This window comes from Gymnogyps californianus, chromosome 2 (genome assembly GCF_018139145.2).
Source record: "Gymnogyps californianus isolate 813 chromosome 2, ASM1813914v2, whole genome shotgun sequence".
Classification (NCBI taxonomy): Eukaryota; Metazoa; Chordata; class Aves; order Accipitriformes; family Cathartidae; genus Gymnogyps; species Gymnogyps californianus.
This window is the reverse complement of record NC_059472.1, coordinates 6683973-6756061: the sequence shown is the minus strand read 5'-3', so window position 1 is coordinate 6756061 and position 72089 is coordinate 6683973.

Genomic DNA, 72089 nt, shown 5'->3' with positions numbered 1-72089 from the left:
TTTCCAGAGTAACTCAGCCAACAGTAAAGAATAGAGAAATATTGGGTATGATCTTACCAGATACAAATACAGAGGATAGAACAATGCTTTACTTAAGTGGAAGATTTGGGGTCAAATGTGTTTGGAAGGAAAACAGCCCATCTCCAATTTATTTTCAGAATGACATTCCCAATCCCTTGAAGAAATACGATAATAACGTTTGTCTTTTTATAAATTTTCTATATGCAGTGGAGATCAAAGTGACATCATCATAGGGAGGAAAATTCCTGTCCTGTACTTAAAATTTTCTCTCATGTTACACATAAAAAAAAGACATGTTATCATGAGGTCAATCTTCCTCCACAATCCATTACTGTAAGAAAAGGCATCCCAGAAGTGTCATGAAGAATGGAAAAATATCATGCCTTTGGCTTGAGATCTCTGAGGTATTTGGTTAGAATTGAAATGCAAATACCTCCACAATGAACAAATTGAAAATAACATTAAAATGACAGCTCTTCTGAGGTCTATCTTGCTTTCAAAATTTCTGAATAATATGGCTAAAAAATTCAAATTGTAAAAAAAGAAAATCCAAAAGTCTATTTGCAAAACCAAACACCTAAAAAATGAGTACTTCAAGCACATTTTCATTTCAAAGGAGAACTCTAAATATATAAATATATACATATGTACACATTTTTTAACTGTTAAAAGTATGACTCTAAAAATAAAAATGTTACTTAAAGCTTACTTCTCAACTTTTAATTTACTGCAATCTGATTTTGAGACACTAAACATCAATTGTAATACTAGTAATTGCACTTTATAGTCACAAAGTGTTTTCCTTTAACAGGAAGACCACCATATTAACAATTTATTTAACAGTTAAATGATATCTTATTTAACATAGAATTCTATTTCCTAAGGAAATGTGTTAATTTTCAGTTAGTACACTTTCTTTTACTATCTTATATAGTAGACTTAGCTACACTTTTTGCCTTTTTTTTAACTTATGAAGAAGAAAAGCACCGTCAGTAAGAAATTCTCTTATATAACATATAGTCCCAACAGTTTAGATGATACCCACACAATGGCTCTGAAAAATGATGTGATAAAATGATCTGTTAAATACATAAAATGGAAGCAAAAAAAACCCCAGGGCTTCTATGTCAAGTTCTGCTGTTATAAACTTATATTTTGTTGGATTCATAGACCATGGAAAGCAGATGTAAAAGTCCTGATTTAGAGGTGACTAAAAATTCAAGAATCTTCTGTATCATGAACGGTGTTTCTAAGGTTAGTTTGGCAGATGCTCTTATCTTCAATCTCCAAGGCTCACCTTGTATACAGTTATCATACCCTTGGGTTACTTTTCCCAGAAGACTGTTAGTCAAATTCTGCTACCAAAAGTAAAGTTTTTCTTTCAGAGCATATGATGGTGTCCCATGAGTGCAATGATAACAGTCCCAGCTGAGATCTCGGGGACCGCTACAGAAATAGTTATCCTTTGTAACACAGGAGAAAAAAGGTCTTGATATCTGGATGGCAGCTCTTTGCGTTTCCTTTGCACAATTATCAATAATCCAGTAACATACAAAGCAATAGGCAACCAGACTTGATATTTGATGCATTCCTTTAAACCGTATTTTCTAAATATAGACTGAACTTTTCACAGAACTGATATTTCAATACTGAAATACAATTTGTGTGGAATACTTATTATCAGCACATCAGCCATCTATCTGAAAATAGTGTCATTAAAGCAAAGACTGTAGGTGATATTAGGAAAAGCAAATGTTATCAAAGACACGATTAAATTATACTTTTTGTTTGTTTGTTCTGTAAAGAGCACTGTCAACTGTTGAAATAACCAGGGGCAAGGAGAAGTTGTTTGACAACTTGCATACTGATCAAGAACTCAAACGCTGAACACTATTTAATATAGAAACTGATATCCACAACACATCTAACAACACATATTCTTTTATTTTGCTTTCTCTTTGTTCTTGCAAATTTGTGTGCAGAACCTCACTTTCTACATGATATTTATTGTTCAATGTTCTTAAACATCACACTAAGTGTCTTTAAATCTAAGGGAACACAAGCAACTTGCTTCTTCCTTTGTTGGTACTCTGGAGGTAAAAGGTTTGAGGGGGTGGTTTTTGCTGCCACCCTATTATATCATTTGAAACTGTTCAGGGGTTTCTCTTCTTCTTTACATTGCTTAGTGGGTGGTTCTTTAGCACAGTGAATTTGGGATGTTTCATCCTTCTTTGGGTAGTACCACAAAAGCTTTCAGAAGCTTTTCATCATTTGAAAATGGCTTAGGTGCCTTTATATTGAATACTTGAATGGATCAATGCTAATTTATACGAGCTAAAAATCTGCTTCATTTTTGGTCTATATTATATGCATTGCCTGAGCACATTATTACCACATATTTAGGATTCATATTCTTGTGATCTATCACTTTCCTGTGAGGATTCATACCACTGAAGGCACAGGTGGAATTGTTTTAGTGATTTGTAGACCATCCAGTCATATTAGTCACTATAAAAATGAGTAGGTTTTGCACTCAAAGTCTGCATGTAAATTAGCAAGATAAGAAAAGAGGTGAAGGGTTATTACTCGGGGTTTTGGTTTGGGTTTTTTTTTTTCCCAAACAAATTAAGGGACAGAGCAACAAAACGGCATTTCAAGGACCTCTTAAAAGCATAGGGAAAAATGGAGTGCAAGTGCCCTGGATCCTACATTTGCACAGATCCTACCCATCCTGAACCTTCACATACTTTTCAACCACATGTAGATTCATAACACCAGTATGGAATAAAACAGAAGTCTAGTTTACGTATTATAGCAGGACTAGGGATGGCAGCCACAAGGCCTAGCACACATGAACTGAGGCTCTATTAGATATGGCCTAGGGTTCACCTCTCGAAATTTCATGCTTACAAACATCACAGAGCTCTTGGGTCACAACGAAGCACTGGGAATGGAGAGTAGAAACACTTTCACCTAACTTCTGCCATCTGAAAACTAGATGCCTGGTTCAGGCATAACATCTGGTCTTCCCCCACAGGTATGAAATCCAGCCCCATTAGAAGATAGTCCCCCTGTGCATGTGACAACTTTCTCCAACACCTGCAGAGCTTAGTCTGGTACCTGCGCTTAGATATCCAAGTTGCAAGTGACTACAGTGAGATGAACTGAATCTCATCCCAAAAGCAGGAAGAGACAGGCTCCTTAAACCAGGCCTTACCTGTAACTGACTGACTGCACTTTTCTAGTTGTTTCAGAGAAACTGAAAACAGATTCATATGTCACCTGTTTTGCTTTGTGCTATGAGGCATTGAGTTGTTTAGATACAGCTTAGAGAAGGTTACGAAAATTACCACCATGACAGTACGCAGTACACGATTGCCCCAGAAAATGTGGCTAAGAAGTCAACTGTGGATGAAGACTTCTTTTTAGCAGATATTCTGTAAATGTCTCAGGATCAGATCAAAATTTCCACTGTGACTATTTACCTCCAGTGTGCTGTATAGAACTGGTGATCTTCCTTTCTTGCCTTTAAGCAAACACCATTTTCTGTTGTATCTTATTTCTACTTCAGTCTTTTTCAATATGTTCACATTTCTGTATCCTTTCTGATTTGAACAGTAGAGCTTTCCGTAAGAGCAGAAGAAGCTTAGTTATTTGGTGCCACATTCAGAGCTCAGGTACACCCATATAATTTCAAACTAAACCACCAACATCAGCAGGGTTCCTCTGAGAGTAACCTGATGTCACTGTGAGGTGTACTGGTGCTCTACATCTAATTACAAGAACACACTTCGACTGGTTGGATCACAATTGCTTTTATGGGGAACAAATACATCTTGTTCTTTCTACTTAAGCAGTGTAATAAAAATAGGATTATTAGAACTGTGTCAAGTTGTTATGACAACTTGAATTTGGGCCCTGAAAAATTGTATCTGGTTTCACTCGAGTATTAATAAAAACTTTCCAGCTGAGGAATGCTGCTTAAATTCTAGGTGGATGAAGCCTCTGGAGAATAGCTGGTGTTGTCAAAACATGTAGCAGTCATGATGACTGTGAATAGGAGAGACTCATTGCTCTGATAAAGAACAGTAGGAGAAATGGGCAACACTCAAATTCAGCTTCTGTACTGGCTGAGTGATATATGAGGCTACAGCTGTGCTGGAGGTGGGTTGTTCAAATAAGCTATTAGGATCTTCTAGTCCTTCCTCCCTAAAATCCAGCCTTCCTCCCTCCTGACAAGTTTCAGGGAAAGTTACTGCCCTCCCTCAACTGCATACTTTCTCATCCATGCTCAACATTTTGCTGCTCAAGGCCAAACATCAGAAGATGGTTTGAGGGGCCTGGAAGTTCTAGTAACTCTGCCAAATAGAAGGAAGAGGTGAAGAGACAATCCTTTCTATTTCTTCTCCTTGTCCATGCTCACACTTTCTGCCATGTCTTCAAAACAGTGAGCAAAAAGCCAACTTCTAAACAATCCCAGTAGTTGTAGTAGGAAGACTTCTTTTTTTCCCTGCAGTGTAATATACTAAGATGAACAAGTAGTCAGAGAGCAGGAGGTCCCATATTTGTCTCCATCTTTCATTCAAAAAATGTACATCTAAGATCTGACCCTTAAACTACTGAACATTACTATTAGGTAGCGGGCACCTTCTTTTGCACGAAACCTTTTTCTTTGGCTTAAAATTCAGTATTAGGGCATCTAAATACTTATATTAAATGTTTTGAGATTTGCATCAGTTTTTCTGTATATTCTGAAGCAAAATAAAATAAACCAATATGGGAAACATTTACTTTTTGTTCTTTAACAAAATGTTTAGGATTTAACACTTTGAAACAGTATGTTGCTTCAAAATTTCCTTTGGCTGGTATTGCAAACAAAACTGACAGAAAGATTTTTTTTCAAAATTACAGTATTTCATTTGAAAAAAGTACTTCCCTCATCTTTTCATTTTTCTAAATAATATTATTTTTAGCTATAACATGCATTTTTATTTTTGAGTTGTTGATGAATCAAAAAATTATTATTTCCCTAGTTTTATTCATGAGACTTAATTACTAGATTTTACTACAATAATTCAAAATAAAACTATTCTTTCTGGCTTATGTTATTTTAAAATTTTAGTGACCAAAATGATACTGAAAACATCACCTTTTTAATATCATTTCTGCCGTTTGAAACTGAGGTAATTACAGGAATATAAACCCCAAAAGTCTGGAGTGAACAAAATGGTTTCCATACAATTGTTTATAGAAAAGTAATTTTTTTCATTGAATGGAAAATTGTCCTCTTTCTGGCTTGCATTTCTGAAATTTTACACAGAACACTAAAATTTCACATCTGTTTGGGACAGATAGCCAGAGTGGCACATTTTTAAAAGGCCACCCTAATGCGAGAGCTGTAATTGTACTTATAATTCATGCCTGGTCAAGGTAGAACTCCAACAGCAAAACCAAGCCATGTTCAAAATGACAAGTTTCTATACTGTCTGAGTTTTGAAGATGTGGCACTGAACTACTGTGTATCATAAGTGAAGATGATTGCACAGAAACATGTTCCTCCTGATGACTGTACCTGTGGAATCCATGGGAGACCATGAGCAATTTACTGCGCTTCCGCTCAGCGCAGTGCAGGAAATTGTTTTCACCGTACACTGAAGTAGTTTCCCAAATGAATCATCGAAGGTCTTTGCTGATCCCCAGACTATGTTTTGATGAGGCTATTAGCAGCTCCTCATGTTTACCAGAACAGAGATGCTGTCAGCTATTGTTGCTGTTTTTTTCTGTCATTTATTAAATGAGTAATGTTTACATTGCTATATACAGATGCCTGTGTGTATACACATATACATGTAAATATCCATATGTGTATAAAATAGGTGTTTATATGTGTATACATGTTTATTGTATAGGAAAGAAACCCAGCAGATTTTTATATGGCAGTATACAGAGGTAGGTATATGTATGCATATGGTATATGCATATTGTATGTGTATGTATTTCTACTTATAATATATGTCAGTGGGCTTTCCTGTGTGTATGTCTGAGTATGCCTTTTGATTTATTATTTTCTCTTTATACAGATATAAGTGCAGTAATGAAGCAATACAGCAATAGAAACAGGGCTTCCTGTACAAAGAACTTTCTTACCCCATCAGTGAAAAATGAGCACATAATTGCTCTCGATCTTCTCTTCCGCTCTGCTCTTATATTCCACCCGCTGCCATATCTCTTTTTTGGCTAATTTCAACTTTTGTCCTTTGAATCACACTACATCAGATTGCTAAAACTGTCTAGACAGTGCAAATACCTGGTTTTGGATCCTCTGCTGGTTCAGAGGTGCAGTTGTACTACAGATCTACATCTTCTCACAAAGAAGGGCTATGTCTACTAGAACTAGCAAAGCATGGGAAACTGAATATATATTGCAGGGTAATTTTCATTCTCCTAGCAAGATCCTAGATTAGTACAACAATCTCACAAGTTGAGAATTACAGCTGTTCAATGTAAGGGCCAAAACCAACATAGTTCTGAAGTAAAATAGTATTTCTTTGAAGCTTTTCTGTTGGCAGCTTCTAATTCTTACATAAGCTGTTCACAATGGCAGCTCAGCCATTGGAACACTAGGCTGCATATTCATCTGTGTGACCTATGTGGTCTGAAGCAGACATCTGATGAGAGAGGCAGCAAGCTTCCCCAGCTGTGGGCTGCCAAGAAGTAACAGGCCCTGGAGTTGTCACCCAATAAGTGTCACCCCCCAAGCAACCTGTCCAGAAACTGGGCAAGCCTCTCTTGAACCTGTTGGTTGTTTTTTTTTTTTTAAGCTCACTAGAATTGTTCTGTTGTTTGATGTGTTTTCACAAAACACTTTGATTTTAAGTAATTGCCCCTGTCACGTGCAAGCCTTATCTGTTTGAGGTCTTCAAAGTAGTTCCAGCTATAAAACCATGTCTCTTTTCTTATTCTTACTTTTTTATTGGTGAACACTGCTAAGCAGGTTGTAATAGACAAAACACAAGGATAATGCTACACTGTCACAATGTGCATCTTTAACCTTGAGACGTTACAAGACTAAAAGAGTAGGAAATGAATAATCACATTTTCTTGGAAGTAATTTCTTCATTTACAGCTATAGACTGAGATTTGCTAAGATGATGATTCAGCTGGCAGGGTGGAACGTGATGAGAAATGATAATGAAATGGCTGTAGGCCAAGCCCATAAAAACAAAGTAAAAATTTTCCACAGAATCACATTTCCAAGACAGACATATGCATAATGCTTTAGACTACGTGTAAACATTTATTGATATTGGTATCCAGTAATCGATAATTCTCAATGCTGGAAGCATTTTGGGCACAGATATTCAAGCTATAACTAAATTTGGTTTTCAGTACATGGTTAGAAAATAAAAATATTGCCTCAAGGATAAATTGCAAACTTTTCCTTCAGGAGCTATTTATAAATAGTAAAAAAAAAAAAATAAATGTGGTGACTCCTCTTAATTTTAGTGCATTAACAGAAGAGCTAACTAATATGGGAAGACTGTTGTTAAACTTGGAGTTTTCTCTTCTTCTTGCCTTGCTTTCCATCTGCTACCTTGGATTCATAACCTTTCTGTTCCTGTAACACAGAACACATCTGTAGACCAGTGCCACAAGTTACCCAAGAGACCGATGTTGGGAGATTTTAACTTTTAGTGGAAGAGCTTTAGATGGTTTGCCAGGATGTTACACTGCCAAATGGAAGATCTTGCAATGGAGTGGAATGAATAATGGATGTCACAGATCTTGTCTATTTTTATTGTCAGTATTGAGTGAGAAAGGACTAAAATCTATTTTTGCCTTTCATTATCACCTTATGGTTACTGCTGCCTAACACCTGTGGGAAGGGTATCTTGATGTTTTTACATAATAGGCAAAGTACCTCAGCATGGACTGCAGCTGCTTCAACACTGGATATGTCACAATATTCATTTAATCTCTAATCATTACTACAGATGTTGCTATTTATCCTTCAGTGAGATGTATTCTATTGCAATTGCTGTGGAATATGTTAGCACAGCTGTGATTTTCTTTAATTTTCTCCAAATATTCCCCCAAACACACACAATCAGAAACACTCACATACACCTAAATGCACATGCGTACATGAATAAATATACAAAGATTCACAAACACATCAATGCTTCAGTTGCTTACAAGTCCCTCTGACTCCATGGAGGTCTTATGAATCAGCAAAATTTGTTTTATTTGCTGCTGATCAAATGGACAAAGTGGAGTGGAAGATTTCATAAACACCTTAAGGAAATACAATTATATAAGGCAACTCTATACCTTCCTTTATTGTATAGATACAACCATCAGAAAAAGTCTGTGACAAGTATCTCATAGGCCAAAAATGTGCTTACATCAGCCAAAGTAAAAGAAGATACTGAAAAGAAACCAAACCAAACCAAACAAAAAAGCATGCAAACCCCTATAATAATAGTAATAATAATAATAATAAATAAACCAAGGTAACAAACTTCTTGCATTTTTAACTCTGAACATGCAAGATATGTTTAGCATGTCAGGGAAGAAACAAGTGACTGGGAGGGAGACGGCACTATTTTTCACAGTAACTTGAAGTTCTGCTAAGGGTTGAGGCACACTGCTCTGATGAAAATTTGAACAATTCTATATCCAACAGAGGAAGACATGACAGAGAACAGAGGCTGGAACGGGAACTGAAACACATTCAAATTATCAGTCTGAGATACATTTTCAGCACTGTGGGTTCTTAATACTTAGAAGAAATCACAAAAAGTTTGACACATTTTCTGAATTTTGGTGTCTTCTCTAGTGTCCTTTTGTTATGAAAAATTCTGAATTGAGGCTTATAATTTGGATGTAGCTGTAATACGAACAGATTTGTTACCACTTAAGTGCATAAGAAAATGTCAAGACAGGAGATCTCTATATCACAGCTGAATTCAGTAACTGTAATTTTAAGTGAAGAAGTTATATTCTTTTAAAGGAACAGCTACTCTATCAGCTCTTAATGAGAGATGATGAGGAGTAGGTTTCATCTCAGATGACTCTGGTCATCTAAAAACTAAATTCCTAATTAAGGTCTTGTCATAGCAGACTGCAGTGGGCAATTTATCCCATCCTAAAACAAGTGTCCAATATTGGTTGGCCTTCTGAAGTTATACATAACTCCCTTTAGACAAAATGAGGAGCCTGAATATCAGAGATCCAAGTCTCAGATGAATAAAATTCAGTGACCTTTAGCCCAGGCTAAAAGACTTTTCTGAATGGAGTCTTAAAGTCCAGTTTCTTCCATTTCAGGTTTGCAGAGGCAGTACAGAACAGATGCCCTGCCATTCTTCTATCCACAAAATCTCTAAATCTTCAAGAAGTATAAAACCTTGCTCTGCAATTGCACATTTCCAGGGCTTCTAGCAGATCTCCACGAGGACATCATGGTTGTTTTCTAGGACTGCATGCAGAAAAGCAGACGTAGTACTTTCCCTAAAAATTAATTTTCAGTATCGCTAACTATAGGCAAGAAATTCAGCAGGCTGATGATCATGGGGACCTATAGCTCAGAACACGGCTAGACTCAGTTTGCATCGCCTCAGAAAATCGGTAAAAGCTCTGTCTGCAAAAAGCTACTTAGAGGCATCCTTTGATGCATGACATAATCACATTCCCATCCATTTAATATAGACCATGTTGATTTATTATCATTCTAGTTTCCTAAAAAAAATATTATACACTACAAAATCAAATGCCTCACAGAAGTCTAAGAATACTTCAGCAATGATACTACCTTTATCAATGTAATAATCAAAAGATGATTAGAGTCATCAAAAGCACCCACAGAGAGTTTGCTTGTCCTAGTTCATTGAATCTTTTGCGTTCTAGAGACTGAGCTGTGAATGATCATTAGTGTGTCAGGGGAAAACTGTATTTAGACTTCTTTAAGCAATCATACAGTCTTTTTTGTCTTTCTATCTCTTTCTCATTTGCATTTGTTTTTGTCTGTTCTTTTTCTGTGGCAAGTGAAGAATTCCCTGCTGCTTTCATTATTAATGCACACGAGGACCATACAACAGTGAAAGCCAGAAAGCAGAGCTGCTGAAAGATGTTTCTGAGTTTTGTTTTCTTTAATGATGTGGAGCAGCAATGAAAATAATGTCACCCTCTTCACACTCATTGGAATCTAGCCTGAAATAGTGTGAATGTTTAGAAGTCATAAAAGATGTTGTTTACTTTGATATAATAGTGTATGTATCCATAAATTAAAAGCACCAGCACTGTGTACTTTTCAACAGTCATTTCTCAACTTTCTCCTGTGCACATAGGCAGGTTATTTTGTTTTACGGGAGTATAACAGTATAATCTTTCTGTTAGGCTGGCAAAGGAATAGAGAAACACACTGCCTGTAATCAGCCTTAGTTTTAGATTTAAATATATTTATTAGTATGTTCTCCAACATGGAGTTCTAAGGTTCTCACATCCAGGCAAAAATAAAAGAGAAGAAAGGGGGTTTTGGTTGTTTTGGGGAGCTTTTTTTTGGTTGATTGGTTGGTTCGGTTTTTTTGGTTTTTTTGTTTTATTTTAACATCACTGCAAGGACTGTTACATCCTTCAGAATGGACATAGAGGAAGCAGTGAATGAGAAAACGTTAGAGGTCATTGCAGAGGGAGACTGCAGCAGCAAAAATGGGGAGAGATATTACTCCATCCTCTCAGCGTGCCAGGAACACTGCAGAGACTCAGCAGCTCAGATTATATTCCCAGATGACGGCATTTTTGCACGGTGGTGAGAACTGAAAAATGCCATAAATTTATAAAGACCTCCATAAAGTTTGTTATTCATTTATTCATTCATTTTCAAAAGCTAACTTCTGGATTTCTGCTAGTTGATGAAAGTTCCCGTTTCCCTTTCTAGTGATTTCTTTAGGATGTGTTTTTAATAATAAAGTTTGGAAAAATAAATGGCCCCATAGACAGATATCCAAAGGCAAGGGCAGTTTCACACTTATTTGTGTGTTTGCTTATCTATTTTGTAGTCATGATGATTAAGTCAGTCTTGTGGATTTTGCAGTCCAATGCATCCTTTAGGCATGCCTCTATGGTAGAAGAGAACATCATGATGGAGTCCCCCAAACAGACCTTAGCAGAACTGCCCAATCCTCAAGACCCAACAAACTGACTGGCAGCACAAGTGTCCCAGAAGAAAAGTTCATAAATCTCCTCTGAGGCACTTTATCTTCCCAGGAAAGGCCTGTTAGTACATGCTTAGCACTGCATTAACACAGCTATGCTGTTTCTACTCCTAGAATTTTTTTGTTTAGCAGGAGTAGGGAGATCTCAAGCCATATTGGATGAAAGCCCTATTATACTAGGCAAAGTACATAATAGACCTGCCCTCTGGCACTCAGTGACATGTCTTTTGAGGCCCTGTGAGGCAAATTGGTTTCCTAAGGGTATGCCTTGAGTGACATGACTTGCTTTTTTCCCTCCACAAAAGGATGTTTCCTTGCAGTCCTCTTTAGCCCAGTGGGACTGAATGCTGAATACAGCATTTCCCATTGTAAGAACAAGAGCAGAATCTAACCTTTAATCATTAGCACGTTGGTGCTACAGACAAGTGTCTACAGGAACACAAGAAATTTCCTATGAAAGTCAGGCTGCCTGCTTATTTGGCTGAGAATAAAGTGAAGAAAACTTCCATTTCCAGATAAAACACTATGTATGGAGTTGGACTTTTTCCTCTCCCCCTCCGTCTCGTGAGATATGTTGGCAGCTGGTAAGATAATGTGTGTCACTGCAATATCTGCAACATTATCAGAGAGAGCAAGGGAATGGTCACATCCCCATCACGGTAATAATCTGAATCTGTTCCTAAGGCATCAGCATCTTCACCCAGTCTCTGCCTGAATGACAGCTCAGAGTCTGCAAAGGCATCACAAGCTATCCTGGTACGCTATGAGCAGTCAAGGACGTTGACAGCTGTTTATGAAAATCAGCATAGGTAGCCACATTTCCAAACTAGTTTTCAATCATTTTTATATCTACGTACGTGTATGTATAATATCTATGTGGTAGCCTGATGCGCTCAGTACAAATTAAGGAGGATTTCCATCTATGATTTTTGTGATATCTTTTTTGTTCTTTCTCTCTTATTTTTAATAGAAAAACTGTCCATCAAGGATGAGGTCCCATTGTGCTAGCTACCATGTAAATATTCACTAAGAAGAAGACAGAGTCACAGTAAGGAGAGAAAATAAAAGGTAGGGAAAATGTTACTATCCCTAAGGGGATGAAGTAGGGAATTATTAGATGAATACTGTAGGACTGAGGAGATCAAAATAAAGAAGGAAGTCTATGACAGGGCTCAGGAAACTCTGACCTTCTTTTGTGCTTCCTTTTCTTAAGCCAAGGTTTATAAGACACATTTAAGCATATGCTTTATTTAAGTATATGATAATTTTCTTTGAAGCCCTTTACTGAAATTTTAGTGGGTCAGCCTTTTGTTTTTGCAGATTATGACTGCTCGCATTCTCAGGGTGCTGATATTCTGCTCACATTTTAAATATCAGTTGTTCATATCAGAAAGCAATATCAGACAAGGCTCAGGGGTGACTCCAAAGGCATAAACCAAGGAGTACTAAAGGTCAAAGCTGAAGCAAATTTCCAAAACTATTAAGGGAATCATCCTTTGCTTAGCTTCTAGAAGGCCACAGACAGCTGTCTACAAGTTTGGCTTTTTTACCTCTTAGGGGTGAAGTAAGCCAGTGTGAGAGAAGTGATCTGTACTGAAGATTAGTTTACACACAGCTCAGGTGCTTGGGTCCATAACCATGACTTAAACACACACATTCTCGGCACATGATAACCTCTGTGCAATAGATTATACTTTCATTATGAAACGGAGGTTTGCCTCCGAGTTCCTTAGCCCAAATCCTGAGTCATGGCCCAGGAAAACTTGAGTCTGCATCAAGCACAGGTTTCAGGGCATACAAGACAGAAATTATCTACAGTGCATTCAAACAGCTGCTCTGTTAGTTCAGTGAAGGGAATAAGGCCCCAAAACACCTCTCAGTAGGTGAATATGGACAGTTAGACAGAGTTAAACCCTTTGAAATGGACTCCACAAGGAACATTAGACTAAGCATGAGCTCTCAGAGTAAGTGAAAAGAATAGTTGAACTTCAAGTCAAGAAAGTCCTCATTCCTCTAAAGCTTAGATATTACAGTCCAAGCACTCACTTGAACCCCTTGCCTAGTCCCTTGAAGATTAGACTTCAGCTATGGTTGACCTGGCTTCCCTTACCACTGCCTAGGTACGTGTCTCCACCAGTAGACTGTCTTCTCTTGTTGAAGCTGGTTCACATTTCCTGGGCTATTTAAAGACTGCTTGAGAAAAAAGACTGAGTAGACATGAAAATCCTGGAGGAACAGAAATGGTAGAAAGTCGCATGTAGCTGCTTCTGAAAGGAGGAGATAGCTGAGCAAAGATTTTAAGGTGGTTAAGTTCAACATCAAGGTTAGTTAACTAAGAATTAATTTCTCATAGGAATAACTACTATGTATTCAGGAATACTTAAAGTATTTTCTGACTATAACCTAGAAAGAGATGTGTAGACAAGGAAACAAATGCCATACCTCAAACTCTGGTGATGTTAGAGGAATATTCTTTCTTCTCTGCCTGAATTTACTTACATCAGTAAATGATTTTACGTTAACACTATAAAATGAACTAAGATACTTAGCTGTTTTTTTAAGAACCAAAATTCAAAAGGAACCAAACAATTTTGCCCGTTATCCTAAGGTTATCTGTTCATTTCCAGACGACCAGCTTTTGGCAAGTAAAATGTTTTAGATAATCCCTGTTTTGTTACTTGAACATATATGCAGATATACATTACCAGTACTGAGATTCCTGCCCTAGGTTACTCAGTGTCATCATAACTTCCATATGCAACTCATGCAGTATGTAGCAATGAACAAATAAATGCACCCTACTTATGGCTATAGATTAGGATTGACTTGAGAAAATCAAGTCACTTTCTTCTTTAAGGGAATATGAACCCACTGTTTTGACTTCCCTCAGAACTGGAGTCACCATCAAAATGTAAGACATTACGAACTCTTCTTTTTCTTTGTCTCCTTGCTGAAACTGTTCTGTTTTGCCTGACATACTCAACAGATACAAGGACAGAGTTTCCACTTGAATACCACAATCACTAAGCTCTAAAATAATTGAGTACACTTCTCTAAGAGTATTAAAGCAAATACTGCAGTTCAGCTAAGAGGAAGAGGAAAATCTTCATTCTCAAATACACTGTACCTGCATAGGACATTTTGCAGACTACAGTGCTGCAAATAATCAAAAGAAGCATATAAACCTCTTCCCATACATCAGCTGAACGTTTCAATCAATAGACTATTGAATACAGTAGGATATTCCCTATCTACTGCTTCTTCCTGCATTTTTTTTTTAATTACAAGGAGGGAGACACTTGATTAGACATTTAAGTTAAAAAAAAAATTTGGTTGTCAATCTAAAGTGGAAGAAGTTGGTATTTCCCTGAAATGGGCAAATATTTGCCATGGGCATTTTATAAAGAATGTCCTCAAGACTGGGATATGTGGACTTTACTATCTGGCTAGAAACCACAGATTTAGGCAGGAAGAAAGAGTCAGTGTAGCTTTTGTAAAGGGAAATTATGCCTCACTATCATATTGGAGCTCTATGCAGTGTCCATCAAGGGGACCCAATAGACTCTAGATATTGGGATTTTTCAGAAATCCTTTGAACAGTGAAATTGTGAAGTTGCAGACAAGAACTTTCTAGTAGTCAAATCCTGTGTCCCCAGACTTAACACAACCAAGTAGGCAATACAGTGGCAGATAAGCTTCATAAAGTTAGAGGTCAGACAGTACATAGAGGGAAGATACTCCCATTACAGCTGTTCACATAAGTATGCATTGCAGGGTCAGACTCTTGCTTCCAGATCAGCTCAAGTTACTCAAGTAGCTTTTCTTTTCTGAAATGCAGGAGAGCATGAAATATGTGTCTTCTGTTGGCATGCAGTCTAGCAGTTCACTCTGGCCTGTTGTCATCAACAGTATGGATACAGAATTCAGCACTGTATTTGTTGATTATTTTGTACATCTGTGTGCATTTCTACAGGTTTATTTTCTTAACTATTGTATTGTGTGTCCATGCCCAGGTGCTGGCAGGGGGGCCTCTGTGAGGAAAGGCCAGGGCTGCCCTGTGCCAGACACAGCCGGTTCCAGCCGGTCCCAGCCGGCTCCAACGGCCCCACGGCAGGACACAGCCCAGCCCCTCAGCCAAGCTGGGGGCGCCTGGGGGAAACCAGGTTTCAGCAAGGGCCAAAGGCGGCACAGGCAGAGGAGGAGGAAGGCAAGGAGGGAGCAGCAGCAGAGGGAGCCCGAGGGCGGAGGAGGAGGAGGAGGAGGAGGAGGCAGGAGGTGGTGCAGGCCCGGAGCAGGGATCCCCTGCAGCCCTGGAGAGAGCCCGCTGGAGCAGAGACCCCCCTGCAGCCCGGGGAGGGCCCCACGCCGCAGCAGGGGGATCTTTCCTGCAGGAGCTGCGGCCGTGGAGAGCCCAGGCGGGAGCAGGTTGTCCCTGAAGGACTGCAGCCCGGGGCAGGGCCCGCGCTGGAGCAGGGAGACGTGTGAGGAGGGAGGAGCGGCCGAGAGGGGCTGGGATGGACGGAGCGCAACCCCCATCCCCACCCCCTGCGCCCCTCGTGGGGAGAGGAGTCGGGAGTGAAGGGGTGAAGGTGGGAATGGGAAAGGGGCTGTCGTGGTTTAACCCCAGCCAGCAACTCAGCACCACGCAGCCGCTTCCCCCTCCCCCTCCCAGTGGGGTGAGGAGGAGGAAAGGAAAAAAAAAGTAAAACTCGTGGGTTGAGATAAGAACAGTTTAATAACTAAAGTAAAATATAATACTAACAATAGTAATAATGAAATATAATAATAATAATAGTAATGAAAAGGAATATAACAACAAAAAGGAAGGGGGGGAAGAAAAAAAACCCAATGCAATTGCTCACCACCCGCTGACTGATGCCCAGTTAGTTCCCGAGCCGCGATCCGCCGGCACCTCCCAGCCAACCCCCCCCTGTTTATATACTGGGCATGACGTTCCATGGTATGGAATACCCCTTTGGCTAGTTCAGGTCAGCTGCCCCGGCTCTGCTCCCTCCCAGCTCCTTGCACACCTGCTTGCTGGCAGAGCATGGGAAACTGAAAAGTCCTTGGCTTAGGATAAGCGCTACTTAGCAACAACTAAAACATCAGAGTGTTATCAACATCATTCTCACACTAAATCCAAAACACAGCACTGTACCAGCTACTAAGAGGAGAGTTAACTCTGTCCCAGCTGAAACCAGGACAGGGGGCAAGAAGGGTGATGTTTTAATGTTTGTCTTTTTGTTTCCCACTACCCAAATCAGTTATTTATTTATTTATTTATTGGAAGGCATGAAGGAGTTAAGTTGAACCTGTGATAAAAAAGAGGTTGCGGGAAGGTGTTGTTTTAATAGTTTGTTTGTTTGTTTGTTTGTTTTCTCACTACTGTAATGTATTTTAAGTGGCAGCAAATTAAATTGCTTTCCTCTAAGTCGAGTCTGTTTTGCATATGACAGTAACTATTAAGCAAGCTACCTGTCTTTTTCTCAACTCATGAGCTTTTTCATCCTGTTTTCTTCCTCTGTCCTGTTGGTGGGAGGATTGAGCTGCTGGGTGGGCATTTGGCAGCTGGCCAAGGCTAACCCACCATGATTACCTACTAGTGTGGGGAAATTGGAAGTTTGGGACCTCCTGGTGACAATGGGAGAAGATTCTGTTCACTTTGATAAGTGGATGTTCCTTTCCCTTTTTTAAGATAACTATTACAGTAGTGGTATGAGAGTCGTATACCATCTAGTTACTGGGAATTCCTGCAGAGAATTGAATCAGATATTTTTTTTTCCCTTTCCCAAGTACTTTAACTTTTCCCAGCTTATTTGGACATGGAAATACTGTCTAATAATTGGCTTCAACAGAACTGTCTAGCCATGCTGAACACTAATGATAAAGTGTCTTAGTTTTCTAGCCCTAAGCATGAATTTAGAATCTCTGTTGCTATGGATGAAGTTTAACATTGAACAGAATATCACTGAAGAAAATTGATCGTATTAAATTTTCCTGTTTCACGGGTGAACCATTTTATAGCCAGGTAGTAATTCTTGAGAGATAGGCTGTTAATAACAGGTGGGATGAAGCTCTTGTTTTCTTTATTGTATATACAATCTCCTGCAATGGCAAAGTATCAGAAATATTTGCAAATGGTATAGACTAGTGTAGATGAAATGGATGGCAAATAACTTGCTTTTGCAGGGTTTTGCACATAAACAAACACACACACACACACACACACACACACACACACACGCACATTCATATACATGCAGGAACACTCAGGCTAAAACCGGACATTCCCAAGAGATCAAGGAACTTAATGTTATGTTACTAATTATCAGAAATCAGAACATCATGGAAGATAATAAGTAGCATTTATTATTCTGTTTCTTTTTTAGGGGGTGTGTGTTGTTGTTTGGTTTAATGGCTGTGTCAGAAGATAAGTGTGTCATTGTGTATTTTGCAAGGTACTGATTTTACTGGTGACTTTGGTATGGATAAAAGGAAAAAAAGTGACTGTAGTCCAATGTGTAAATCACAGGAATAGGGCTCAGAATATACTATGTTGTCTTAACATAACACTGAGTTACTTTGTGTGCTCAAGCAAACTGTGTTGCCTCTCACTCCTTGTCTGCTGATTCTGGAATTCTGCCTTGGGTTCATCCAACGCCTTGAGTATTGGAGCCTGGTGGCTAAATGCACTGCAATACAAATGATTAGTAGACAGAAAGTAAATACATTTTCAGAATTTAAAAAAAAAAAAAAAAAGTAAGAAATCACAAAACAACGGTTGCTCTTTTGCTCTCTGGTCAACTTCTGAATATATCCAGAAACAGGCAGCCTGAATAAAGATCTTCTGTATTTTCAAAGTTTAACTGACATAATCGTACGGTTTGTAATCCATACCTGTGTTCTCTCAGTGGCTGCTTCACTGTGGATATTACAATATTTGAAAAGAGGGTCTAGAACTGCTTATGCCAGTAGAGGGAAATGAACGGTTTCCATCTTCATTCCATCCTAGTTCTGCTACTGTCCTGACTGCAAAGTCGTTATTTGAATCAAGTTAAGAAACAGGACATGAATCTGTGTCCTAGAACGGAAATCATCTGTACCAGTTTTGGTTGGGATAGAGTTAATTTTCTTCATAGTAGTCAGTACAGGGCTATGTTTTGGATATGTGCTGAAAACAGTGTTGATAATACAGGGATGTTTTCGTTATTGCTGAGCAGTGCTTACACAGAGTCAAGGCCTTTTCTGCTTCTCACTCCACCCCACCAGCGAGGAGGCTGGGGGGGCACAAGAAGTTGGGAGGGGACACAGCTGGGACAGCTGACCTCAGCTGACCAAAGGGACATTCCATACCATATGACATCATGCTCAGCAATAAAAGCTGGGGGAAGAAGGAGGAAGGGGGGACATTGGAGTTATGGCATTTGTCTTCGCAAGTAACCATTAGGTGTGATGGAGCCCTGCTTTCCTGGAGATGGCTGAACACCTGCCTGCTGATGGGAAGCAGTGAATGTATTCCTAATCTTGCTTTGCTTGTGCGTGCAGCTTTTGCTTTACCTATTAAACTGTCTTTATCCCAACCCACGAGTTTTCTCACTTTTACTCTTCCAATTCTCTCCCCCATCCCACTGGGAGGGAGTGAACGAGTGGCTGTGTGGTGCTTAGCTGCCAGCTGGGGTAAAACCACAACGTCATTACATCAGAGTTTGACAGCTCCACTGAGCTGATCACCTTAGGCTGTCCTTGTACTAATTGGAGAAATACAGACATGAATTTTAGGAAGAATTGAACCGCGCCTTAACAGGACAAATTTCTATCAAGTGGATATAAGGAGATCCTAAGTATCTTAGATACAGATATATAGACCTGTATTGGAGACAACTCATTTGATGAAATGCATCCAAGTGGTACAGGAGCAGTGAAGACTCCTTAGTCACTAAGCTATAAAATTATCATCTTTAAGATCAATGCATACTTAATATCCTATTCCAAATCAAACAGCTTCAGAAGGTGAGACTGTGAGATTTATTCCAGATCACTTTAAGGTGGTCAGCGCATTCTCATAGCAGATAAGGTACCTGGGTTCTAACGCAAATAGTATCTATTTGAATACATGAATTTCAAGTGAAGGAAACCCCTCTTCCTGAACAATTGTTATCCTCAGTGTTGCAGCCACTTCCATAGTGGGTGAACGCTATATAACAAAGAGAGGATTCACAATCAGATCTTTACAGTTCATTCTGTGACAGTACAAGGCTGCATCTTAGGATGGTAGTTAACATCTCCTCAGCTGCTGTGTGAAATAAAGTGCTATCAGCTATGAGTCCTGTGCTTCCATTGCAGATATTCTGAACTGAACGGCTTCATGTATTACTTGGGAAGCAAAATATTTTGTACAATCTGACAATGAAATGAAAACAACACGAGAAAGAAACAGACTGGTAAAACCTATGAAATGCCTCAGAAATATCAATTGATTAATTTTTATTTTTGGCCTAGTTGCCAAACCATTTATTCAACTTGATACTCTACTGTCAGAGTCCTGAGCAGGCTCCAGCCTCATAGGAGTCTAGGTAGCTGAGTTAAGGAGTTCAGATGACTGAGGCCAAGGATCCTGCCCTGAGAAGACCAGTTGTGAGGTAAGCTGAAGAGAGGGCTGGTCAGAGCTGATTTTAAGCTGAGCCCTTACTACAGGCTCCTGCCTGTGCAGCATTTACATCTATGCCTGGTCTTCTCCCTCTCCAGTCCTGACCTGGACCTCCTGCCTGGGCTTTCTGGCTTGACCTGACCCATCTCTTGGCTATAGACTTGCTGGGTGATCCCTGGACTGTGTCTGACCCTGACCACTGTTTCCAGACCTGATCCTCACCCTGACTTGCTGCCCCGCACCCTGGCTCCATGTGAGTGAGGTCCATGCTCCCACCCGCCTTGCTACTGTGCTTGTCTCCTGGCTCCCCATCCCTTGTGGAGCAGCCAGACATCACTGCTCCCAGACATAAAGCACAAAGCGTCATGAGAAAATAAAGCAGCTGGTGGGTCACTGACGTGGTTTAGGCCCAGCTGGCAACAAAGCACCATGCAGCCGCTCGCTCAGCCCTCCCCGCCGGCGGGATGGGGAGGAGAAAATATAACAAAAGGCTCATGAGTTGAGACCAGGACAGGGAGGGATCACTCACCACTTATGGTCACAGGCAAAAAACAGACTCTACTTGGGGAAAAAAAGAAATCAATTTAATTTGTTACCAATCAAATCAGAGTAGGATAATGAGAAATAGAACCAAATCTTAAAAACACACTTTCCCCCCACCCCTCCCTTCTTCCTGGGCTCAGCTTTGCTCCAGAATTTTCTACCTCCTCCCCTCCAGCGGCACAGGGGGACAGGAATGGGGGTTGCAGTCAGTTCATCACACGGTGTTTCTGCTGCTCCTTCCTCCTCAGGGGGAGGACTCCTCACACTCTTCCGCTGCTCCAGCGTGGGGTCCCTCCCATGGGGGTCAGCCCTCCATGAACTTCTCCAATGTGGGTCCTTTCCGCGGGCTGCAGTCCTCCATGAACTGCTCCACTGTGGGCTTTCCCATGGAGTCACGGCCTTCTCCGGGCCCAGCCACCTGCTCCGGCGTGGGGTCCTCCATGGGCTGCAGGGGAATCTCTGCTCCACCGTTAACCTCCATGGGCTGCAGGGGACAGCCTGCTCTCTCACCACGGGCTGCAGGGGAATCTCTGCTCCGGCACCTGGAACACCTCCTCCCTCTCCTTTTTCACTGACCTCAGTGTCTGCGGAGTTGTTTCTCTCACATCCCACTCCTCTCTCCGCTGCAGGTTTTTCAGCAGTCTTTTTCCCCTTCTTAAATATGCTGTCACAGAGGCGCTACCACCATTGCTGATGGGCTCGGCCTTGGCCAGAGGCAGGTCCATCTTGGAGCTGGGGAAGCTTCTAGCAGCTTCTCACAGGAGCCACCCCTGTAGCCCCTCCCCCACTACATAAACCCCACCACACAAACCCAACACAGCCAATGTGCCAGTTAGCATCCAGATGTCAGCATTATATTACATATGATGCTCTGTAAAGAGGGATGATCTTCACAGTCTTGACTTAAACTGAAAACTTTACATTCACTTTGCCTCATGAGACATGCTGTCCTGTAGACTGTTGGTTTTATTTGCCATCGTGTACGTTGGTTTTGGTGGTATTTTTTTTCAGTTGAAGCACTGATGATTGCCTTACATAAAGTTGATACCAAGCCTCTTTTGACTGTTTTATGTATCTTAAATTCCATCAGAAGAAAATATCTCCTTTCAAAAATATTGAGGAGGCATAGTAGAATACTGTATTCATCTTGGCTGGAAAAGAGCCAGTTAAACATCTGTCTGTCACAATATGTAGACAGTAGATACAAATGATCTCACACCAGCATGTTTGACATTTTTTGAAGAGGTGTATGTCAATCGACTATATAAAGCATCATTAGGACCAAATTCATTTAAAACACTCGCCACAAAACATTTCTGGAAAATGAGTGCTGGGTCAAAGACTATACTTCAACTTCACATCTTCTGACATTTTTATGTGGGACCTGGTTTACCAGCACTTCAAAGCAAGCTGGCCAGTCACCACACTGTACTTTGCAATGAAAACATGTTGGATTGATCAAGTGAATCTGTTTAGGGACTTCTTCTATGAAATGATGCAAGACATGAAAAGGGAGATTCTGATGATGATGGGCAGGCAGGGTTGTCTCATGAATATCTGTACAGTTTTCTGAGAGTTTGATAATAGCAAAGCTAGGGAAGTTGAGATTAAATGAAGATACTACACTTGGCAAAGATGTGTTAGGAAATATGCTCAAATACTTCTAAAAGCACTTCTGGAACTTTTTTCAAAATGTTTAGAGGTTCACAGACTGAAAATGTTGAAAATGCTGTCCAAATGCAGAGTTGAAAGCAAGGACTAGATTTCCTCCTTTTCAGTCTATTAAACCATGTTCTGTTCAATGAATTCCTCCTCAGTTCCCTACCTCCAGCTGGGAGGGTTTGCAAATCTGGAGATAAAGTGCAGTACTGCTTTAGAAAGACCTAAGTGGGTATGTAGTTTAAAGTCCTTTAGTAACTCTCTTCCCTCTCCTACTAAATTTGTTCCTGGCTTGATGTAACATATAGCTGGCTTTCTAGTTTTGCTCCCAGTAGAAATGTAAATGTTACACAGAATTACCACTTTATAAGCCTTTTTTTTCCAGTTTCAGAGTAGATAAAGTGATGGACACCTTATCTCCAGAGATGGTCTCTCCCAGAATAAAACTGGGCACACTAGCAACACTGTCAGGGTTCAAAAGCTTTTTTCTTCTCTTTTCAACAAGAAAATCACAATTCTGGCAAATTATATTGAATGGCAATTTCAGCTGACATATATTTTTGCCCCCCTTCAAGGGAAATAGATGAGAAAAAACTAAGATCTTTAGAAAATGGTCCTGAATTACAAGCTCAAGGAAAAAAAAATTAAAATCCACTGGCTGAAAGTTAAATTCTCATCTCAGTTTCATACGTTCAATTTCTCTGAGGTAGACTTTGAGAGCAAATTATGTAACTCCTCTAGTTTTCACTTCTTTATTTGGAAAGATGTAAGAGATTTACATTTCATAAGTGATTAATGATTTTAAGTAATCAGTTTGATGGACTGAGTTTTCCAAATGTGACAGTGAACATCGCTTTGGAAAGCAAAAGCTTGCCAGAAGTGATCAGCCAAAAATGAAGGTACAGAAGTGACTCTTCACATGTTAAAGTTTAGACCATTGGAGTTATAAAATTGTAAAAGTTTAGCAACAATTCTGTGTTGGGGATCATCTGCACAGTCTAGTTATTTACATCAGTGTGGTGTAAATTAACAGCTAATAATGACACAGCTTCATTTTGATTCAGCAGAATTAACAGTGGTTTTAAATGTCCTAAAATCCTCTTGTTCAGAGGGTGATGGAAAAAGAGGACAAAAAATTTCAGATTTTGTAATCTATAAAACTGTTTCTTATCTTAAGCTTTGTCATAGCTACATTTTTGCTTTCTCTTGTGTGTTGATTTTGCAGCAGATCTGATGGCGATATGTAAAGTGAGATGAATAAAGTTGAGCAGAGGAGAAGCCATTTCACTGGATCTTTTCAGTTCTCATTTTTGTTTTCACTTTCAGTCTGAAAAAGAAACAACTTTCTGAGCCAAACAGGATTTTTTCAAAAATGTGTGTTTGGGTTCTAGTTCATTGTACCTCAGTCTGAATCGCACAGGCAGGGTCTTGGAGCCAAACCTTTCAGTCTCAGCTAGGCACCTGATCACCCTGCCTGCTTCAGTCCTTACTTACCTGATATATCTTTCTCCCACACAGTGTACACAAAGATGTATACACATATCTGTGTGTGAGCATATATATATAGGGTATATTTTTCCCCTGGAAGGTTTGTGGAAACTAAAGCAGTAAATGAGTAACAGAATTATTTCTGCTACTGTTAATAACAAATAAACCCTAACAGCTTAAAAAGCAGAAGGGAAAAAAAAAAAGTACTCTTATTTTTTATTTTTTCTTTATTGAAAATGATATTTTGCAATTTTGGAAGTTCGTAATGCCAGCAAGTTTTTTTCTCAGTGCACATGGATTCCTCACATCCACATCAACTCAACCACAGATAATGTCAGCTCCAAGTAAAAGACAGTGTCACATCCTAATAGATGATGGGTTTTCATTTTTCCTCACCTCTCAGTTGTTCCATGGCAATTTGGCCTGCCAGGGCACAAGGATTACAATACTCAACAAATTCTAAATGGGACATGCTACCACAGTAAAGGATTACAATACTCAAAAAATTCTAAATGGGACATGCTACCACAGTACATCTCCACAGCTGTAGAGGCAACGCTCTGCTGTACACTGCCTCTTGTCAGAAAATGAATGAAGTTCAAGGTCTTGCATGTTCTCTTCAAAGTATTCCAGCACTTGGCTTAGGATACTTAAGGAAAAAAACACCACCTAAATCTTTGAGATGAAGAATCTGGTTGACAGTTTCAGTCCCTTGGCACAAGGGAGCTGTCTGCAGGTACAAGAGAGCAAATGAGAGAAAAATGGAATATTTTCAGGGGGCAGTCCGAGGCTGCGAAGTAATTCACTTCAGAAACTTGGAACTGTCATAAGTGTCACCACTTCTCACTCTAAGTGCTTTCTCTAACAATACCTAGCAACACGCTTCTGAAGAAAAGGAAAACACAAAGCAAAATAAGTCATATAATTTCAGGAACTTCTCTCTCAGGGGGCAGTTGAGAGAAAAATCAACAGTTGAGAGTTGTTAGTCATATAATTTAAAACACCGTGGAAAACCTTTGGATACTAGAAAGATGGTCCAAAATAGAATAGAATAAGAATAAGAGTAAGATTTAGAATAGAATAGAATAGAATAGAATAGAATAGAATAGAATAGAATGGAATAGAATGGAATGGAATGGAATAGAACTTGAAAAGTTTAATTGACTATATGGAAAGGGTACTATCTCATGTGCAGGAAGATAAACATTCTATTTGCTGTATATAATAACCTTATACCTGAAGGCGAAACATGCACTGGCAGCACTCCGTGATGGGTGATTTCATCAATATTATTCAGTATTTTCTTGTGTTCTCCAGTCTGTCCGTGTGCAGGCACCTGTAATCACATACCTTATTCTCACATTATAATTTCTTTAAAGTGAGATTGCATTTTTTGTGGTGCTTGTACAACGCCCAGTTTAATAAGCTTTTGCTTCTGCAGTGGAATTACTCAGTCCTACCACAGTACAAGAATTGTGGCTGCTAAAAGCTGTCAACCCATATTTTGTGTTCTTTGACTGTAATATACAGAAGGCATAGAGTTGAACTAGGTCGGTATAGAGTTCAGTAGGACTTTGGTGTGACCTGTTCAGATCTAAAACATTTACCTTCTCCTATCTGAAATAAATGTGGACTGCCTCCTTATGTAGCTCCAGTACTGTCTCTGCCTGTTAACAAGTACAAGAATCATTGCGTTGTTTCCTGCCTACTTCCTCAGTGTTTGTTTCAGAGCTTTTTTTCATGTTTTCTCTCTGACTAATGAGCCACTCTTCTCCTATTCCTTTACCAGAGTGCATTTCTAGCTTGTTTTCTTCACTTTAAACACAAAATTACTTATGGTAGTGAGAATTTTTTTTTTTTTTTTAATTCTATCACAATTTCGTTGTACATGAACACAGACATTTCAGCTTTCTGCTCTCGCTGACAGCTCTGAAATAGCTAACAATGCAAGTCTGCCTAAGAGGAAAAGGGGGGAGCGGGAAACTTTAGAGGCACTTAGCTTGCTGCTTGACTTTTGATTCAGTTTATCTGATGTTTGTTGCTGTGCCAGATAGGTGTCAGATTGAAGAAAACTGAACATATCTAAGAGTGAAAAGCATTTTTATGAGCAATTTTTTGGTTTGTCCTCAACACCACAACACTGCTCTGTTCTCACTGTCTAAAAAAAAAGGAAGAAAGAAAATTCCTTATCAAATCCTAAACATTGCACTCAATAAACTTATTTCCTGGAGAAAAGCTGAGGAAATAAATATAGTGTTGAGAATGGGCATGTTGCTTTCTGTGCTCACACTGTCCTTCTCCATCTGTAAGGTAAGCTCCACTGCTTGGCCACAACAGTAGCATAGAAAGGATGAAAGAGCCACACTTCGTCAGCTCCTGTACCCAATCCTCCCCACAACTAGTGCAACGGTGAAGCACAAAGAATTCATAACAGATTGTAGTGAAGCAAGCATGAAAAAGGTAGAGGAATACAGCTCTAAAGGAAGACATGCAGGTACTAAGGCTAATCATGTACTGGTAGAGAGAGAAGACAATACAGGACAAATTATAGAAGTATTTTGTGTAGGAGCAAAGCAATATGCTTGTCATACCTTCTTTAACTTTTGTTTTCCTGTGTTTGCATGAGGAATGTTTTGCTTTCTGTACTTTACTCAGAACAAATAACACCAAAAAAGAACACAGTAGTGTCCTAAGCAAGTTTACTAAGTATATGCAATCATGGGAGGCCTAGCTGCATAACAACTGCTGCAGTTGCTAGCTTTTTCCAATTTTGTTAGCTCTCAAATAGTTGTATTTGGGTTTTGGCAAGATGTGGATTGGGTACAAATGTAGCTGGCAGAAGAAAACATGTTATAAATCATTTACCATTGTGCCCGATCCCTTTTTTAGCAGGAGCTGCACATTAAGTATTCTCTGATATATAAAGATACTTGCCATAAGTTATCATGTGTAGTACTCAGCTGTCCGTAAATCACACTTTACAAACCTCCCCCTCCAATCCATACTCTGAAGAAATGGAAAACTGACCTGAAAATTTCTTATGCCTAGAGACTATCGTGGAGCCCATCTCAAAGCTGCTGTGACGCCACCGTCTTGTAGGGAAGATACTAACTGGAGTGACCCAGGAGGAGAGAGACTGCTCAGAAAGCATACGTTCTTGTGTTTCCTCTCCAGGCCTCAAAATTTACTGGGCTGTTAATAATACTATTTCACACTGAAAGAAAGAAAAAAAACCACAAAACCATAACACATTCTTAAGCTATTTGTCATGGAAAGTAGTCTGCAGGGGGAGAAAAAGAAAAGAAAAAAAGAAAAGACATTGTGAAGGCTTATATAACAATCAGCTAACTCATCATAATGAAGTTAGATTTGTTTGCACACATTGCCATTATTCCTCCCAGCAAAAAAAGAGTTTCTCCATCAAGGGCACATCAGCAACTTTGGGCAAGTATTCTGTTCAGATGAGCCACACAATATTTCTGAAAAGTTTTGAAGACCACTGTATTGACAACCATTAAGGCAACAGACACGCACTTAGAGGCTAACGAGCTGGGATCTCAGTTTTGTCCCACAAAGCTAAGTATGACAAATGTAGCCTCAGGAGATGAAGCAGGAAGTGTGAAAGACATGACAAATGTCAGTCTGTTTTTTTTCTTCACTCTCCAAGCAAATGAAAAGGATGTGTTTAGCATTTCTAAGTTTTGTTTAACATGGGCAGTTTCAGTATTCTCTCTGCAAAGAAAGTGGCCTTAGCTCTGTGGGTCTGCTTCTGGAAGGGGAATCCCCTGAAACTGATGAACAGTTTTATTATGAAATATTATGAGTGATAAAAACAAGAAAAGTAAGATTTTTGTCCATTGTAAATTCACGTAGAAATTGTCTCTCCTTTAATTGTGCAATGGGTGGTAAAAATAAATAAATAAATAAATAGATAAATAGATAAAATCGTAGACTATTTTGGGTTGGAAGGGACCTTTAAAGATCATCAGGTCCAACTCCCCTGCCATGGGCAGGGACATCTTTCCCTAGATGACATTACTCAAAGCCCTGTTGAACATGACCTTGAACACTTGCAATGATGGGGCATCCACAACTTGTCTAGGCAACCTGTTCCAGTGTCTCGCCACCCTTACCATAATAAATTTCTTCCTTATATCTAATCTAAATCTACCCTCTTTCAATTTAACATCATTGCCCCTTGTCCTGCCACTACAGGCCTTGGTAAAAAGTTTCTCTCCATCTTTCTTATAAACCCCCTTTATATATTGAAAGGCTGCGAGAAGGTCTCCCCGGAGCCTTCTCTTATTCAGACTGAACAACCCCAACTGTCTCAGTCACTCTTCACAGGGGAGGTGTTCCAGCCCTTTGACCATTTTCATGGTCCTCCTCTGGACCCGCTCTAAGAGGTCCATGTCTTTCTTGTACTGGGGACCCCAGAACTGGAAAAGTCACCAGTTCTAAATTTTATCTTTAAATATCAGTGCTACGGGAAATGATCAAGCATAATTCTGTAACCTATGGGTAAATGGTAACTTTTAAAAAGTTAATATTCTGTGCTAGAAACTTGTACCCCAGAGAATGTTTATCATCCTGTAGGGTAAAAGTTTGGTACATATCATTTATACACAGTAAACATGAACCTTGCTCACTAGAAGTTCTCATCTTAAGCACAGGAAAATTTTGGTTTTGTCATGTAGTTTGATCCGAAAGATTGTAATTGTATGCACAACTTGGTTACCTCCAGAGCATTTCCCCAGAGGAATGGTGTAACTTGCACTATTTTTAGCAGCAGAGCTGGTTTAAGGGTACTCCCCCTGCACCCAGCTATTAATTATCATCTGGCCCTGTAGTTCGCTTTCTTTCAATAGTGTTGCAACAAATATTGATTATAAACCGAGTAAGTAAAATGATTTGGAAGTCTTTTGGGGGAGAGAGCAGGAAGGATTATTTTTAATATAGAATGCTTTACAAAACCAGTTTGGAGCACATCCTCACTTACATTTCTATTGGCAGGGAATGAGAAACTCCTGCAAACAGCCACAAAAAAGTGTAAACTTCAAACTCACCTTCAGTGCATAAGACCATTACTTATAAAACTGTAGTCTTGACTAAAGGATGATTTTCTGTTGTAGGTTGATTTTCTGTTGCCTTTTGTGTTTCCAAAAAAGGAACAGATAAGTATAGAGATCATGGTGTGTTTTGAGTTTGCTGCAAGGAGGAAAACCTGGCCATTGAAGGCTTTCACACAAAGTGGTAAAATGTACCAGAAAATGAGCACAATGGGCGAGAGTGTTTGTTCAAGAGAAAATGAAGAGCAGGCTGGAAGCCTCTGTGTGAGCTTCAGGACTGGTTGCAGTATGGGAAAATTGCATATAAAAGAGCAACAGCAATACAAAAGAACAGCACGGATAAAGAGGAAAGATGACAGAAAAGAAGAAAGAAATAATATACACAAGAACATCCGCAGAGCAAGCAGTACGTACAATGAAATTTTTGTACCTAATCCAGCTAGGAAAATGAATGAAATCAGTGAGACACAAGTGAAATATTGGTTCACCAAAGCAAGAAACATGGGCAACACTGTGACAGAATATGAACTGCTGATACAACATGTGAAAACTGCTATGATGAGATCACAGGAACATGGTACACTAGGAGGTATGACTGTAAAGCAAGTTGTGGTGGGTTTGTTATGTTCCTTAAAAATATAAATCAGCAAGGTAGTTACAACAGGCAACTTTGTTTCTTGATGTTGTGATACTTTGAGAAGAGAGAAAAGATTCTGTAAATTAAAAAGAATCTGGACAACATTTTCAGGGAGGCTTGTATGGAGGTTTCTGCTGGCAATAAATCCAATATTGGTAGGTGTCTGTTGTAGAACTCATTAGATTAGATTTTTGTATGGACAGAATTATGGGGAATATCTTAAGAAATGTTTCCCCAGCATTGATATTGATACCAGTATCGTTTAGCAATTTATGAGATATGGTGGTGGTACAAACCTGTGAGGAACTGTCAGCAAACAGAAGGGTTAGAATGTCTTACTGACAAAATGGATTAATTTAGGAACAGAAATAATAAATGCAAAATTACTCTGGTCATATAAACTGTGAAGTCAGGCAATTCAAGAATAACAAAAATAATATCTCCTACAAATCATTACAATTAGAGAGGACAAACAATGAGAAACTTGGAGCAGCCGAATTTAACACATACATAAAAGAGGACTGTGTCACCAGCTGAATTATGTAGCAAACTTCTTGAGCCATTGTGTTAGGCAAGTGTGGCAGGTGCACCTGCCCTGATAAAGGCCAAAACTTCTCAACTGCTGGAAGAGAAGAATTAAACTAGAAGCCATGGTTTGGGGGTCGAACCGGCCAGCCACGTGGTGACTGGAGTCACGTACACAGAATGCCCCAAGTCACGTACCCCACCTACCTGAGCCCGCCAAAAACACCTCAACCAGTGAAACCCCTCGGTTAGGAGAAGTTTGCAGATCACTGACCATATATGACGATGAGCGCCAATCCAACCTAGGGTATAAACGGAGCCCCGCCGGAGGGCAAATTGAGCCAGTCCTCCTTGGAGCAGCGGGTCTGCAGTCAGGGACTCTCCCCATGGGTCGGGACGCCACCCGCGGAAACTCCTGCAGGTTGAGTGCCTTGCCTTATTGGTGAGTGACTGTGCACTTTGAGTCATCATTCTAAGCTTAGATTTGGTTATAGTTCATGTAGTGATAGTTTCCAACTGACATCCTGAACCTGTAAATAAGTTGTGTTTGTCACAGTGTTTATGACCTAATATTCCTGTTTAATCTGGCTATTATACCTCAATACAACATAACGTTCCTGTTCAATTTGACCATTACATTTTGATATCATTAAAGAAAATTGACTTTTAAAATATATCGTTATCTGTCTAGTGTTTCTGTGACAGCAAGGATGAAAGCTTATTCAGAATAGTGTGTATCATTCTGATCATTCTTTATTTGCAGAAAATTGAGTTGAAAGAGGATCTTGTGGAGATAAAGGTTACTAGAGTAAGTACAATTAGAGAGACAAGTACTTGCTTATCTGTATTGCATATAAAAATAATTGTTTGGTTCTGTCAAGAGAGGCTAACAATATTATCCATGAATATACTGAGAAGGAAAGCATTGGAAGGGGGGAAAGAAGCCTTTATATAGAAGATACTGTTATCAAAGGAGACAAATCAGTAGAGCTTGGCTTTGAACCCTACAATGGTGGTTATCCCCAGTCAAATTATAGCAGTGAACTAATAAACCTTGGTGAATGTCAGAAGTAGATAGATGCTGCTTTTCATGTTGAATTTTGAAAGCTAATGCTATTGGGATATTTTAAAAGGAACAGCTATCGTGTTATTTTCTAGTGCGTGCTGGTTCCAGAGCCATTTCACTGAAGGAAAGGTAGGCTTGAAGACTATCCATAAAAATATCCACAAAAATCCTCTCTGTACTCAAAGCATGACTGGGCTTTTGCTTTTTAGACAAAATCTTTCAGGGTACCTCCATTTCTCAGTTGTGCTTGCCTGAGTGTGTTACCATGGTGATTAGGAGAGTCTGGGAATTAACTTTGTTTTATGATTGTTGTGGAACATTCATATGTGAGCTGATGAGCTGTATTTCAGAACCAGACCTTGAAGAGACAGTAACCAACTGGGAATTAGTAGCTTTTCCACTGTAAAAAATAAAGAGCAACCTAGACTAAAGAAGGCCAGATCTATAATTGATGGATTGAATTATTAGTGATTTCAGTCAAGTCACATCTATTTAAATCAGCCAGAAATCCAACTCAGTATGCTGTTAAGTTCCCGCCAAAAAGCAGTGGGATATGTAAACACTACTTAAATGAAACAGCAAAACTAGTTAAACAAACTAGCTGCCAAATTGTATATGTTCTACCAATGACCACTATCCTGCAACACCCTGGTCTGTTAATGAAAATATTCCCTTTGCTATTTCACAGTTACAATTGTCATTTCACTCTTTCAAGTGTGGATAACAATGACAACAACAACAATAGCATTCTCTGATTCTATCTAGAGAAGAAAGATTCCTCCTTACTTGAGGTAATGGGGTCCACTTTTTTGGAAGTAAAATAGCAGGGGTTTAGCATATGTTATCCAGATGGATGTACGCTTATTATAATTAGACATTTGTCTGTTCTTTATACATTTGTTACTCCACTGACAGCTGAAAGAATCTTTAACAGTATCCTTGTAAATAGAGGAGAATATTGACATGAAAAATGCCTAATTAGTGAAAAGGTAGAAAATTTTAAGTGGGAAATACCACACCATGAGTGTTTTTTGACCTTGGCTGGCTACCAGATGCCCACTCAGCTGCTCTCTTACTCCTCCTACTCAACAGGACAGGGGGGTGAAGAACTCGTGGGTCAAGATAAGGACAGGGAGATCACTCAACAATTACTGTCACAGGCAACACAGACTTGACTTGGGGAAGATTAATTTAATTTATTGCCAATTAAAAATAGAGTAGGACAGTGAGGAAACAAAAACAAAAACAACCTAAAACCCCCTTTCTCCTATCCCCCCTTCTTCACAGACTCAACTTCACTCCTTCATTCCCAACTCTTCTATCTCCTCCCCTCTGAGTGGCACAGGGGGGATGGGGAATGTGATTTGTGGTCAGTTCATAACACTTTGTCTCTGCCACTCCTTCCTCCTCATGCTGTTCCCCTGCTCCAGTGTAGGCTCTCTCCACAGGGTACAGTCCTTCAGGAATGGACTGCTCTATCATGGGTCCCCCAGAGGCCACAGATCCTGTCAGGAACCTGCTTGTGCTGGGCTCCTTTCCACAGGCTGCAGCTCCGGACAGGAGCCTGCTCCAGCACGGGCTCTCCACAGACTGCAGCTTCCTTCAAGGTACATCCACCTGCTCTGGCACGGGGTCCTCCACGGACTGCAGGGTGGATATCTGCTCCACCATGGACCTTCATGGGCTGCAGGGGGACAGCCTGCTTCACCATGGTCTTCTCCAAGGGCTGCAGGGGAATCTCTGCTCCAGCGCCTGGAGCACCTCCTCCCCTCCTTCTTCGCTGACCTTGGTGTCTGCGGGACTGTTTCTCTCACATTTTCTCACTCCTATTTCATAGCTGATGCACAGCATTTTGCACCCTTTCTTAAATATGTTACCACACAGGCACTACCAATGTCACTGATGGGCTAAGCTTTGGCCAGTGATGGGTCCGCTGGAGCAAGCTGGAGCTGGTTTTGTCTGACATGGCGGCAGCTCCAGATCTCTTCTCATAGAAGCCATCTGTGCAACTCCCGGTACCAAAACCTTACCACATAAACCAAATACAATGAATTATTGTGTCAGGGAAGACACTAAATTCCCTTAACATTCCTTTTCTTCACATGTGAGATGCTTCAGACCCTTAATCCACTTAGTCACGCTTTGCTGGAGTCTCTCCAGTAGGTCCATATCTCTCTTGCGTGGGAAGCCCAGAACTGGACACAGCACTCCAGGTGTGGCCTCACCAGTGCTGAGCAGAGGATAAGGATCACCTCCCTCGACCTGCTGGCCACGCTCCTCCTAATGCAGCCCAGGATACTGTTAGCCTCACTGGGCAAGATCTTCCTTCCCAGGTGTAGGGCTTTGCATTTGTCCCTGTTGAATTTCATTAGGTTCTTGTTGACCCATTCCTCCAGCCTGTGAGGTCTCACTGAGTGGCAGCCCACTACTTTTGAGAGCATAGGCTGGTTCCTTCAGTTTCGTGTCATCTGCTAATGACGCGAGTTCACCCCATCTCTTACTCCAGGATGTGGTGTTAAACAGGAAAGGTCCCAAGATAGACATCTGCGGTACTCTTCTTGTAACCATTCTCTAGGTGAAATACGATCCCTTAACAACTGTTCTCTGAGGCTGAGCACCTAACCAGTGTTTTATCCATCTGGTTGCCCAGACACGCTAACTTGAATAGCAGAATATTTTGAGAGACAATGTCAAAAACCTCTCTCAAAATCAAAGTAAATGACATCCACCATGCCTCCCTCAGCCACAAATCCAGACAGCTTATCACAGGAAGCAACCTGGTTGGTCATGCGTGATTTACCCATGATAAATTCATGCCAATTGTTACAAATTACTTTCTTTTTTATGTGCCCAGAAATGTGTTTCAAAAGGATTCACTCTATAATATTCCCTGGGACTGAGGTGACTGGCCTTTAGTTTTCTGGATTGTCACCTTTTGAAGATGGGTGTGACAGGTGCTTTTCTCCAGTCACCAGGGATCTTCCCCAATTTCCACAGCCTGTTGAAGATGACACAGAGTGGCTTTCAAGGACATTGGCTAAGTCTCTCAGCATCCTTAGATGCAGCTTCCTGGGTCCCACAATTTTATAGGGGTTGAGTTCTCTCTAGAAATCCCTGACTCTACTCTCATCCATCGCTAGTACTTCTCCTTGAATCCTGTCTCTAATCACGGATGTCTCAGCAAAGAGGGCACTGATTACCTCGTGTCTCTTACATGTATGTCTTAATGGTCTGGTTGGAAACTTACCCATTCAATTCCTTTGTAGTCATTCACTGTACCAATAACCAACGCAAAAACTAGAGGACAGGGAGATTTGAAAAAAAATAAAATAGAGTACAACATAGATATTGTTTTAAAATTTGAGAGATTTTTATTTACCTTCTGGATTTTTGCCCTTAATTTTTCCTCTTTCTGCCCCATTTTTTCCCCACCTTTTCTGTTTTGACATTAAAAGAAACAGACTAGGGCTTAAAAGCATACTGAAACTGATTAAGAAAATGTGTAATTCCTCCTTCCCCATACTGCAGCCAGAAAAATCAGTTTAAATTATTTGTAATCTGATGCTTATTTGATTGTTCTTTTTCAGTAATCAGCGTACTTGAACTCCGATGCATATGCACTGCTCTGTTTTGAAGTACACTTGAGGAAGAAAAGAATTCAGACCTTGGTTCTTCAAGGCTGAACACATCTCACAAAAGCCAAAAGGTTCCACTTTCACAAATCTCAGCTATGACTGAGAATCTTACTAATTTTTCAAATGCAAGATGAAATTGTGGTTTTTTTATGAGATGCATAAGAACAAGCTTTCGAGCAATCTGTGCAGTTGCAGAAAGCAATTTATGTGTTATCAGGAAAAAAATCCGAAGATGAGGTCAGTGTTAGTTGTGCTTGGCCATGAGCAGGGTTCAGAGGAGAGTGGCAAGAATGTTTCTTGATCTGTAAAACAAGGGAATAAAGAAGCACAAGCTATTCTATTTATCAGAGTGAAACGTAAGAAGCAAAGACTACCTTGGGAGGTTAAGGTAGAAGGTAAGCTTCCAGAGGGTAGTCTTCATTGTCACAATGCTGGGATCTGTGATTCACACAGGTGAAAATCAGGGTTTGCATACGAGGGAAAATCAAGGTTTTACTGTGGGATGAAGGAAATAATTCTCCAGACAAGGAAGCTTAGGAGCAGACTAGGCACTAGTACATTTTTATATGTTGTGGTTTAACCCCAGCCGGCAACTAAGCCCCGCACAGCCACTTGCTCACTCCCCTCCGGTAGGATGGGGGAAAGAATCAGAAGGGTAAAAGTGAGAAAACTCATGGGTTGAGATAAAGACAGTTTAATAGGTAAAGCAAAAGCTGTGCATGCAAGCAAAGCAAAACAAGGAATTCATTCACCACTTCCCATCGGCAGGCAGGTGTTCAGCCATCTCCAGGAAAGCAGAACTCCATCACACGGAACGGTTACTTGGGAAGACAAATGCCATCACGCCAAACATCCCCCCCTTCCTTCTTCTTCCTCCAGCTTTTATTGCTGAGCATGATGTCATATGGTATGGGATATCCCTTTGGTCAGTTGGGGTCAGCTGTCCCAGCTGTGTCCCCTCCCAACTTCTTGTGCACCCCCAGCCTACCTGCTGGTGGGGTGGGGTGAGAAGCAGAAAAGGCCTTGACTCTGTGTAAGCACTGCTCAGCAGTAACGAAAACATCCCTGTATTTATCAACACTGCTCCCAGCACAAATACAAAACATAGCCCTGTACTGGCTACTATGAAGAAAATTAACTCTATTCCAGCTGAAATCAGCACAGTATATCAGGGACTAGTACATTTCTATATCCCACCCTTATGGTCTATGTGTCATCTGGCCACCCTTGCTGACCCATCTTTCTGCTAAACTGAGCTGGCTGGCCCTGTGTGCTCTGCAGCACAGCTATCAGACACAGTGCAGACAGAACCATACAATCAGTGGAAATGGAGATACTACACTAGAGAAATTAACTTAGGCAATTCTTCTGAACTTCCCATGGAAGACCTTCCCTCCCTCTAGTTTATAATAGCAACCTAGATAGATGGGAAGGCATGTGAAAGTCTCATGTTATAGGGATGATGAACATCCTGAAGGAATCTAGCAGGTAAAGGCAGAGTAAAGACAGCAATTGGAAATTATTTTCAGCAAAAATTTAAATTTTTGGATTTTTAAGAATGTGTAGGAGGTAATGTTTGGGACAAAGACTGGATGGTTTTCCATGCTCTAATTCAAGACTAGTAAGTTTTGTATTTTGTCTCCTTCAGGCCTGTGATATTTATCTAGAAACAAGAGCACAAGTGGATAATTATAGCTCTATTGAATCAGATCAAAGATCTGTCTTGTCTGAAATGTTTACCAGCAGCAGATACCTACAGAAGTGTATTAGAACAGAGGAAACGTATATGGTATCTTCCCTTCTCACTCCCTCATTATATATGCTTTCCCAGCCTCCAGCAATCTGTGGATGATGGATGAATGAGTACATATAGGACAGGCTCTATTATATATGAATATACTCGACTGCGAGTAATCTTCACAACTTAGATTTCTGGAGATTTGGGAAGCAATTCCTGAACTGAGAAAAAAACGCTGCAACACATTACACTTCACGAATTAAAATTTTGAAGACAAGTTTATGCACAAAACATGGTATTTTTTGAACATTTTAAAATGTTTTGCTTCAATAATGATCTTTTATATGTTTTAACCATTAAGAAGCCTATAAAGCCAGTTGGTTTTCAGCATTATTAAGAACAAGAATGTTTTTGAAAAAATAAGATGGTTACTCTTTAAGTTTTTCAAGCATTTATTTATTCAATTTTAAACCAGGAAACTATATTGAAAGGACTTTTCCAGAGGAAGAGTTTTGGACAGAAAAAGTAGTGGTTTTTGAGGGATGAGTGTTTTTTTGAAAAATTCTTGATAAGGACACACTTCCTGCAGACTGTCACTACTTAATTATTCCATGCTTCCTCCCCCAAAAAGAACTTCTGCCAGAGAAAAAGGAGAATTGGTAGGGATATGGATGAACATGGAAGAAGCACTGATAAGGAGAAGAGTGGAAAATGACTTTGAGGAGGAAAAGCAGAAAAGATAAATTGCAAAGTAATGTAACACTCCCCATATAAAACTCACAATGCCATAAGATTGAATTATGAGGAAGGTATGATTATGATGTTAAAGAATAAACACCATTATGCAAACTACTAAGAAAGAAAAAATGATATGTGACTACTGAAATAGATTCTGTATACGATAAGTGGTGGTAATAAAAAAAATATTCATTTAATATTCCTAGTCTAATACATTCCACATAATGTTATTTATTAAACCAAAATATTGCATGCTCTTCTCTCATTTTTCTGTTCAATCTGTAAGACATAAGATACCACTATTATTGAAAAAGTAAGAGGTTTTAAATTCTTGAAAAATACATTCTTTAATAATGAATTTAATGTAACAGCATAGCAAAAGTCAATTATGATTTTTTAATACAGAAGTCAGTAAAATTTAGAGGAAGAGATGATCAACAAAAGCAATTATAAAAGGATGACATTCATGGAAAACATTGACATACAAACTAACAGAAGGAGTCTGGCTTCCCTCACAGCCTGTCTCCCTTGTGCTTTCCAAGGGAAGTTTTTCATCACTTCTGCAATTTATAGTATCAGAAAAGGAAAAGAAGTCATCATATCAGTTGAATTCTTTGTGGTCCTTCATTCCAAGTCACCCTCCTACCCTTTATCTACCTTTCTGGGGGATTTCTCAGGCACTTACTGAAAACTGTTATTTAGGTGCACAGTCAGTGCAGCACCTTTGATTTTCTTTTTTAACTCACTGTAGTCTCATGACCATATGTTCTTTGACATTCTTTTTAATTAGTGACAGATGGATGAAAGAATTTAGATCCTAGACTAGATTTCTTGCTGTTGTGATTTTTTTTTTTTAAATGAGACTTTCCGTACACTATTAATTTCTTAAAATACTTTGACTTCTTGTTGGTGTCAGATCCCCTTTCTGCTCTATCAGTCTCTCTGTGTTGTTTTCAGCAAGCAACAAAGGAAAAAAAAAAAAAAGACTATTCCTCATTTGAACTGTGGGATTTTTTATCCTGTCTTCAGTGACAGCTGATGATCCTGTAGGTCTGGTCTGCGTCTCATTCTGTTTAGTGTTGTTAGGATTTCTGAAAGAAAAATCTGGCATTCAACTAAGTGAATTACGAAACAGTTATAGAGAGTTTGATACTCAGTTTTAAAAGTATGTCCAGAAGACAAAACACAGCAAAACACCACCAACAAAAATGCAAAGCAAGGATTAAGGCAGTCTCTGTGGTATAACAGGACAACCATCATTTCTTATTTCCCTTTACTTTAGGCCTACACAACTGCTCCTTTTATGTCTGTCATTTATACACCTTGTGTTTTCTTGGTTTGTGGTTTGGGTTTTTTTTTGGTGTGTCCCCCCCATCCTTCTCCACTGCTACAAGTAATAGAGCCTTTTGGGCACTTAAGGTCTTTCTAAATTTCTTGCAATAGTCTCTCCTACTTTTGCTCATTAAATAGTACCTTGCTTCCAGTGAATCTAGTACTGTGAGTGCTGTGATTTTACAGGCATTTTCAACACATCAGTTCTACCTTCTGCCAGATAAAGAAAAAAAAATTAATAAAAATTAGCACTTAGCCCTTCCTTTGACCTACTAATCCTCTAAAATTTATTCCTTATGGGCAAAAAAACCAACAAAGATGACCTAGTTTTATACTTAAGAATATGATTAGTAATGACAAGTAAACAGGCTGGAAATTTTAATCTTTGGCAACAGAGTAAGTGCTAATTGTGAAAAGTTTTATTGTGTAGATATATCTTTAAGTCATAACTTTGAGATATATCTACCCTATAATACCCTCCACAACTACTCAAACGTATGCAGACCTCCAAAATTAAGCTTTTCAGAAGCAGACAGTTTAGTATGACAGGATGGTGGCTAGTATAAACCTTAACAAACATCTTTTCTTAGTCTTCAACTGGATTGGGCTGTTACTGGCCAGCAACACACCCAAAATTGCTAGATATGATGAAGTGGATACATTGTGTTGTATATTACTTGGATAAAACTAGCCATTAGCATCTTTTTGCCCTGCACAGAGAACAGATAATCTTTTCTTTCATTGGTTGGCCAGAAGAAACAGTAACAGAAGATGAATTTTACCATCATATTCCTTGGAGGATTCATCTATTAGTATATGAATCTATCTGCTTCTATCTTCTATTAAACCATCTGCTGATCTATACACCTACTTTCTTTATTCATGTTTACCATTTTTCTGCATACCTATGGTCCTTCATGATGAAGAGGGGGATTGAATGTATGCTTTAAATATTGCTTCAATTTCCTCTGTCAGAACCCCTGCTAGCAGACAAGAAATAACATGTAAAGAAACATATTTATCCAGCAGGACACACAGTGATTGGCATTTCTTATCAAGTCGCCACGATTGCTTAACTTACTGTACTTCTTCCCTGTGTAAAAAAAAAACTGAGAGTTTGAAGAGGATAATGTATTTTGCATAAAAAAGCGCCTTTCAAACGAGTTCCTCGAGTATTTACAAAGGAGAGAAACAAGTTTTTGTTGCTGAGCTGTTTCGGAAGAGCAGATTGGAGGCCTGGAGCACAGCAGCAAACTGCTGCACCTGTAACCGTCAGACAGTTATGAACAGCTGGGGATGAGTAGCACAGCACCAACCAATCCACCCAACGTATTTCACTCTGATAAAGAAAAGAGCAAGATGCAAAAAAGCGTCACAGACTACAGCCTTCGCTTTTCACAGTGAACCTTACGGGGCAGGCTTTTAACAAAGGGATCTCAAGAATAGAAATAGTGCGCTGTATATTTCTGTTCGCTCTCCCACTCTTAATTAGGGCAAGCGAAGAGAAAAGGTAAAAATGAAGCTGACAACACTATCAAATTGTGCAAGTAAAGTGCAAAAATATCATTTTACTATAGACATCAAAGATGGAAAATACTTTTCACATGGTAATCACAGATATATGCAATTGTACAAATTATACAACTTCCCTGTTCTGTGATAGAGATGAAACAGCCCAGGGGAGAATTCAGGTGGTTAAGTGTAGTGTGGCCATGCTCTGTGTAGTCCTAGTAGCAGTAATGGTAAAAGTAGGGTCGTGGGGTCCTGTGAGGGACTGAAAGAGTTAATGTCTGTCAATGTCTCAAACATTGTAGCAACCAAGGTGCGATCTGCATAACAAAGAGGGCCATCAGCAAGAAGTTGGCTGGCATGGACACAGGGGGGGTGCCGGAGGGTGTGCAGTCCCCTGTTCTGGCAGACCCAGCCTGGGAACCCACCCCATATGGCCAGAGGCCACACAAAGCTTATCTGAGGCGGGGGCTGTAGCTCCTGGCAAGTCCCTAAGACCACCACCCCAATAAGCCGCACATGCTCAGTAGGTGAAGAACCCTCTGGAACACTACCATATATGTTGAGAACTGTCTAGAATGAACCCATATAAGTCTTCAAGAGGCGTGACTGTGGACGGAGATTTAGACTATAAAAGACACAACTGCAAAGAGCCACGTTGCGCGCCCATCACCGGAGGATTGCCGCGCTCGTCGCTGACACCGCGGGATCCGAGGGTGGTGACTCTCTCTCTTTTCTTTTCCGCCTCTTTCTTTGTTTTTTCTTATTCCTCTCTTTTCTCTCTTCTTGTGAACGTTTTGCTGCAACCCACGCTGCCCACCGTTACGCCTTCCGCAGTTTGGATTGTTCGAATAAAGCGTTCAAAGTGATCGTTTGGTGTCGTTTCACCTTAATTTAGCCCGGGGGGATCCCAGAACCTCTACGACCCTCTGGTCTGTCCGGTCCGGGTCGTAACAGGTCCCCCAGGTCCCCTGAGATTCCTCCCCAAATGACTTTGGATGTAGTCAGTTATAGAATTGGATAGAAAATACCCGATTCTTATTCAGCTCATTCAAATTCACTTAGCATCTAAAATGGACTGTCAGCATCGCTGATGCTCACAATTTGCTCCTCTCCTTCACAACTTTCACTGTGATTGTCAAGTTGTTTATGCTCAAGGATCTTATATATCCTCTGTTCTTGTAACAAACCTAATTCTCCTTTCTGTAGGCTTACCTAAAGTTCACATGCTAACATTCCTGTCAAATGGGCCTAATTTATGCTAACTGCTGAAGTTTGTTAATTCCTAATTCCTAATACAAATAAAATTCATAGGTGATAGGCTCTGGGCCAGGCTTGAAGTCAGTTCTAAAAAGAGTGATGATTTGACCATTTTCTGTGTAGTCTTCTTGGCCTTTGCCCTCAGCAGAGTTTGGATGGGTAGTTTTGACAGCTTTTTGTATTAGTACAAAATAAATAACATAAAAGAATTTATGAAGTCTCCATTTTGCAGCATGAACAAAGCTCTTGGCCAGAGTTATGTGAATAATTCATTCTTGAGTCTGCAGTCCAAACTGCAGTATTTTATTTCTAATGAATCAAAACCTCTGAATTTCCTGCTTCTAAATTGAGAGTAAGGCTCAAATGATACGTGAGGAAATCTGGCTAATTTTTCCCAACATGCCATCTTTATGTTTGGGAAGGCTCTTGAATCACTTTGGTTTCCTGTTCTAGAAAATTATACAAACAAATTAATAATTAAATTGTTTGTGTTTAAAGAAAATCACAAATGAGCTCATGGAAAGCACAAAAAAGACAAACACAAAAATCGCATATGTAGTCAGTTAAATGATTTATAACACATGATAGTGTCTGAGTAGGTGCCTTAAGTTGGGAGAAGTTGTTAGAACAGTGTTTTTTAAAATACAGCTTAATAGGTTTATGAAAATGCATTGATTTACTGACAGAATAATAGCATAATAGACAAAATGGTTACATACAAGACCTTGTAAAGAAATGTGTGAAGTACTGCAGTCTTCTTAGTGAAAGACCTTCAAGTGGAACTCAGATGAAGCTGTCAGACGCTGGAGGGCTTTTTATTCCTAAAGACAAAGGCATCACAAGTTCCTCTTGCCAGCAGCTGAATTCAGCTACATTCAGATAAGAAATTAGATGTGAGTAAGACCATACGCTTATTGTAACCTGAATAAGATGTCAAGATAAATAAGCATGGAAGAGATCAGGCAAAGATATAATTCACTCTTTGTGCCTGAAATCTGTAGAATTCAAGGGTGGTCTTTAGAAAGTTTTGATGTCCAGTTTAAAGTGTATTAAAGTATAACTGAAAGGAAATCAAATAATCAAAATTTAGATGAAATTTTAAGATAAAAAACAAACACAGAATCACACAATCACAGAATGGCTGAAGTGTGAAGGCACCTCTGGAGATCAACTAGTGCCATTCCCTGCTTTAGGCAGGGCTAGGTAAAGCAGGTTGCCCAGTTCCATATCTAGTTGGAGATTGAATATCCCTACGGATGGAGACTCCATAGCCTCTCTGGGCAGCCTGTTCCAGTGTCTTACCCAACTCACAGTTAAAAACTGTTTTTTCTTCTGTTTAAATGGAATTTCCTGTATTTCAGTTTGTGCCCATTGCCTCTTGTCCTTTCACTGAATGTCACTGAGAAGAGACCTTCCTTATTCCTTTCAGTTGTGTCAGTACTTTAAAGTAAAAGGAAATCAGATTTATTTTTGTCTGAACAAACGCACAATGCATAGAGCAAAGAGGAGCTGTTTCTGCACAGTTATTTTTGTAGCTGTATTTTAATTCTTGAAAAATGTTGAAGTCATTAATATCATTTAGTATTACAGTATCATCTAGAGGTGCCAGCTGAGAATAGTTCTGTAGATAATGTAAGAAAGAGATCTTGTTATTAAGATGTAATAATCTACATAGGCAAGGAGAAAAAAAAAGAAAGAGAAAAAGAAACTGAAAAAAGTTTTTTCTTCATTTGCATGACAGACAGTTGTCAGAACTAGAGACAGATCCTGCTTCTTTTCGTTCAAGCCAGACTGCAATTTTTTGCTAGAAGCATCCACACCATTTAAATTGCACACTCTATAATTCCATGCTCTTCACTAATTTGTCAATTTTTTTTCTTGTGAGTGAATGTTTGCTTATTAGAACCATTCATTATTTAAAACATCTTGTTTGTACACAAGCTCTTATATGAAATAATCTCAATATATATTTTTATTTTAGAATGTATTTATTTAATTTTTAAGCAAGATAGTTTGCTTTCAGGCTATGATCTTTCATATATCTGAACAAGTTAATAAAGCCTCATGGAAGTGTGACTGGTTCATAATTATTTATGCTCACTAGACACGGTGTTTATTTAAAAATAAAGAACAAACAGGTTGCTACTTCAGTGATTTATGGGAAAGCAGATCTGCAGTAACTACACTGTTATCTTCTCACATGTACTTCATTCTAAAATTAGATATTGGGCTTTTATTTCAAGTACTTAAAGTTAACTTAATGAATGCTTATAATATACTTCTTATAAAGATCTTTTAAATTACCATAGCAGAAATGTATAGATCTCCTTTTACCCATGTGACATTTTTACTCACATCTTAAAGACATTAGGTGAAATCCTGGCTCCAGCAATGTCAAGAGACATTTTGATTGACCCATTAAGATGCATGGCTGAACTCTGGTTGCTGGTTCACCCCACTACATAGTAACAGTGACAATCAATCAAAACTATTTTTGCAAGCTCTTGACCATAAAATTACATCATATTAGCTACAAATGTCATGAGAACCATAATTCATTGAAATTTCTGCTAATACTAACAAAAACCCAGGGAAATACAGTCTGTATTTTGGGTTCATAATGAAATTCAAACATGGAAGCTTTGATCATCATCTCCTGAAGACAGTATCTGTGTGCTATGAAAAATTGGTAAGTACTTTAACAGAACATTAGTACATCTTTTTACATTATGCAAATGAGAGGAAAGGCAACTTCACGTTTAAAACTTGTGTGTTCAAATCCCAACTCTGTAACACTGGAGTTGTCTTAAATCACATCAGAAAATTCAGCGAAAAAAAATTAAAACAATTTGAACTGTTTATTTATATTTACTTTTATGTTTAGACGTGCTTCTGATGCATAAACAGACTTTCCATTTCCACTACTGACATTCTGCTACATCCTTTTGTTTCAGGGCATGCTGCAAAGGTAATAGATATTACTTTATTTTACAGAACCTATTGATTCAAAGAAAAGTGATAACTGGAAAATATCAACACATTCATTGGCTATGCTCAGTGAAAAAAAGAATGCCTTAATATTGCTGAATCAAATTTATGGTTATTATTGACATCATCACCCATGGAAAGAAGCAACCAGGAAACAGTGGAAAATAGAGTTTTTTCACATGATAGGACACACAGAAAAGACTGAGTCAAATTAAAGTCTCCAGAAGAATAGCAACAAATGAATGGATGAAGATGAACATTTAATATTCCAAGAGTAAAATTGCTCTGTTTTGTTCTTTTAGCATTAAATAGTTGATTTTTCTCACACAAATTTTAAATTTTTACCGGTCTTGTCCATTGTGTGACAAGAAATATTTTCCCATAAATTTTTAACAAATGCAATTTCATAATTCTCTTCACCAGGTCCCTAATCTCTTTGCTCCTCAGTTTCCATGATGCATGTAATGCATGACATTTATTACCTCACTGAAAGATTTTGGGAACTTCACAGCTTTGATGCATTTAGCTTTGTTCACTACTACAGGCCCACTTATGTACAGGACAGAAATAGAAACTACATCTGCCCAAGGAATTTTGACCAAGAACCTTTGGCATTGGTAATACTCCGCAACTGATAGGTCACAAATCACAGAACACTTACTATAGCTAAGTAAATGTGAAACATTTTCTTGTTTTATTCTGTGGTGTTTTGATACATTTGTCTTTTGTTCTTTACAGAAGCAATTTAAATGGTTTTGAACTTTCTATGACCCATAGCTGAGATTCCTTTTATTGAAAAACATCAGAGGCAGCAGAAATGGAATGCAAAAATGTGGAAGGACCCAGAGCTTACTCTTATCTCTTTGTCTTGTAGCTTTCACCTTGAACTCTTCACTTTGTACATATTTGTGTTCTCAATATGCAAAATGCAGGAGAAGGAAGGGAAGGGAAGGGAAGGGAAGGGAAGATTCCCTTTTTGCATTCTGGAAAGTGTTTGATCAGTATTCCTTATATGCTGATACACTTACTAAAGACAATAACCCACTTCACTTTCATTTAGTAATTGCTTTTCAACTCCCCAGGATTCTTTTAATTGAAGTTATCCTTCTCTACCTATAAAACAAGTCAGGGTGATGACTATAAAAATCTCTTACCAAAATTTTTTACAGAAGGGTCACATGTATCAGCCTGATTTCCAAGGTAGCCTATTTCATTGCCATCCCTTTAAATTGACTATTCTCACAGTGTGCCACCTTGCTTCCAGTATTTACACAAAGCATGTCTTTTTCTTCAAGGTCAGAATGTGACTTAAGATGAAATTTTCTCTCCTTTGACCTTCTCCTCCCTTTCCCTTTGTCTTGTAATGCATGAAGCTTCAAAATTTTTAAAATTGCAAGTTAAGTAAAATCCTTGCAAGATTTCGTAGCACTTCTCAGTTTCTTTAAGAGAGAGAGCAGGTTTGTACAGATGAAACAAATGTGTAGTTTTCTCACCTGTTGCTTGCACTTCTAAGCCTCTCCGTTTGTTTCTTTGACAGAAACAATACCTCTGAAAAGCTGTGCCTTCATGGCCTAATCCTGCTAACCCTTTTTATGTGTAACTCTTCTGGAAGTCAATGAAGGCTCCATTGGCACAGAACCATCCATCTCCATCAAAGAAGATAAAATAAACATATTTCAGCTCTGTGTCATGCAGAATAATATGTATCTTGGCTCAGCTGACTTTGGTTGATTCATTTGAATCTTAAAGGTTTCAAGAAGTAACTGCCATGTTGGAGGTCTTTCTTAAGTGTACATAAGTCCTAAGTGGATTCTAGCAGCAATATATTCGTCTATTCTATCCTTCTGAAAGCCCAGTCTTTCAAAGGATATTTTAGATGTGACGAGGAGGATATCCTCTACTTGAGTTCAGAATGTGCTAGAATCAGAAATTTGTAGGTTGACAATCTCTAGATAATTCATTTGTGTGTATCATTCTTCATTCAAATCTATAGTCCAGCCTGAAGACAGAAATTCCTACAATCATCTTCCACAACACAAACTGCAAAGTGTGTTACATAGCCAATGGGATTCAAATAGTGCTGTCAGCCCCAAAACAACCTGGCCAGAGTGTTGCCAGGAAAGGAACTGAGAAAACACTGACCTCTTAACACAGAATATGTTATTTGTATTTAACCTAACTCAGTGATAACATAAATTAGATTGACACAGTTTGGAAATGCAAAGTGAGCACCAACCATCCATGACGCATGTGATAAAGCATGTTGATGGAAGAAACTGGCTCTGCATAGCACCTATAAGACTGTAAAAAGTGCCTTATGGGTGTAGAAGGCAAAGAAGAAAACGAAAGAAAGAAAATCCTGAACCAAGAGCATCAGGAATCAACATAGGACCTGAGCAGCACAGGGCCCTGAGAAATCACACAAGGATCCAAACTCCCCTAAAGTGACAATTAAGATCTCATTAATCTTGCTAAAATGAAACTTTGCTTTTTTGTGGTAGAGGTTCAGTACATTATCTATAGTTTTCAATAATGAAGTCACATGTTGGATCTAAATGCACTTGTGCTTTGAAGCCTCATGGTAAGACTAAATATTTAGGTGCCTTCCCTGCGGACATTGCCCTGTCCAGCCTCTTTAAGAGCCAGCTGCTGAGCAAACTGATGTAATCTTTCAATCAGCTGGTTTGATTGGTATGTGGTAGCAGCCTTTGAGGCATAACAAACTCAGAAACATTGTGTGGAAAAGTAGTAATTTTCTATTTAGTCTAATAAGCCTTTTTTCCTTATGAGATTTCTTTCAGTTTAAAATCTTTCTGGGAAGATGATGCTCGCCATGCACATTGGCACTACCGTGTGCAGTCAGGAGAGCGTTTCCTTTGCAAATGGGGTATACTGTAGAATGCAGTGGATGATGAGTAGCAGGCTTTGCACAGCTGCTCCCACATCGCTCCTGGGCAAGCATAACTTTGCCTCTGAGATGTCCATAGTATAATAGCAACATTACTAACTTCAGGATGTGCCAAACAGTTAGTAGAGATCTGTAAGTGTTTATTCTCTCCCGGAGCAAGAGGTAAATTGTGAGCAGATAATATCTTTTTCTGCCACAACCGCAGTTTAGATTTGACCTATGAACAGCATAACAATGACTCTAGGCTACTCCATTCAGGATGAGTGGACACAAAGATCCTCCAAGGTGTGGTTAGTTAACACAATTATAGTAGAAATTAGGGAGAGATTTTGAATGCTATATTCATTTTTTAAACTAAATGAAATACTAGAAATTGGGGTGAGACTTCATATGCATAGCAGATGAATCACGAGGGACACAACAAGGCTTCCTGCATTTTTCTTTAGCGCTTGGTACTGTACAGAGTTAGGGTTCTGGAGGAAGTAAACACTCTGCCCAATCTACTGTGATCATATAACCATAAAAAAACGTAGGTTTGAGGGGACCTCTAGAAATTTTAATTCAATCCTTGCTCAAACTAAGATCAGCTCTTAGGTGAGATCAAGTTGCTATAGGGCCTTAATAAATTGAGTGTTGAGGATCACAATGTATATTCAAAATATTCTCCACAATCTTTCTGGGCAACCTGTTTCTATGCTTAAACATCCTTATCTGAGCACAGTCTGGCTTCAACTCCTCTATAACACCTCATTAGCTAGTAGAAAACAGCCATTAGATGCCCCCTGAGCCTTCTCTTCTCCAGCCTAAACATGCCTAAACATGTCATTTTTGCTAAATCCACTCTGGCAATTCCCAGGCACCTTGTTCTTCATGTCTCTGGATATGACTTCTGGGCGGATTTGCTCTATATTCTTTCCAGGGACTGGACTGAGCTGACCAGCCTTTAGTTCACCACAGTCTCCTCACTGCCCTTCTTGAAGATGACTGTGACATTTTTTCCAGTCAACAGGAACCTCCTCTGATTGCCGTGGCCTTTTAAAGATAACATAGAGCAGTCTTGCAGGGACAATATCCAGGTCCCTTAGTACACTTGGCTGTACTTCCATGTCATATCTTCCTATGGGTCTCTGCAAGTCCAGTTTATTTGAATCATCTCTTGCTAGGTTTTCTCCTTCCATGGGTAGTTCCTCACTCCATTTGGTTTCTCCAGAAGGCTCAGGGATCCTGGAGGTCATCAGAAAAACTAAGGCAAAGAAGATGTAAGAGGTAGCTTTACTAGGTGTGCTTCAGGACTCAGCAGCAGAGGGAGGGAGGGAAGAGTTGTCCTGCCCTGGCTCAATATGTGTGAAGATGCTGTGGTTCCAGATGCAGACAGTATCGAGACTGAGCACATATTGCCAATGAGCACAATGTACACACACAGACCAACGTACACAGAGAATAGTGCCTTTATCGACATACTTCTAACCACAACCAGTGCTTGCAGAAACATCAGCAGGGATGGCTCAGTCCTGCTCCTCCCCTTTGTCCGATCAGGATTGAAGGTTGTTATTGGAATATGCATACATCAAGAAGGTCTCTCCAGCAGCTGGTCTTGGATACCCACTCTGCCCAGTACTCAGCTAAGAACGTGGTCTCCTCCAGCTGCTGGCCTCCAGACACCTCTTCCTGCTTGTTGGCTAGTCCTATTTGAATTTTGCATAGATTTCACACAAACACACTCAAAGTAGAAAATTCATGCAGACGGAAGATAATTACAATTAAAATTTAATGAGAATGCAGGCTAGACTGACATGATAAGGCACAAGGCTCAGCCAGGCAAGAGTACTGACCAGCAACCTGCTCACATACAGCCACCTTTCCTTTTTTCCTTTCTGTTTTCACACGCTTGCCCCTCCCAAATCCACCTTAAACCCTCCTTTTCCCCATCTTTGGTCCTTTTCACAAACTTTCTGCAGTAGATTTCACATCTTCCTGCGCTTCCTTAAAACTTACAATAATAAATTTTGCACAGTCCCAAAATTGCCCCTGTATCCCATAGAAAGTCCTATAACCTTCTATGCAATAACCACTTCAGTTTGCACGGCTTTTGTGGGAAAGAGTTTCCTTTGCTGATTGATCCTGATGGGTTTCATACCAGGGACAATGATGTAATCTTTGTTCTTTGACAATCTTAGAAGCAGCCCTTTCAGCTCACTCTAATTTCTATTGATTAGGTTTTGAATGATTAAGTAACAGGGGTTTCTCTGCTTACTGTTGCTCCCCCCATCCTTTCCAGGTCTATGTTGAATTGGCTTAGCCTGTGCTCAGACAACTAAGCAGGAAGCATTTATTATCTCAGGTATCTATTACCATTAGGTTCCCACCTCTATTCTTTTGCTGCTGATATTCCTGTAGAAGCTGTTCTTGTCCTTCACCTCTGTCACTATTTTAATTGCAGCTGAGTTGGTTTTGCTAACTGTAAGCCTGGATGCTTGGGCAATGTCTCTGTGCCCCTCCTGGGTAGCTTTTGCATTTGCGCTAACTCAGGAGCTCCCTTCTCAGCCAGCCTGGCTTTTGACCATGCCAGTTCAACTTAACGGCTCATTGGAAAGGAGAGACCTTGTGTTTTGAGGAAGCTGTCCTTAAAGATCAGTGAACTCTACCGAGCTTTTTGTCCTCCAGAGCAGTCTCCCAATGCACATGGACTACCAGTTTCCTGAACAAGCCTGCTTTACTGAAGTCCTGGGTCAATTTTTTTGCTACCATGCTGCTTCATTTATGTTAGGAACTTAAACTCCACCACCTCATGGTCACTGTAGGCAAGTCTGCTATTGATCATTGACCACTTTTTTCTTATTCATGAGTCGCAGATCCAGCAGGGTGTGACTCTTGGGTCTCCAGCACCTGCAGCTAAAAATTCTCTGGGGTCTCCAGAAATCTCCTGGGTTATTTATGCCCTGACATGATGCTCTTCTAGCAGATCCTAATTTAACCAGGTAGCACTCTTAATGGATTAGTGCCATTGTTGAAAGTGAAGGAGAAATGGTGTTTTACTTTTAAATGTAAATGTAGTGTAATGTTCCTAAAGAGAATAAGCATGACTTTCTTTATATTCCACTTTAATTTAAAGAAAATATTGTCAATAAACTTATACGTTATTTTGGTTATAGACCTAGCAAGTCCCTTCTCTATCAGCTGTTACAGGAGCTTCCATCTCAGCAGTCTACTTTTAAAATGCAGAAGGTTCCTTTTTTATTTTGTTTTGATTTCAAAAGCAACTTAGCTAAAGAGTAGCGTTTAAAAGAGAAGGAAAAGCAGTCCCAAAGGGCTAACGTGAGTAATGTACCAATTATTTTCTGTGCTACAATTATATTTTCTGCCCTGAGAGAATGCAACAAAATATTGCTGCATTTTAAAAAAAAACAGTAAAAAAAGAAAGAAGCATTTTTGTACAAGAGAAGTATCACTGCAAATATTAACCATTCCATTTCACTAGGAAATTAATTACAGAACACTCACATTTCTAATTAGCACTCTGTAGTTTCAAGACAAGTGCATCCAAATAATTATCTTTACAAACATAAACATGGCCAAAAACCTTCACCCACAAGTTTCCACAAGTCTGCGGAAACTCCTTTGTCTAAAAGTCCAATATCCTACTACCACAAACAGTTACATCGTAAAATTCTTTTCTAAAGCTTATCAAATGATACATTAAATAAAAATATTATCTTTCTTTATGCTATATTTTTTGGAAAGCTCCAGAGCCAAGATGTTCTAGAAGTTAGAAACCATTCCTCTCAGTTCCAATTTAAGCATATTTAGAAATTTTATTCTGGTGTGAGAGATGTTCTTTTTATATTTTTCTCTGTCATGTTTACCTTGCTTTTTATATTTGCAGAGAACAGCAATATTCTGTCTCTACCAGTGATATTAGAGGACTTTGTATTCAATAACGTTTCTTTCAGCACAACTCACTCTGAGCTCTACTACTTTTTTGTATATCAGTTATTGTCTGCACTCCATCTTTCATAGCTTGATTAATATTTGCCTCTATGGTACTGTAACAAATGCTTTTCATTCTTTGTCCAGAAAATCATGAGCTCTCTAAGCATAAGAGGTGCTCATCTGATATGATCTGCCTTTATTAAAAGAATCTTCCATTTTACTCCCTGATGTGGTCAAAACAATTGCCTTACAGTTGACCTAATAACATGTTCTTTTCTTTTATATATATATCTATAATCAGTCTCTTTGGATAAGGAATTGAAATTACCACCACTGTGTCAGAGAAATTATACTCATATATGTTCCTCTGAGAGACGTATTGAGGGGAGTTATTAACTGTATCCCAAGGGTGCCACAGCCCAGTGTTCCACGCTGTTACACTGAAGGTGTTACTAAAAATGAATGGGGTCCTTCAGATCCTTCTCACTTTAATTAGGCTTATGTTGTTCAGTCTGTAATCCAGGAAGTCTTAAACTCATTATACATCAGCTACATGTTCCTTGGACTAACAAAGGACAAAGGTATTTGAAGAGATAATCCAATCCTGAATAAGGTCAGAGAAAGGAGGGGAGGGGAAGGGGAAAGTGTAAGGAGTTTAATCATTCCCTGCTTTTGTTTGAAGTGTGGGGAGGCGTAGAGTCATCAAAGTTGAATAGGACCACACAAGGAAAGCTTGGTTGTGGCTCCACAGGTGATTTGATCTTGCTTGATATTAAACAGCATATTCTCAGTCCAGAAGAATACCTAAGCATTTAATTAACTTTAAGCAGGCAAATTGTTCAATGGATTTAAGCTGTCCTTTAAAAGTGTTACTTATATGGATTATTGGTGTGTTTCACGGTAGTAATACAAAGACTAAGCTGGAAAGGGAGAAGCAGAGGACAGGGGATCTACTTAAGTAATTCTAGAAATATCAAGTTTAATTAGAGTCCCATGAACTGGTAGAGCTCCAGGAAAAAAGATATATTGAAAGAAATTAAGACATGTTATTTGAAGCAACCTGCCTTGTCTTTTCTTTCAATATTTTTTCCATGGAAAACTGCATTGTTAACAAAACTATAATAAACACATCCAGAAATGCAGATCAAAGCTTTTCTAGGATTCCAAGGAACAGTTTATAGGAAATATTGGACAGTTAACTAATTAACTAATTCTGTTAGGATCTCCAACTAATTGCCTAAAATCAATTAGTCTGTTAGCAAAAATCAATGGGATTTTGCTCGTTCATTTGTTTTCAGAAATGGAACTGGGAAGAAAAGTGCTCATATTCTGAAGAAAGCATACATTGGAATTTGAGAAAAAGGTATTTTAAAATCAATGTAAATTTGTCAGAAATACAATCTAGATTGGTTAGCTTTATTTTTCCACTCTATAGAGAATTTCTGTAATTCTGATGGAGAAACAGAGAGTAAAGTGATTAGAAGTTCTTTATGCTAGCAGTGAGAGACAATATATGTTACAGCAGTCATTCAAACTATAATTACACCTGTTTAAGTTTGTTTTGACTAATGTGATAATGCACGTAAAATGGCTTGAGTGAATTGCTATGAATGAAAACTTCGAAAATTTCATATAGGTTTCACTGAATTTTCCATATTAAACACAAATCAAGACGTTGTAAACATATCCATCTTCAGACAAAAATGCGCTTACAACTAAAAGTGGTGTGAAAACTCATGCTGGTTTTTATAGAGCAGTAACATCTACCTTTGGGGACCACAGTAGGAAGAGAACCCTCTACCCCAGGCTAAATAGCATAAACTAGTTCACTTCCATGCTGTTCAGAGTTAGTCGTCTCTGGGGCCGACTTGTGAGCCTACACTTAGCATTTATTCTTAGTGTCCTCTGAGAACCCTGTAGTGTTCCTGGGACACAATCTATGTGTGTGTGTGCGTGCATGCATTTATTTTTCCACATAAGCTCCTGCTGCAGCTTAAGGAAATGTTTCTTTTAAAGCATGTAGTTAAGGTTGCATATTGCTTACCCTTGGAAGTCACACTGGTAGTTCAGTGGTGGCATAGCCCTTTGTATAAGGGCACAAAGCCTGTTATCTTTGTGTTGCAGGATACATAACGCAGAAAGAGTTAGCCTGCATTTGTCTGAAGTGCAGCCTGTAGTGAAGTATCCTATCATCAGTGATACAGCTTTTTCTTTGAGACAACCATTTTGCTTCAGCATCCAACCGGGGAGAGAACTAGTGTGCATGAAGTGTGGAAAATGAGGGAAAGTTGACCACACAGTGAAATGCAGAGCAAGCCAAGTTGATAGTGTGTACATGTCTCCTTTGAAACCTGGTAAGGTCTTGTGCAGGTTTATGAAGTGATCAGGAAGTCAAGATAGGATCAAGCTAAAGTGCAGTGCCGTTGAACAATACCATGTAGGATTAGGACACCCTTCAGACTGGCTGAAAAAGTTCCACCAGAATCTACTTCAGTCCCTGGTGCAAGTGACCAGGGACGAGATATTGTAATGTTCTGCCCTTATGTTAAGGACTAGTTTTAGTGGAAGAAAGTGTGGTGTTATCAGATATCATTGAAATGCTGATATAGTTCCAACAGTGTAACCTGGAGGAAGCGGAAGAGGAAACAGGCATGCCTAACAGAACAAGTCCAGGATACAAGGAATTTACACCTCATTGGCTGCAACAGTGCTTTTGAACTCAGCCAGAAAGAGGTAGCAATGATGCGCCAAGGTAAGAGAAGGCTGTTCTCCTTGAACAACTGCAGAATTCTCTTGGGCAGGAGAGACAAGTGAGATGAAGCAGCAGCTGCAGACTGGCTCAAGGACTGAGTGGCACAGTGAAATGTGAACTAAATAATGTTTGTTGAGAATAAGGGCCTGCACAGTTTGCTATCACACTGATATATAATCATGAAGGACTGAAAATGATGTCACCTATACAAGCATTTTGGCCACAGCAGTCTGTGGGACTGTTAATTAAAAAAAAAAAAAAAACCAAACAAAAAAACTGTGGCTTTTTTTAACACTAAAGTTAGTAAAGACTGTATTTGTAAATTTGATTTTTAAATCCAAGGAAAAAGAAAAGTGCTAATCCAGGGAGAAATGAAAGATAGTTCACAGGTTTTGCCATGAAAGATCATTTGCCCTGCCATTTGAGACTGAATCAATAAACCATTAGATCGGTTCCCTTTTCTCATCTACGCAAAAAGTACAGTGATTTGAAAGACCAGTTTGCTTGCAAATAGGAATATAGATCTACTCCTTGTACAGAATTAGGACAACAACAGCCCTAGGCTTCTCAGGTTGACCAAAGCTGGTTAGGAAGCAGATGATTAATTGTGGCAGGTTTTGTGTACTTGTCTCTTCACATAAGGATGAGAGTGTAGGTCAACTTTCTGCCACTTTCTGATATTTACGCTACATTCCAGCAGGGATTCACATCATTCCAAAACTCCCTTCCTTACCAATGAGGCAAGAGAAGAGAAATGACCCCTACCTGTACTAACCCATTCCAAATGTCAGGAGACACAGATCAGTAACTGTGGTTGTAATGGTGTCAGAGTTTGAGCCCCCTCAGCTATGCCTGTCTGCAGTCCTGTGCTTTGAGCTAGAGGCTACTCAGGAAGAAAGGAACTACAGTTTTGGCAGTGTTCAGAAGAGCTGGAACAAGGCTTTTTTTGGCCAGAAGATGGAGGTGGGCTTCAACTAACTGAATTTTAAATTAGACATCTATAGCTAAGCTAATCACCCTAATTTCTCATTCTAGCCAGTAGAGAGATGAAGTTTTTCAGGGAGTGATTTTTCTGCCCTATTTTTAACCATCTGCTTTAGTCTAAGCTGTATTGCACCAAGAAGGAACTGTTTCTTTCCACTGCCTGTAAAAGGAGCTGAGATATTTAGTTTGCATTGTGCAAGATGAACCACACTCTAAGTCCCCAATTCATTTTTCTGCAGTACCAGCTGAAAATAAGAAGTTAACATCCAGCCAGAAACACACCCTAAATCCAGGCTGCAGAATTCCATTTAGAGAGCTCTGGAAATGAAAATGATGAAGTTGGCTTGAGAAAGACAGCCGATTTGTCACAGCTGGCAATGGAAATGGGTATTTCCATTGTAAGTTATATCCTAGTGAACAGGTCAATGCAAAGGGAAGGGTATCAGATCGGATGCTTACACATGTATACTTTAGACAATAGTTGGAGTCATTAGTTAATGAAGACCCTATACAAGTTTTTGTTCACAATATAGTAGTGTTCCTGGTAATATCCCTCCCATAACAGGGTTGGTACAAGGCATTAAAAAGTGTTGCATGCAGAACTCATAAGGAAATCATTCAGCAACATTTTGATCTCTGGTCTTATTTCAAAGATGTCAGCCTTCAGCTGGGTCTCAGTGTCATATAAATCTCCTACTTCGATGCCAGTCTGTGACACACTGACTAATTGGTTTTGACTGCTTTTAAAAGTCTGTCACATTGTTACTCTTGGAAACGTACATAGCTCATGTTGTTGCCTTTACAACAACTGTGTACTCTGAACTTGAAATCATTAGGAGTCACTTGGTATATTTTGCTTTAGTGGAGCCATTTTGGTTTCCCCTTCCCACCCCTGCCTTCAAGTGTAATTGTTATAGTTTCAGTCTTGCTGGGATGTACAGACTGGTCAGGCAAAGCTAGCACTTTGCCCATGTCACTGTTAAGAAGAAGTCAGTTACAAAACATGTGAGGGATTCAAATACAGGCGCTGAATCTTGCTGAGTTATGGGGGACCTTTAAATATTTTTTACTTCTTCCATTAAAGTTACAAAAAAGAGAAAGGAGAATGTGTGTGTCAGAAGGGAGAAAGGGGGAGAAAAAGAATTTAGAGCTTTGAAACATGTAGAGTATTGAGCAAGGATTTCATTTTAACTATGCCCTTCAATTGCTTTTCATTTAGCTGAAGAGTGATTTTGTAAGGAAAAAAATAAAGGGAGAGAAACTATTTAACAGTTTTTAAAAATGATTCCACATAGTAATATTTACTGTTTCTGGGAAGAAGTTAGTTTCTCAATAACCCATTAACTAACTTTTTCTTATTGGAACTGCTTTTTTTTAAATTCCTTTTTCCCCCTCAGTGTATTTGATGGTAATACAGAGCACATAAAGTGCCTCATTTATTAGTTATAAATTAGCTGAGATTGTCTGAAGGTTTTGATACTGTTGTTGTTAAAGTCTAATGCTATTTTCTTGAAGACAAAACAGGAATAACACATGGAAGTGGGGAACGAGAGGAACAGTGGAGTTGCAATAGTTCTTTCTGCTGACGATGCTTACTTGTAAGCCTCACTGATAAGGATAAATAGACATACGTACAGTTTTATTATGCACTAAAAAAACTAATAAACTTCTGCTACTATCAGGATGTTTAAAAAGCTTTTAGCTAGGTTGGTGGTTTTTTGTTTTGTGGGGATTTTTTCTTCATTCTTTCTTTCAATTTTTCTCTGATCATGGGTTCACAGCAGAATTGTAAATGAAACAGTCATGGTGGTCTACATCTTTTTTAACAGAAATGTAAGAAAAGAACTAGAACAGGAAGGGAAAGTGTCATTAAAGGAGAGGATCAAGGCAGGGTCAGGGTTTCCCCATCTCTGGCAGCGTTCAGAATTTACCCAGATGTAACAGAGAGATCAGTTATAAAGGTCAGTGACAGATTATGTGATTAAAGGCTCATCTCTGCAGGCACAGAGGAGCCCAGAGACAGAAAGGCAGGCTGGGGACCCCCAGTCTTAGACATGAGCCCCTGCCCCAGTTTCTTCCAGGACTGTCCCAGGAAAGCCTTAGCCCCATGGGCTGGGGGAGGCACCCACCCAGTGGGACAACAGAGGAGCTCTCTGGGTCACCTCACAGACCAAGGGAGGTCACTGCCTGGGATATGGGACCCATGATGGGATGCAAGGGAAGAGCAGTGAAATGGCAATGGTCTGGGCAGGGTGCAAGAGAGGCCTCTATCTTTGAGCTGGCTATTGGAGGGGCCAGGAAGTCCAAGCCAGCTACTGAGGAGTCCGTGAGGTCTCGGGATCAACCGTTTGCATGTTTGTGTCTCTGTGTGAGAGTTATCTAGACAAGGGTCCAAGGGTCAGCCTCTAAGCAGACTGGATGTCTAAGGACTGTTACTGCAGGGATCCACAGTGTGTATGTGTTGGTGTGTGCGAGTGGGTCTGTGTACCATTAACAAGAGTGGGGATCTTATGTCCCAGTGTTGGCAACTTTGAGGACTTGAGACGCAGGGCCAGCTACTGGGCAGACTGAGCATCTGAGGTCAATTACTGCAGGGATCCACATTGCATATATGTATATATATTTTCCACTAAATGACTTTCATCCTGATCAGTCAGAGAGGAGAACAGGGCAAGGCCTTTGGTGCTGTTTAGGCTTATGTGTTTGCTGAGCATTTTTGTCTGTGTTGATCTGTGTGGCTACCTGTGTGCATGTGCATATGTGTATGGTATATGCCTGTTTGTGCACATGCCTACTGGTAACATACACTCCGCCTCGCTGCCGGCTGGACTTGGGGCATGGAGATGTGACAGCATCACCTCTGTTAGTGTACCAGATTTGATAACTGCCTAGCAATGAGGACAACTGGAATCAGGTTGGAGATGCTTGCTTTACAACTGCAGGGACCTGGTGGGAAGTGGCAAGATGATAGCAATTTTGTCTGTTGCAATAGTTCATATAGCTTCAGGACAGTAGGAGTCTCAGCTGCACCAAGAGGCAAGATACCAGCCCAAGCAGCAACAACTCTTCTGCTTTGCAACTGTTTTCTGGCTCCAGGGAAATTCTTGCCCAAGTTGTGGAGTAAATCTGGGAACCACTGCCTGATGGGGAGGTGAGTTGCCACTAAATTGCCATTCTGTGCATGAGTTGACAGCTTTTCCTAAGGTCTGATTTCTACAAAACAAGACTATTAATAATTAAGGAGTGAGTAAAAGCCTGTGTCACTCCTCAGCTATTTGGTATTGACATTTGATGACAGCCACATTTTTTAATGTGACTTAGATGCTGGGCTTTCCGTAAAGCAAAATAAAATATGTCTGTCTAACTGAATTTAAGTGATCATCTACTTTCCACTGTTCCTGATCATTCTCCATTAAATATTCACTCCCAAGACAGCCTTCCTATCTATTCCCACATTTTTAATCTTATATGGGTGACATGTGTCAAGTTAGATGCCCCATGATGCCTTTCTCTTTCATTTTCTATTATTCTATTAATCTATAACTAATTATTTTGTTAACTGGTTGATCCTAGGTTTTGGCATGCAAAATCTGGCCCACTGCAGTCACTCCAGATTCTTGGAGTTGCCCCAATATGATCTATAAAGATGTTCAGGTTATATCAATAGGAGACTAATTGGACTGTTTATCTCCCAGAGTTTGCATTATGAACAGCTCAATGTAACAGTTCATTTAGGCTTCTGTTTTCCAAAGTAAGACACTGTGTGGGCTCTGTTGCTTGAAAAACAAATGCAAACAGTAAGAAAGAGCCCAACAAGTGACATCTGTGATTTACTTCTCACTGAGTCTGAGACCTGAAACAATAACTGGAAACATAAGGAGTGAGGAATGCAATTCCTCCCTTCTGGAATGAAGGACAAGACATGAAGCTTCGTATGAGAGCAGCCCTAGGAACCCACACTGCTTTTCTCCCAGATGACTACCGGGGCGGAAATTCTTTGTCACTTTTTCTCTCCATTCTCTGACCTGATCAATCCTGAGTTCTTTTCTGTAAAGTGAAGAAAATTCAACAGGAATTTAACCTCCCCCTTGATCTTAATAGGCTCCTTGTTAGGGAATATGTCGCAATGAGGAAAACGTGTGTGTTTGAAGTTATTCAGGCATAAGGGTTTGTTCTAGGTGCAGCCTCTAAAAAGAAGTTGATCTGTTTGCACTTTAAAATAAACAGTAAGTGGTGTTGTATTTTCTCAGCAGCTGAACAAGACTTTCTTTACACTTTCTCTGAGAGCCACCAGATCCAACTACTTAGAAGCGATGCATCCTGCTTCCTGATCCTGTTTTAGCTTAGGTGGTAGAATCTGAGATGTTTCTGGGCTGATAGATTTTGACCTCTCCATTAATAAGCTGTACAGCCAGAGGAAACATACCCACAGCAAGTCTGGGGTTGACACCAAGCTGGGGGAAGCCGTTGTTACCCTGCAGGGCAGGACCACTGTTCAGAGGGCTCTCAACAAGCTAGAGAGATGGGCTGACAGAAAACTCATGGAGTTCAACAAGATCAAAGGCAGGACCGTGCCCTTGGGAGACGTAGGGCACAATGTCTGATTTAACAGTTCCCAGTAGAAGGGACATGTTAACAAACTGGAGCAAGTGCAGCGAGGATCTCTTAATATGGTTAGTGTTTGGAGCAAAAAGGTACCACGAGAGGTTGAGTTGGTTTAGGCTGGAGAAGCAAAGGCTCTGAAGGCATCTAACAGCTGTCTTCAACAACCTAATGGAGCCAGACTCTGCTCAAAACTATACAATGAAAGGACAAGAGGCAACTGTCAAAGATGTAAAAGGGAAGTTTCTGAGAGATATAAGGAAAAAACCCTTTACAATGGGAGTGGTTATCCACAGAACAGGCTGTCCAGAGAGGCTGTGAAGACTCTGTTCTTGGAGACATTCAAACATCAACTTTTCACAGACTTGAACAACCTGATCTAACTTCAAATTTATACATGCACAGAGCAGGTGGAACCTCCAGAGGGTCTTTCCAACTTAAGTTTTTTCGTATTTCTGTATGTATACACAAAACTTTACATCACTCTGGAAACCTGAACTTCCTTGGAGTCCAGATAACAGTTAAGTAGGAGCTTTGTGGATCATAATGTTGTTATTTTACTACTGCAGACCTACCTTAAGTCCTGGTCCCATGACTTTCAGATCACTTATCCACCTACCCTGGTTCTAAGAACTGCATGACACATCAGCAAATGCACTGAGGAACTATCTAAAAGAAATGGATACCCTGATGCTTCTACATATTGTGCTCTGTGGGCTTCCCCTCTGGTAGAGCAGGTTGGGCTGTCAGCTTCTTTGTATCAGAAGACCAATAGTCAGTTTAGAATCTCAGACTTTTGCCATTTTCCTTTCTCCCTCAAAAATAACTTGACCTGATGAAAATTCAATCTGTTTTTAACAGCAAGGAAAAATTTAGCAGCAATAAAAACTGAGGGCTTATAATGGGTCTTGACAGGTGGGTGAATGAAGAAGAAAGATTTGAAATAATTTTCAAGGGTAGTTCAGTCCCAGAATTTGATTGGGGATCACTATCTATTGTCTGATGTTAGTATTTATTCCTTAAGGTATTTCAATTCACTGCTGAAGTAAATGCTAGGAAATGGAACAACTGTCAAAGCACCTTAGCTTTAAGGCCCACATTGCTAATCATGACACCCATGCCCCAAGGCCTTGAACCTCTAAGTTCTTGTTCAACAAGGACAGCAGGTGGGAGGGGAAGCTGTACATGAACACAAGTAAGATTAAGCGCTAGGTTTATTTCTCTGCACAGAGTGGAAGTGAAATGTCAGTTTTCCACAAAACTACTTTTTTGTTTGCAAGAATGGGAAGAAAGAAAGGGCTATTGTTCGCCAAAGAATGTCGGATCTGACAAATTAGTGTACCACATCCACAGCCAGTTTATGCTGATTTACACCCACTAAGGGTCTGGCCTGCATGCTGAAATATAAAACTCAGCTCGGTAATGAGACATGTACTCATGTGGGCCTGTTAGCCCCATTACAGCTATTCAGGAATCAATTGGTAGCTGCACAGCTCAAGTTGCTTTCCTCTCTCTGTCCTGCTTTTTTACCTCATGCTTTCACATGAAACAACTGGCATCTGCCCAGAATGAAGGATCAGCTTGCTAAATCCATTGTGTATGCTTTTGTTCACTTGCCAAAAAAAAGCTTCCTGATCTTCTGGATTGATCAGGGTGTTCAGAGCTTCATTTGCTAAACAAAAGCAAAGCAAAAAAAATATAAGTGTTATCTGGCTACTGTCTCAGGGAACATTCTTACTGATTTGGAAAATTTGGCTCTAGTTTTTTATGCAATTTTTCATTTTGTTCATCGCATTGGGAATTTTACAGGGGTATGTGCATTGTTCCCTTTGTGGTTTCAGTGAATTTCATGGGCAATTCTGCTGGTCCATGGGTGACTTTGGCACCTGTTGTTTAGCTTTATTTGAGTTCTTCCCCATCAATCAAATTTAGAGCTGGTATAACTAGATCCAACTTCAATGAAGCCCTTAACTTTAAATGATTTAGTGATATGCAACAAAGCACGCTTACAATGTTTCCTAGTAGGGGCAGATTTTGAGAGAGATTCATGTACGTTTAAGTTAGTGCTCAAAGGAACACTGTATATCAATGATATCCTAAGAAAGATGCTTTCAGGGACCTCCCAGGGGACTCTACCATTTTCCGTGGGGAAGCCTGGGCTCATCACTTGAGCACTCAATCTGCTGTAGGCACCTAGTTATGTACATCCCATAGTATCTATACCTCACAAATTCTGCTTCAAGTAAAGAAACTGTTCATAGCATCAGTACCAGGAAGTACGTTGGCTGAATATTCATGAAGATTCATACTAATCACTGGTACCTAAGATACACAGGTATTAAAATGCCTCACAAAGCTAGGTTGCACAAGAAATAAATCAGAAAAGAAGCTTCGGAATAATTTTATAAATCTTTTATGTCAAGAAGAAGAGATGAATCTTGAGATTGGATATGGGGACAATTGTTCAGTTAATTAGCCATGGAAAGCATATCATTTAATTATAATGTAACTGTTTTATGGAATTTGCTGGTTTGCATGAGAACCTATTGAAACAAAAGTCTAGGAAAATGAAATTTGCTAAGATTATAAAGTAACCTGAGGCCCTTCCAGATCAAATTCCCTGAGGTGAATTAGCATCAACATTGGCCCTTTTTAAGAGCATTTGTTATACAGCAAGACGTGTTCCTTCACAACGGTGCTTCAGTGGGGTGGAGGAAATAGCTAAAGGCTCTCATTTGATTGTGATTTGTCAATAGAAACTCCAGTTTCTCACCTATCTGCTGAAGAAGTTTTCTCAGTGGTAATGGAAAATCAATGCACTTCCTGGAAGGCAGGATTTGATTTCACAACTTTGAAAACAAAAGAAAACAAAAAATATATTTATAAGAGAAGAAGATGTTCACAGCCAAACACATTCAGTAATTTCCCATAGTTGTACTTTCTCTCTACAATTTAATTTTATGACACATCCTAGGCTAGAGGTGTATCTTTGTCTCTTCCCACATTTGGAGTGTTCTCTGGTGCTACTCTGCTCTTTCCTCCCATGTAGGAAACACCAGTGGAGTAAGAAGGCATGGAATAATGTGTGGAGGGGAGGAGAAAGTGGAAGGAAGGGAGGAAGGGATTACGAGAGGAAGGGAGGATGGGAAGAACAGAGGGAAGGAAGCAGGAAGGAAGGAAGGAAGCAAGTCTTGGCTGTTTCTCAGTTCAGTTGCTTCCCTTCTTTCTCCAACATGTGGAAGGAGGCTGTGCCAGTGCACCTCAGCCTAGTTCATGGGTGCTGCAGCCCATCCCCGTCACCCAGGGCTTCACTATGGCTCAGGGCATGCCCACTGGCACAAAAGGTCCAAAGAGGTGAGGCAGTTCTGGGAAGTTTGGGACATTTTTCACTTTTTGGCAGTACCACAGAGAAATGACAAATCCTATATGCTCCCCCTGTGCCCTTGCAGGAGGGTGGCTGGAATGACTCCCCAGGGGGAAGTGTATTTTAAAACAGCCTGCTTTCTGTTCTTACTCTTGTGCATCACTTAAAAAAAGCAATACTGAGCCTAAAAAGAGACTTGTCTTTCCACTCAATGCATTAATTTTGACTTCTTGATTTTTTAATTTTCTTTTTATAGTTTGTGGCCTTGCATGCTCTTAAAGGGACTTTTCTTCAGTGATTCAAGGACAAATCCTATCCCTTTGGGTGTGATTGAAGTTTGGGCTCCTCATTTCTCTCAAAGAAATTGTATAAGTTCTTCAAGAAGATATAGCAAGTATTTTTATGTCTTTGGGATGTGGGGATGATCTCTTTAGCAACAATTCTCTGATTTGGGGAACACTATCATTTTGTATTCCCTACCTCCTGAGGCAGACAGGAAGAGCGAATTAAGGAATGTGACTTTTTTTCCTACGTAAACTTCAGTGTCTTCTGTGTAGAAATATCTAGAAAAATGACATTACCATTTCACCACCAGCAAAAAAGCACAGTGTATGTGGGTTTGATGACGTGCTCCAGTGCAGCAGGAAATGAAAATGAGACCCTTTTCTATATAACTTTTTCTCGCAGGATAATGAGAAAAAGACACATCTAATGATTGCCCATAGTCAGTAAGGATGCTTGCAGAAAAGCAAGACAAGTAGGTTCAGCACTGACAGTCTTTCTCAAATGAAAGTCCTGAAAATTGGGATATTCAGCACTTTGGAACTGCTTTCTCTCTATCTTTTTGTCTATTCCTTTTAAAAAATTAGCCCTTGGGCTTAAGAACATTTCATTGGGAGTATTGTATGCCCACGTAATGGTTTAGTTTGGCCAAAAGAAGAGAATGGGAAAAAAAAAAAAGGTTTCAGCAAAACGTATGCAATAAGCTCTACTTCTGAGGGTGCATCCATTTTGAATCACTGCTCAGCAGTAATTAATTTCCACTTGATATTTCCACAAAGCCATAATACCATGTATTTTCTTACTGCTACTGCTAATCCTGCCACTAAACTCTGTATTTCAGAGTGCTCACCTCAGTAATAAAATATTGTTATCACCATTCTTTTTACTAAGTGACAGCCAATTAGGATCTAACAGGTATGTTGCAAAATTTGGGATTTTATCCTCTGTTTATAGAGGACCATGGTTAATTCTTCTTGGTGACTGTCAATCAGTCTGTTGCATTGCTGTTGTTTATGAATGATAGGTTTAGGTTTCTTGGCTCCATTTCTAAATTTAAAAACAAAGAACAAAGACTCTAGACCTTATAACATTGTTTCTGAGTTCCAGTAAGTCACCTGGCATGTTATTTCAAGCTGTTGCTGTTATCACTGTACTCAGAAAATAATTTATGTTTGGCTAAAACATGATTTTCAGAATGGCATCCAGGCTCATTTAGAAAACCCAACAGATGGATGGTGTTAGTAACCTTAATTTAAGGACCTAGTTATTGCTTAAGCTTAAAACAACTATTCAACCATTCCTCCTAAAGAAAGGATGGAATTCAGCTTCAGAAATACAGGTCCCTAACACCATTTAATATGCCTCAGGTCATCCAAGGTGCCTGCATGTGAATGATGGGAAAGAAAAAGAACTCACGGAGTGACAGCAGGACGTCAGGCAGGATATTCCCTCATACCTACACAGACATTAAACATCTGCATATTGGTTGCTCAATTCTGACTTCAGTCTCTCAAGAGGGAAAGATGAGATGATGCCTTAGACAACAGGAGAAGATCCTGACCACCAAACTTAGGAAGACACAATTTCCCTCCAGAGATCTTCACTCTGTTGTCCTTCACTGTCTCTATCAGAAATGCAAACACATACTTTAGGATGCCAGGTTCACCAGGAGCTTAAAATTTGGGTATAAATGAGAAGGCTAAATGAACTGTGTTGGATCCTTCTCACAAATAAATAACTACGTTAATAGTGTGTTCCAAATATGACTCACCTCCACTATTTAAAAAAAAAAAAAAGTGTTTTATTTATCATTTGAATTTGCCTGTTGTCACTATCTAGCAGTTTGTTCTCATTATGCCTTTAACACCTAAACTGAAGAGCCCTTTGTTTCCTGCTATTTTTGTTGGTGACACACATTAATCAACTTCTCAAACACCTTTCACATAAACTAAGCAGGCTGTGCTTTTAAGTCGTCCTTTTCCCTAAGGCATTTTCTCTAACCCTTTAATACTTTCCGTAGGGGTTTTTTGTGTTCTTTCAAACTCTTCAAAATCCTTTACAAACTGCAGATCCCAGAACTGGACACACTATCAGGCTAACTTCTTGGGCAGTGGAGGGGGAGGTGCTGATCTCCTGTCTCTGGTGACCAGCGATAGGGCACGATGAAATGGAATGAAGCTGCGTCAGGGGAAGTTCAGATTGGACATTAGGAAAAGGTTCTTCACGGAGAGGGTGGTCAATCACGGAACAGGCTCCCCAGGGAAGTGGTCACGGCACCAAGCCTGTCAGAGTTCAAGGAGCGTCTGGACGATGCTTTTAGTCATATGGTTCAGTTTTAGGTAGTCCTGCAAGGAGCAGGGATTTGGACTCAATGATCCTTACGGGTCCCTTCCAACTTGAGATATTCTATAATTCTATGATTCTATATATAAAAATCACTGTTTGACTCATTTGCATATCTGTTCTTACTTTCAGAGGTTTTTTTCTACCTCTTCTTCCATATCATTGGAAGGAAGGCTGATGTTGAGCTTTTGATGTTAAATAAGCCTTTTAAGAGCCATTGCTTTCAAGGGGGGAAACCCTTATTCTTCATTCTTTAAGGCTGCATGACCCTTACAGCTTTTTTCCCCAGACATCTAATTTTTCATTAGGCTCTATAAAATAGATTAGACTAGCCTTGTAGCTTAGTATTATTGTTTGTTCTTATCTTTATTACACCTTTGTTTGAGTTATCCAAATTTTATATTTACTTCAGCTCTTTAATTCTGATGTTGAATAACTTACTATCCAAGTTTTGATCTTTACACAGTCCTGCTAACATGAAATTCAGCATGACCTGGATATTGACTTATTAAAATGTCAGATGGATATTCTTAATCTTTGTAGTACACACATTATGATTTGTATGCTGATACTTTCAGTTAATATCATGTTGGGTTAAGTGAAATGTCTATGCATATTAGATTAAAGCAGATATACCTTTACCAGTAAGGCTTGCTATCAGAGTGAGACTTAGGGGGGAAAAGGATAAAGAAATTTTTTACTTGCATTTGTGGCTTATGCTAAGGCTAAAATATCTGAGAATTCAGAAAACTAACATGTACTGTTTCTTGACTGCAAACTTGCAATTTCATCAGCATCTCTGATGAATTTTCCTACAGAACTCCCAATTATCGTTGATGTTCTTAATTATAAATTTATCTTTCCTCTTAGTTATACTCCCAAGTTTACTTCCTTGGAGTAAACTATCCCTTTCATAATTTTGGATCATCTTTTGTTCAGAACACATTCTAAATATGAGATCTTGATCGCTGATTCCTAGTTAGCTTTCAGCTTCCAGTCTAGTGGATTCATCTTTTTTCAATGATGATGATTAAAAAAAACCCCAACATTATTTTAGTTACACAGAGGAGAAGAATGAGATTAAATGACTGTTGTGATTTAACCCCAGCCAGCAACTAAGCACCATGCAGCCGTTCACTTACTCCTCCCCGCTCCCAGTGGGATGGAGAGGAGGATTGGGAACAAAAAGTAAAACTCATGGGTTGAGATAAGAATGGTTTAATAACTAAAGTAAAATAAAATATACTACTACTACTACTACTACTACTACTATTATAATAATAATAGTAATAATTGTAATGAAAAAGAATATAACAAAAAGAGAGTGAAATAAAACCCAAGAAAATACAAGTGATACACAATGCAATTGCTCACCACCCGCTGACCGATGCCTGAGCAGTGATCCACCCCTCCCGGCCAGCGCTCCCCAGTTTATATACTGGGCATGGCATTCTATGGTATGGAATACCCCTTTGGCTAGTTCAGGTCAGCTGCCCCGGCTCTGCTCCCTCCCAGCTCCTTGCACACCTGCTTGCTGGCAGAGCATGGGAAACTGAAAAGTCCTTAAATTAGGATAAGCGCTACTTAGCAACAACTAAAACATCAGAGTGTTATCAACAGTATTCTCACACTAAATCCAAAACACAGCACTGTATCAGCTACTAAGAAGAAAATTAACTCGGTTCCAGCTGAAACCAAGACAATGGCTCACTCAAGACTTTTCAGATACAGAGACAGACAGTTTCAGAAACTGTCTCTTTGTCAGAGACAGTATAGCACAGATCTCAATCCTAAATTAGTGCCTTCAACAAAAGACCATCCTGTCAAACACATAATGTTGGCCCCACATCTATCTGAGGCCCCCATCTGTTTTCATGCATAAACAGATGGCAAATAGAACTTTTTAATGTGAAATCTTATTCCCCAGGTGCTACAGCTTCAAAAAATTATATTAAAAAAAATTCATAATAATTGGAAGATGATGTTAGAGTACACCAAACACTCACAATGTAAATCCCACTACAAAATGCAATTTTTTTTTTACTACTGACTAGGTATATTATCAGAAAATAGTCTGATTTGAACGACAGAGCAAATATTTATTTTCTCATTTATACTTTATTTAATACAAATTCATGAAAGCTCTAACTGCAGTTAAATGAGGTGTACATGATAACATCCACAGTGATCTAGTTTGTAATAACATATTAGTAAACAGATATTTCTGTAAATGTCATTAAAACTTGGAGTGTTGCATGGGGAGCACAGGGTCCAAACCTACCATGACGTCTTCTTTTGCAGATCAAAATTTCCAGTATATTTCAGTACTTTGGTTAGTATGGAAGAAGGATGAGGGTTTACTGGGAGTCTTGCGGAAGACATTGTATTCAACGAGTTAGTTATCTTGAGCAAACTCTGACAGCCATGGTGGGCCTTGTGCTAAGGCTTGATATACCTATAAATGAGCTTGAGTGACGACAGTGTAACACTAGACATAAAAATAAAGGGGAACGTGCTGGAAGGCTCTAGGTATGAACTGTTCCTGGATGCAGTTCCTATACACATGTAGCTACGTATGTTCTGGTAGGCATAAAAAAATACCTGTCAAAACAAATGTATAGTTTTGTTTGTTATACTAGATATAAAGAGCCATGGTAGTGAGGGGGTGGTAAACCTCTCCACAGACGGGATCTGCGCAGCATGCTATTGCTGTTCATTTGGGATCTGTCTGATGCTGCATGAGAGTGGGGTTCCCAACATCTGAAGGAACATACGATTTATTCACTATCTATATTTCTCTTCCTAATTCTTATCGTGTTGTTACTACTATTGCTGTTACAGCAGTTGTGTTACACCACTTGCTGCTGTGCCTTTCTTACTGAGATCTGGAAAGAACCCTGCACCCCTCCTGATGCAGAACAGAGGGCTAAGGAGAAATAGTAAGACTTGCACAACCTCTATAAATTGAAATTCACATTTCTCCTGCTTTACCTTTTGTAAGAAAAATGTAAGTGTATTGCAAAAATAGACCATCTTAGGATGTGTTTCTGACTTCTTGCCCATTGGTAACATCTTAGTTCACCAGAAATAGGCCAGTGCTGCAGGCTCACTGTATCTCAGTTCTTTAGTTCTGCAATACTATGTACACACAAGTGCATTATTTTAGTTATGAACCATGTTTCCTAGCAGATTTCCACTGCACAACAGAAACAGACTACAGTGCAAGGAACAGCTGTAGTGCAAATGTTCCGGCTATCATGTTGGCCATCAAACTAGAATTTTGAAATGCCAGACAAGGCAGTATAGTCTCTTACAAAGTGGAGGGAAAATTGGTTTAGCTGGGACAGGTGTATTTCATGTGGTGACTAAATAAGTCAGTTTTAGAACAGTTTTAGCTTGTGGTGTGCTACAAACAGTAGTGAGAGAGTTGCTAGTCTAGAAAGCATCTAACTTTTTTTACTTTTATGAAAGAGAAAATGATGCTGTTGTTCACAAAGCCTCAAGTCTAGCGTGACTAATTTAGCATCTAATTTAGGCATGGGTAAGCCTCATATGTAGTGTTCTAAATATGTGCAGTAGAGAGAGAAGGAAGTGTGGTGTTAAGAATAGAAGAAATTGGTGGGAAATGAACCAGTTCTCCTAAATGAAATATTTTAACCCCATAACTATTCAGTGGAGAGCAATAACATGTCTCTGACAGCCTGCTTAGCATCTTCTAGTTTGACTAAATTAGGTCCCTGGACTAAAAAAACTTGTGAATATAGTTGGAGGTTTACCAGTCTGCAGAGAATTTGAGCAAAGTGTGGTGAACTCAAGCCAGTGTCACAGTGAGAACAAACTGCATCGTCAGCAGGTCAAGATGTAGAAAATCTGTAAAATAATAGAGGAAGTAAAAAGTAGCATGCTAGGGGAAAAAAAAAAAGAAAGAAAAGGAGCAGAATAGAATAAAATACTTCATAAAAATATACACATCAATCAACAAAAAAACTCTTTCGAACCCCCAAGCACATAGGGAACTGTTATCTGTGGCATTTTGTTCACTATAGACATTGCAAAAATTTACTGTGATTTTTAAAAAATACATATTATGCAGCTATTTCTACTATTCTATTATTTATTACAATTTATTTGTATTTTGACAGCATTAATAATATACATATAAAATATTTGTCTGTAAGTTTCTACGTAGGGAACTCACCTGGATTCCAGTTAATAGACTATTTTGCACTGAAAAATCACTACATAAAATCCTATTAAGGACTACTCTAACCACTAGGCTAGATATTCATATCCACACTTGCTTTCACTTCCTGTCAGAATACAGAAATGTCTGTAAATTAAAATTAAAGAAGTAATAGAATAAAATTAAATGCATTAAAAGGAAAATTAAAAGAAATATATACTTCTGTTTAGCAAAACAGCATCCATGATGGGATCTCCTGTCCTGGATCTGAGCATAAGATTAAGGATATCTGTTTTTCCGTCTTCTTTAGAAAGTGCTCTAAATTCTATGTTCTGTTGAGAGATAGGAGGCACTTCCTCTCCTTCTCTTTATATTTCATTCTTTCTCTATCTTCTGTAGAAAACCTTCTGTCTAGTGCTCAGCGTGTTATAAGTCTTGTGAAGTGCTTAAAGACAACCTCCTGGGTAAAGTCCCTCTGCAAACACAGACGAATATTTAGTTTGTGGCTCCATATCTTGGCATGAAGATGCTCTGACCTGTCAAGATGAGGCAGCTCTGGCCGCATGCCACAGCTTAGAGTGAGACACAGGCCAGGGACAGACCCACCTATGTGATTACAACAGCGTTATGTGATACAGTAGAGCACATGAATCCAACCAGCACCAGTGGAAGCTAAAGAAAGACACTTTTTTTTCTTTTTCCCCTCCACCCTAATTATTTAATGTCCACAAGCTGGGATTTAATGTAATCTATTTTAGGAGTCACATGGGAGGTCAGGATTAGGTTTGGAGGGTCATTTCAAATGGCAGTTTGGGACCATGGGATCATAGGATAATTCAAGCTGGAAGGGACCTCAGGAAGTCTCTAGACAAAAACCCTGCTCAAAGCAGGGGCAGCAACGGGCTCAGACCAAGTTGCTAAGGTCTTTATCAGGTTTAGTCTTGAAACTTTACAGTATCTAAATGCTAGCTGACTTTTTTTCTTTTCCTTTCTTTTTCCTTTTTGTTTCTTTCCTCCTTTTTTTTTTTTTTAATGTTCAAATTCCTGTCTTTGATTCAGCAACCATAATATGCAGAGTTTCCTACACAAAACTGTAGCCAAACATATGTTTGACATGTCCAGACTCTGAGCCAGCTAGACGTGAGGTGTGAATGATCTTAATACTATGCAATTATATTAGCTCCGGGCTGAGCCTCACTAAGTACTTTTACCCTCTCTACAACCTCTTCTCTGTCCACAACATCCAGTGTTGCTGTTCCCTAAATAATGTTGAGTAAGATCAAGTAAGCTGTTGCATACAAGCTCTCTGCATACAAACTTTCATGCAGAAAATAACTAGTAAAGCACATGGGGCCAATTCAGAGCAGAGCATCACTGGTTTTGTCTCTCTCCTGAGCCTTCTAGCAATTCTTCAAGCTGCTTGGAATTTGCCCTATCCTATGCTGTTGTACACCTCCTGCTTGGAGAAACTTCATTCAAATCCTGGACATCCCCACCACATCAGGCAATACCTACAATTTCTAGTAGTATTTCAAAATTCATCCAAAAAATTGGGATCATGCTTATCGGTTTCTGAGAGTCAGAAATGATCTGCACTGTGTAGATGACCAACTTTGTTGATTCAAAGAGTGGGTATACAGTCCAATTTCAAGAAGCAGGATATCTCCTGGGTTTTTCTTATTCCAGGTCATGTATAGCCAAGCCTCCTGTTTACCGTTGATAGGATGTTCTCCTCCTCTGTCCCCTATGGCTGGTCAAAGATGAGATCAGCCACTCCAGCTCAACTTTTAGGTTTAGAAAAGGCAAACTAAAGCAAAGAGGAAAGGAGAACTATAAATGTAATATATCTCAGATAAAAAGGTGTATGTTAGCTGAGCAGCCATGACAAGAAAACAGATTGAGGCATTTAACAATGCAGCACGTCATAGTTAAAAAAAAAAACCCTGTAAATACAGAGTTACACATCTTAGTTGATTTTAAGCAATTACTTGAGCTATTGGGCATAGTCTCCCTGATTTAATCAAATATATTAAATAAACAAAATGTCTGTAAGTAATTCCTTTCTTTTTTTCCCTGGGTTTGTGTTTATATTTTTTTTTTTCCCCACTGCATTGAATTTATCTAAGACAGCTGTACCTTTAAATATGTAATTACTTTGCCTACTGCTGCAGAGCTTTCCTTGGGGGAAAAGTATCAGAAGAACAGTTATCCGCACCTCGGATGAAGTGGAAAATTTAGTTGTAAGTGGCATTTACTGCTCTCTTCAGTAGCAATAATCCAACCATTGAAACGTTACTAAGATTGCTTCTTTTGACCCTTTTTAACAAGATCACAGCTTTCAGCATTTCAAGTACCTTTATCAACCAGACCCAGCAGTGGCTTCAGGAAAGGCATTACCTGATGTGGGAAGCTTCAAGGTGTCAGAGAGAGTCAATCAGCCCCAGTCCTAAGCAATTCTTATCAGAAATCCTTTGCTCTTTACTTTGTACAATTGTTCTCTTCCTTATTGATGTGGGGGCTGTAAGATTGGTTGAAGAAAGAACTTTATGAGTAATGTACAGGCTTTTTCTCTGCATAAGTGTCTTTTATGAAACATCAACTTATTAAGACAGTTACTACAGGGTGTGCGTTGGAGGTGATGTGAGTGAAAAGCCTTCAGAGATGAGCTCTACA